Below are 72,089 nucleotides of genomic sequence, written 5' to 3'. Positions count from 1 at the left end.
AAGTAGGAGTAACCCATGAGGCAAACTTAAACTTGACCTGTCTTTTAGTAAGATTATGAGTGATCCTCTACCTCAATCTATTCTCATCAAGTACATCCTTTGACGCCCTTCACATCAAACTATCCATGTTCAATGTATTAAATAAATAAGCATATGCAACCCTGTGGTTAAAGAAACCTACACATACATAACTCTCCGGGTGATATATTCACTACTTATTCAGTTCCATAGACACTGCCTGACCTGCTGAGTTCCTCCAGAATTTTGTGTGCGTTGCTCTGGATTTCCAGCATCTGAAGACTTTTTCATGTTGACAGTTTTTTTCTTCCGTTCAGTCTTAAATAACCAATGCATTAACCTGAAGAAATATCCTCTCCTCTTATACCAACTTTTTCAGCTGGAAAGAAAAACGTTTCTGTCAACTTCTCAAGGGTGTAATTACTGAGCTCATACCTCATTACTCTGAACTGCAGTAAGTATAGGGCCACCCTTTTTTACCTCTCCTTAGAGGACAAATTGGTCATCCTAAAAATCAGCTTGATAATTCCTTTGTGGAAAGGAGGGAGGGAGTCACATTTTAAATGCTCCATTTAAAATTCTGTAGCCTCTAGCATGTGCAGAATATCAAGAGGTTGGAAAAGAGAAGGGTGAAAGAACAAGCAGAGTACCAAGGATAGTGGGAGTACACAGATTTCAGAAGCTATGTTTGAAAGAACACTAATATGGCCAAAGAGACAAAGACTGAGAACCTACATCAAAACCTCATTTTTAAGCTTCAGAAATATCTGTTTCATGCATTGAAATTTATGACATTTTAATACTAGGAATAATTATGCCCTATACTAATATGAGAAGAAAATGAACAGAACATTGGAAAGAAATCAAATTACTGGCTGAAGTACAGAAACTGACTATGGATAATTTCAAGTCTAGTTACAAGAAATCAATTATGTAGAACAGAGAGATACATCAAAAGAATTTGAAGTATGAATTGTAATGATAATACAAGCAAACACATTCAGTCAGCCAACATATACATGCCGCATCGCTTGGCATACTTTTTAAGACCATGAGACAAAGGAGCAGATTTATGCTATTTGGTTCATCAAGTCTGCTCCGGTATTCAATCTGGCTGATTTATTTTCCCTCTCAATCTCATTCTCTTGCCTTCTTCCTATAATCTTTGATACTTCTACTATTCAAGAACTTATCAGCCTCCACCTTAAACATAACTCAATGACAGTCTCCACAGCCGTCTGTGGCAATAAACTCTACAGCCTCACTACCCTCTGTATGGAGAAATTCTTCCCCGTCTCTGTTTTAAAGGGACATTCCATTCTGAATTTGTGCTGAATGGTCCTAGACTCTTCCACAATTGGGAAGATCCTCTCCACGGTCACGCTATCAAGACCTATCAATATTCAGTAGCTTTCAGTGAGATCCACCCCTCTTCACTCCAGTGAGTATGAGTCCAGAGCCATCAAATGCTTCTCACCCATTAACCCTTTCATTCCTTGGATCTTTGTTGTAAACCTCCTTGGGACAATTGCCAATGTCCGCTTATCCTTCATAGAAACATAGAAAATAGGTGCAGGAGTAGGCCATTCGGCCCTTCGAGCCTGCACCACCATTCAGTATGATCATGGCTGATCATCCAACTCAAAACCCTGTACCTGCTTTCTCTCCATACCCCCTGATCCCTTTAACCACAAGGGCCATATCTAACTTCCTCTTAAATATAGCCAATGAACTGGCCTCAACTGTTTCCTGTGGCAGAGAATTCCACAGATTCACCACTCTCTGTGTGAAGAAGTTTTTCCTCATCTCGGTCCTAAAAGGCTTCCCCTTTATCCTTAAACTGTGACCCCTCGTTCTGGACTTCCCCAACATCGGAAACAATCTTCCTGCATCTAGCCTGTCCAATCCCTTTAGAATTTTATACGTTTCAATAAGATCCCCACTCAGTCTTCTAAATTCTAGTAAGTATAAGCCTAGTCGATCCAGTCTTTCTTCATATGAAAGTCCTGCCATCCCAGGAATCAATCTGGTGAACCTTCTTTGTACTCCCTCTATGGCAAGAATGTCTTTCCTCAGATTAGGGGACCAAAACTGCACACAATACTCTAGGTGCGGTCTCACCAAGGCCTTATACAACTGCAGTAGAACCTCCCTGCTCCTGTACTCAAATCCTTTTGCTATGAATGCCAACATACCATTTGCCTTTTTCACCGCCTGCTGTACCTGCATGCCCACCTTCAATGACTGGTGTACAATGACACCCAGGTCTCGTTGCACCTCCCCATTTCCTAATTGGCCACCGTTCAGATAATAATCTGCTTTCCTGTTCTTGCAACCAAAGTGGATAAACTCACATTTATCCACATTAAATTGCATCTGCCATGAATTTGCCCACTCACCTAACCTATCCAAGTCACCCTGCATCCTCTTAGCATCCTCCTCACAGCTAACACGGCTGCCCAGCTTCGTGTCATCTGCAAACTTGGAGATGCTGCATTTAATTCCCTCTAAATCATTAATATATATTGTAAACAACTGCGGTCCCAGCACTGAGCCTTGTAGTACCCCACTAGTCACTGCCTGCCATTCTGAAAAGGTCCCGTTTACTCCCACTCTTTGCTTCCTGTCTGCCAACCAATTCTCTATCCACATCAGTACCATACCCCCAATACCGTGTGCTTTAAGTTTGCACACTAATCTCCTGTGTGGGACCTTGTCAAAAGCCTTTCGAAAATCTAAATATACCACATCCACTGGCTCTCCCCTATCCACTCTACTAGTTACATCTTCAAAAAATTCTATAAGATTCATCAGACATGATTTTCCTTTCACAAATCCATGCTGACTTTGTCTGATGATTTCACCTCTTTCCAAATGTGCTGTTATCACATCTTTGATAACCGACTCTAGCATTTTCCCCACCACCGATGTCAGACTCACCGGTCTATAATTCCCCAGTTTTTCTCTCCCTCCTTTTTTAAAAAGTGGGGTTACATTAGCCACCCTCCAATCCTCAGGAACTAATCCAGAATCTAAGGAGTTTTGAAAAATTATCACTAATGCATCCACTATTTCTTGGGCTACTTCCTCAAGCACTCTGGGATGCAGACCAACTGGCCCTGGGAATTTATCTTCCTTTAATCCCTTCAATTTACCTAACACCACTTCCCTACTAACATGTATTTCCCTCAGTTCCTCCATCTCACTAGACCCTCGGTCCCTTACTATTTCCGGAAGATTATTTATGTCCTCCTTAGTGAAGACAGAACCAAAGTAGTTATTCAATTGGTCTGCCATGTCCTTGTTCCCTATGATCAATTCACCTGTTTCTGATTGTAAGGGACCTACATTTGTCTTGACCAATCTTTTTCTTTTCACATATCTATAAAAGCTTTTACAGTCAGTTTTTATGTTCCCTGCCAGATTTCTCTCATGATCTTTTTTCCCTTTCCTAATTAAGCCCTTTGTCCTCCTTTGCTGCATTCTGAATTTATCTCAGTCCTCAGGTGTGCCACTTTTTTTTTGCTAATTTGTATGTTTCTTCTTTGGACTTGATACTATCCCTAATTTCCCTTGTCAGCCACGGGTGCACTACCTTCACTGGTTTATTCTTTTACCAAACTGGGATGAACAATTGTTGTAGTTCATCCATGTGATCTTTAAATGCTTGCCATTGCATATCCACCATCAACCCTTGAAGTATCATTTGCCAGTCTATCTTAGCTAATTCACGTCTCATACCTTCAAAGTTATCCTTCTTAAGTTCAGAACCTTTGTTTCTGAATTAACTACCGTAGATTCTGTACTACAGAGCGCACCTGATTAAAAGCCGCAGGCTCTAATTTTAGAAAGAAAATCAATTTTGTACTTGTACAAGCCGCACCGGATTTTAAGCCGCAGGTGTCCCACGTTGTAATATGAGATATTTACACAGAAAGATATTACACATGAGGATTTTTTAAACTTTTAATTAAATCCGTATGGTAACATAAACAAATAAATATTGCAAATGCTTTTTTTCGAACCGTGCCTGTAACACGGCTACTTTTAAATATACATACGTATCGGTAACACACAAATTATGTTGCGTATACTTTTTTACTGAACAGTGCACGAACAACATTCCAATATCTCCTAACGACTGGTAAAAAAATATATACTGCAGCCTACCAGGAAAAGTTATTGATCGCCTTTAACTTAAAAGCAGCGTTTTCGCTCGGGTCTAATGAGCTCCCCCCCCCCCACCTTTCCGTTTATCACAAACCGGTATTTTTCAACAAGACGCGGCGAAACCGGATGTGATGTCATAGCATCCCGGGATGTAGTACAGAAAACAAATATACTTAAAACACTTCTAACTTTAACTAGAAAATACTAACAAATGAATTACTAAGCGAAAATATTATAAACTAAATAACTGCCATAAAGGCAGCACAATGCTTTTCTTCGAGTGTTTTCCATGTTGATGAGGGTGAGTACAAATGACTGATTTACAATAATTTAATTGTGAAAGTGCGCTTGATTTATCGTACAATTTCATTGGACCTCTGTGAACTACTCATCAATTTTATTGGTCTACTGTTACGAGGCAAAATGTTTTTGGCGGCATGAAAAAAAACCATGCATTAGCCGCACCGTAGTAAAGGCCGCAGTGTTCAAAGCTGTTCAAAGCGTGGGAAAAAAGTAGCGGCTTATAATCCGGCATCTACGGTATGTCACTCTCCATCTTAATGAAGAATTCCACCATATTATGGTCACTCTTACCCAAGGGGCCTCGCACGACAAGATTGCTAACTAACCCTTTCTCATTGCTCAATACCCAATCTAGAATGGCCTGCTCTCTAGTTGGTTCCTGGAAATGTTGGTTCAGAAAACCATCCTGCATACATTCCAAGAAATCCTCTTCCTCAGCACCCTTACCAATTTGGTTCACCTAATCTATATGTAGATTGAAGTCACCCATTAGAACTACTGTTCCTTTATTGCATGCATTTCTAAATTCCTGTTTAATGCTATCCCCAACCTCACTACTACTGTTAGGTGGCCTGTAAACAACTCCCACCAGCGTCTTCTGCCCCTTAGTGTTATGCAGCTCTACCCATATCGATTCCACATCCTCCAGGCTAATGTCCTTTCTTTCTACTGCGTTAATCTCCTCTCTAACCAGCAATGCTACCCTACCTCCTTTTCTTTCCTGTCTATCCCTCCTGAATATTCTTTAGATATGGGGCACAAAACTGCTCACAATATTTAAACAGATCTTGTCTAGTTCATCAGCTGTTCAAAAGTTGCCAAAGAAACCACTTTGGAAAGATACAGGCATTGATTATGCTATGGTAACAGTATCTACTAAGAGTTAAAAGATATTTTTCATCCCTTTTTATGTTTGTTCCAATTCTTATTCTCGCATTCATTTAATTTCTGTACCTTTTCCACTAGCTTTGTTTGTTGCATGCATTTTTTGGTGTTTAACATATATATAGTTCTGGTTGCCGCTTTGCCATGAATATAGCTAACTTTTGTGTATACCTGGTGATGCACACCAATTTCTCTATTGCACTTCTCATGAACCAGAGCTGATGCCCACTGAACCTGAAACACCCCCAGCTTTAAGCGGCCTGACTGATCTCATTTTGCACTGTTGCAGTGCACACAATAAGATGGAGGCTGCCTTCAATGTAAGTGTAATAGCCTGGTTAAGATTTTTACTGCTAATGCTGTAGGGTATTTCATTTAGTAGCTTTCTGTAGAAGCAGTGTATTCTGCTGATAGCATGTTTGGGTTTCAGCTACCAATAAGGAGCTATGATGTTCAGCTTAGGAATGTTGTGTCTGCCAATCAGGATGGAGGAATTGGGGGAGGGTTCCAGAGAAAACTGGGTGGAGAGAGATTTGTGGTTGGCACTGGTGGGGTTCATGGTCTTTTATGCAGGGGCTGCAGAAGAACAGGAGGGAAGTTGGCTGAGGATGCTGTGGAAAGGAGTGTCCCTTTGCACAAGATGCTTTGTGCAGATGAATGGCTCTAAGGAGGAAGGGCCAATACTCCCAAGAGAGAGCCCATTTGTATGAGATGGATTTCGAGTGAAGTTCGGAATGTGGTGTGAGTTTGCTTGTAGACCATGGGTCCAGTGTGTGAGTAAAAGGACAACTACAAGATTAGCCCATTTAGATTGGTTTGACTGTAATGGACCCTTTTATGTTTTTCCCTTTTCGTTTTTCTACTAACTGTTGTATAAAGCTGAAATTTGTAAATATGTTTTCTTTATAACTTTTTCTGGTATACGAAATACTTCCTGCTGACCGACAGTTGTGTATGGGCAGCATTCACTCAAATCGAGGTTTCTTTAATCAAAACATCATGATGTTCCTGTTTGGTTGTTTATGAAAGATTTCCTTCTCACCACTGAGTCCCATGGCTGTTAGTGAGGCTGGCAACGAGCCAAGTTTCCATATGAGCCCAGCGAGGGGGCATCAAAATGATGATCTCTTTTAGGAATGTGCATTGGCTACTCATACAAATAACCCCAAACACAGATGTGACTGTGGCAGATACCACTGGTGAAAATTAATTCAAGTGTGTTCATCCTTTATGATTAGAGTATAGCAAATAATTGGGGATGAATTGCTGTGCTGTGTACTCAAAGACCAATCAAAAATAAAAACAAGTAACAAAACATTAACTACAGCAACAGAATTAAACAGGGACATTATGAACTGCAGTTGTCCTTGCAGATTTATCCTCTTAAACCTATAGGAACTGATGTCTCCGTTGGAAATGATAGCCTGAAGATAAATGCTGGAAGAGCTCAAATGGTCAAGCAGATTCAGCATTTGCGGAGGCAAAAGGGTTGGTTCTTGTTCTAGGTTGAGGCACTGCATCAGGACATGATGGAATCTGGCATGATGGAATGGCGGAGCAGACTTGATGGGCAGAATGGCCTAATTCTGCTCCTATGACAACGTAAAGGGATGACAGACAGTTTATAGAAGGAAGATGAAGAGATGAGACACAGGCTGGTAGGCGAGAATTAGAACCAGATGAGGGAGAGGTGACTGGCAGATAGAATAAGGTGAACCAAGAGATAGGAAAGGTAACTAAAGAGTGATGACACCCAACTGGATAATTGATAGATAGAATAAGGTAGGAAAGTCATGGCAATAAAGTGGGGGGGATGGAAAAAGTAAATAAAACAACAGAGCAGCTGAGTGGAACACAAGGGAAGGGGATTGCCTGAAAGAGAAGAATTCAAAGTTTATACCTTTTGATTTGGTCTAGCCAAGTGGATCATGAGGCATTGTTCTTCCATTGTGCATTTGGTCTCATTGTAGCAGCAGAAAGGCCAAAAACAGACAGGTTGCTATGGGATTAGCAGGGGGGGTTGAAATGATACATAACCGCAAACTCAAAATGGAAGTTGTGGACAGAGTGCTCTGCAGAATGCTTACATAGTTTACACTTGGTCTCACTGATATAGAAATTCTGCATTGGTATCCTCTTTAATATTATTGGCTAGCTTAAATTCATATTTCATATTTTTTCTTCTTATTGCTTTTTTATTTACCTTCTGTTGGTTTTGAGAAGTTTCTCAGTCTTCAAGTGTCCTACTAATTTTTGTTAAACTCTATGTCTTTCCTTTTGCATTTATGTTGTCTATGGCTTTCTTTGTCAGCCACGGTTGTCTCATCCCAGAAACTCCCGCTGTTGCTGCTCTGCTGTCTTTCCTGCTAATGTTTCCTTACATTTGAATTTTGACCAGTTCCAGTCTCATGCCTCTGTAGTTACCTTCCACAACTATAATACTGATATATCTGACTTTAATTTCTCCATCTCAAACTGCTGGGTGAATTCGATCATATTATGATCAGTGACTCCAAAGGGTTCATTTTCCTTAAGTTCCCTCAACATATCTAATTCATTACACAACACCTAATCCAGAATTGCCTTTACTCTAGTGAGCTCAACCACTATCTGCACTAGAAAAGTCATTTGGTACTCATTCTATCAATGCCATCTCTTGGGATCCAGCACTAACCTTATTTTCTCAATCTGCTTCCTTATTGACATCCCCCATCACCATCAAACACTGTTCTTTTAACATGCCTTTTCTATCTCCTGCTGTAAATTGTATCCCACATCCTGGCTACTGTTTGGTGACCTGTATATAATTCCTATCAGGGTCTCTAGGTAGTTTCTCATAAGGACTTGACCCATAAGGATTATATGCCTGCAGTTCCTATATCACTTCTTTCTAAGGATTTGATTCCATGTTTTATCAATAGAACCTTTCTGCCCGCCTGCTCATCCTTTCAATATGGTGTGTATCCTTGGATGTCAAGCTTCCAGCTGTGATCTTCTTTCAACCATGACTCACTGATGCCCACCACATACCTTATTTTGTATACTGCATGCACACTTTCAAAGGTAACACCTTTAGCCCTGTACTCATCATGCTTTTCAATTTTTTCAGCCAACCATAAGTTAAATTTCTATTCCTTTCTGAACATTTTTGTTTTTTTTCTATTATTCTGGAGACTTCTGTGACCTCTTCTGCATTCTTCTACCTTTTACTTTATCCTTGCATTTCCAAGCTGCTAAACCCACACCCTAATTATTTAGTTTGAAACTATATCCATAGCTCTAATTATGTGATTTGTCAGGATCCCAGTCCAACAGAACAGCTCCCTTCATCTCCAACAGTAGTGCCAATATCCCACAACTTTAAACCCACTTCTATTACATCAATCTTTGAGCCACACATTTAGTCCTCTGATCTTATTAAACCTGTGCCAATTTACACATGGCTCAAGTAACATTCCGGAGGTTTATACTGTGTCATTATGTCTGTGCATAATAAAAAAATTAAGCCCGCAGTGTGCATATGGGAAGGTCCACCCAGAACTGTAAGCGACATAGATGAACACAAGGACTCACACACGCTCTTGGTGGGCTGTAGCTCTTGAGTAAAGTGTGGTCGAACTGAAACCATTCTGTAAATCTGTAAATAAAATATGCTCCAGTGTTTTTACCCATGAAACTTTGTCATTGCTAAAGAATAAAACCTGATATGGTGCCAGAAGTCGGCATGAGGTCTAACTAGGAAGTGCAACTGAATACACCAGTTAAAGCGTGCGTTAAGCATCCCTTATACATGCTTTTATGTATTTGATGCATAGTTGTGCACAAACACACCAAAACAACACATGGTCATTGGTGCCACTCAAACAAAACCTCTTTATTTTGATCAAAAACATTCTTTATACTATTGAAATATCCATCACATCAGTATAGTACCCTTAAACCTCTCTGATTTAACAAAGACATATTATTGTTGTGGCCAGAACTCAGGTACTTGCCTAAGCAGCATGTCTCAGAGATGTCGACTCTGAAGTTAATTTGCTAGGATATCTTAAATAATGACTTTGTAAACGTATTAAGGCATAATCTGTACATATAAACAGGCAGTGTTTTATTTCAAAGGCACCACAGTTAAGCCACTTTTTATGCTGAGACTTTAAGATTCTATTCCAGTCTGAATATTATGTTCTGTCTGTGACAATGCAGATTTTTTGCTGAACAGGTACACTGTGTGACTCTCTTGTTCTGAGGGATCAGATTATGAAAACATTTATGGATTTTGAGATCAAGTACAAGTTTAAAAGGTACTCCACACCTGTTACTTTATTTGAAGGAATAAAAGCAATCATGAGATAAAAGTAATTTTTAAATTTCTATATTTAATAAACAACATCTGTAAAATGACTGTAATACATGAGTTTTGGATCCCGCCTAATCTCACAGATTTAGGTGTCAAATTAATGTTTGAATTTGAACTGAACAAACGTTTAATTCCTTTCTCAGACTTGTTTCCCTTTGTTCCTTCACTTGTATCCCTCTTCATACTCAAGTAAGCTAATTTGCATTGGATGAGATACAATTTCATGATTGATTGGTTCATCATGCTGACTTGGTTCACCTTTAGCAGATATTATTTGATGTACTTAAGTGTTAAGGTTTTGTCCCCAATTTCAATCAAATATCTTTTGGTTCTGCAAATCTTTACCTGTCTCCAAGAGAGATAAGAAGTGAACAACTGATTTTGTTTTGACTGCCACTAGTGTCAGTGGCACTTTTGAGTCAGTTGACTCCTTTCATCCATAGAAGCGATATTTGGTTAAAAAAGGCACAAGTGCATGCCCTACCATCCATCAGCAGTTCTGTAGCTGTATACCGCCTGGCATTGTTTGCCATTGTTCGGTGGCAAGAAATGATCCAAGTGACTTTGGCTATCACTGCAACACTTGCAGCTTAACCACCCTAATTGGTCTTTTTAATTGGATCCATTTGAAGCCAGATGGTATGAAATATCAAGAATATTTTTCAAATCATTTTGTTTTATGAAGTCTGTCAGCCAAATAGATTAAAATTGAGGCCAGCAGTCAGAAATATGATCTTCTCCTTTTCATCCGAATGATATTCAATAATGGTATAGGAACCTGATTTTCATTTGCATTCACTTTGAATGACTGTCAATCCAAGATATCTTCTTTCCTTTTTCCAGCACAGTCCACAAGTACTCTATGAAAATGCTTTGTCAGTCAAAATGTTACTCCTGTACTACACAGGAGTCTTTCTGTGGTTTGTTCTGATATTCAGACAGTAAAAGGAATGTCTTTTTCAATTGAACATGTTGATCAATTTAATTTCCAGCAACAGAGTTCTCAAGTGGTAGTCACAACAGATCATCTGCAATTGCAGTGTGTTAGGAACTGCTACCTTTGGTTGCACAGCCATTCTGCAATAGAATAGTTACCTACCTCTGCATCCTTGATCTCACTTCCGGAGGACTTGCTAGTTGTGGTTTATGATCTGTTACTATGTAAAGCATACACCTAATTAAAAACTGATGGAATTTCTTAGTTTCAAAACCCATTCCAGTGCTTCCATCTCAGTTTATAATTGCTTCTGCTCCTTTTGAAAACTTGACAAATGGAACTGATATTTCTTGCGCCTGTCATCCATCACATGGTTTATTATGGCACCTGCACTATATCTCAATGCATCACATGCCAGCTTCAATTCATGCATAGTATTGTAATGGATAACTTCACTCAGTAAACTTTCATTTATCATCTGCTTCTTCAATGTTCAACAAGCGAGGCAACAGTCTTAGCAGAGTTGCAAAATCTGGAAAAAATTGGGTGTATTAGTATGCTAACCCTTGGAATAACCAGATCTCTGCTGTGTTTGCATATTGGTAATGACTTTCATTGTTCCCTTCCTTGGCTGAACATCTTTGAAACCAGCATCTAGAGCAAAAATGTGCATTTGTTCTCTTTCAACGATGCATTATGTTCATATGGTCTCACACACATTTCCACCAAAATCAAAAGACTTTCTCCTTTGCTCATAGCCTCAAGATACAGGGGAAGTGATTTATGACAGATAAGAGGAGAAACTGCTTTCCACAGAAATGAATAAGTCTGTGGAAGCAGTAGTGGATACCTCATTAAATATATCTAAGGCACAGTTAGGTAGATCTTTGCATAGGATTTTGGGGAAAGGGTAGGTAAGGTGGAGATGAATCCATGTCCATATCAACCATGATCTTCTTGAATGATGTAGCAAGCCCAGCAGGCCAAATGGCTAGTCCTGCTCCTATTTCATACATTTGGAGGTAACACACAATCCTAGTTATACAACCAATGATCCACCCTTCGCAAAGTCTTATCTATCATGGTCTGATATTGATGAATCACTGAAGAAGCTGAAAGGTAGATGCACCTTTAAAGTGGCAAGGTTGTAGTAAGAAGTGGTGATCACACTGATAGCAAGAAACTGAACTCAACCCCAGCATGCATTCGGCCTGGATTTCATAGCCTTTAACTTTGTCACATTAATAGATTATAACTACAGTATATCAATTGCTTGTGGTTTATAACATTCTTTAGCCATTTTCATCGAGACTGCCTTGAATGTAAAATAATCTAGTTTCTGCATGTCTTTAAACAAGGAATCTATTGCCTTGCATACAGCAGGACAACTATACCATCTGCACATTTCAGGGTTTTATTAAAAGTCACATCTCACATTATTCTTAAAATGTCATCTGCTTCTTCAACATGCATTATACTTAAGGAACATGCCTATTGTTTGATACAAGATCTGAATAGATATCCAACTTGCTCATACATCCAAGGCTCACTATACATCAAATGAGCAGAGACACATCATGCTGATATTATTGAGGGTAAATCACCTAAACTTGGTGTGTGCAAGGTGGGTCAACCCTGCTACCTTTTGCCAGAGTGACTTGCTATGCTCTTCACTATTGTCACTTCATGGTGAGGCCAAGGGGTGATCTTAAAGCAAATGAGATTCTGTGTAAGTATCCGCAGGAAAATATCATGGGGAATCAGTTCTAGTGATATGCTCTCACCTATAATGTATGTGCTAGGCAACAGAAATTACCACTTTTCATCAAAGGTAGAGAAAATTTTATCTTTTCTTCCAATGCATAATGTCTTCACGACAGCATTAGCATTTAAAGCACACATATTCAAAAAGGTAGTGTTTTAGCTGATAGGTGCAGGCCAACTTTAGACTGTCTGATGCATTACATTGTTGAAAGGCAGGTACAGCGTATCACTCTCACATCCATTAGGATCACAGTATAGATATAGAGAAAAGGATGCTGATGTTTAGACATAAACTCTGTGCTGCATCTGGCAAATATAATTTTTGTGGTTCCGCCGGTTGTTGACAATGTAAAAAAAAACAGGGGGAGGGAATATAATTGGCTAAAGAGAAATTAGGCTTCAGGAAAGCTGATGAATAGCCAAGTAACAACAAAACCAGAAATTTTTTGACATTAGAAATGTGTCCTATTAGGATATGTGAAGAAGCGAGATGAGAAAATCTGCAGAAACTGAAAACCCAAGCAACACACACAAAACGTTGGAGAAACTCAGCAGGCCGGGCAGCATAGAAATGAGTAAACAGTTGACATTTCTGGCTGAGAGCCTTCATCAGGACTGGGAAAAAAGAGATGAGAAGTTAGAGCAAGAAGGTGGGGAGGAGAGGAGGAAGAAGTGTAAGGTGGTAGGTGATAGGTGAAACTGGGAGAGGGGTAGGATTGAAATTAAGATCTGGGAAGCTGATAGGTGAAGGAGATAAGGGCTGGAGGATGGGTAATCTGATAGGAGAAGGTTGAAGACCATGGAAGAAAAGGAAGGGGGAGGAGCAGCAGGGAGAGGTGATGGGCAGGTAAGGACATGAGGTGAGAGAGGAAAATGGGAATGGGAATGGTGAAGGGGGGGAATTACTGGAAGTATGAGAAATCAATTTTCATGCCATCAGTTTGGAGACAATCCAGAACAAATATAAGTTGTTGCCCCTCCAACCTGAGCGTGGCTCATCATGTTGGTGGAGAAGACCACAGACTGACATGTTGGAATGGGAATGGAAAGTAGAACTGAAGTGGGTGGCCAGCGGGATATCTCGTTTTTTCAGATGGATGGAGCATAGGTTCTCGGTGGATTGGTCTCCCAGTCTACATCGGGTCTCATCGATATACAGGACACCACACCGGGAGCACTGGATACTGTAGATGACCCCAATAGACTCACAGGTGAGGTGTTGCCTCACCTGCAAGGACTATTTGGGGCCCTGAATGGTAGTGAGGGAGGAGGTGTACGGGCAGGTATGCCATTTGTTCCACTTGCCAGGAGGGAAATGTGAAGAAGAGTATATTTATTTTATCATACAATCATTCCTGGAGGTTGCTGAGGCCAAGCACATATATGGGAAATGTTAAACTGAATTCTGATGGGCCTAAGTACTATGAATCAGCCCTGTTACTCTTCTTGTCACAACTAGACCATATCACTCCAAGTAGTTGAGTCAAAGATCACAGTGTCTTGCATTGAAACATAAGTATCTTATATACATCTTGCTGAAAATGTTCTCACAAGCTGGGAAGCAAAGTGAAAATAAAATCCACATACAGTGAAGGCGAAAAAAAATCACTTATGTTTCCCAAATTTCTACTTGCTTAACTGGGAGTGAACAGCGAAGGTCATGGTCTTTCTGGTGACGAGTAGATAGTATCACTGAACTTCTTGATGATATCATCACATGTGGAAATGACAATAGGGAAGTTACTATTGGGCGTGTGGAAATGCCTGGTCCAATTTCCTGATGGGTAGAATTTTAATAAGAAATGGTCATATAAACACTCCAAAATGCACAGAAAGATTTCAATGCGCAAAAAAGGACAGACTTATTTTCCTGCGCCAATTTTGAGGCTTAATTATTTTAGAAAATAAACACTCAAAGTAATGAGTAAAAAAGAAATTACACCAAATTTAACTACAATGAAATTTAGCAGAAGGTACTGAAGATGGTGAGGAAACTATCAGAAAGAGTGTGAATATTTGGTTTGTTCCACCATCAAGAGGTTAGTACTTGGGATTTCTAGAAGACACAATATTTAATAAATGGACAGTTAAAACCTTCTATCATCAATGAGATTATTTAGAGGCTTGTAAACAATTCTCCAACAGTAGTTTCCTTTACCTGCTTAGAATCTCCTCAAATATTTGTGGCATCAGAAATGTGTCCTATTAGGCGATGTGAAGAGCAGTGTATTCATTTATTTGACATTCTTGCATTTTTTTTTAAACTTGGAGTCCTTTTAGCAAAACAGATAGAGTCTTGCTTTGAGGATCAACTTAAATGCATACCGCATACTGCTCATCTGCGATTCGAGTGCTTGCTTTTGCAAAGCTAAGATTTTTCAGTACTTTCTAGACATAAGTTTCTCTTTGATGGCTTTTGAAATTATTATGAGCTATTTAGCTTTTGAGGAAATTTAGATTGTTTTACTTCCAAAGAAAATATCTTTATCATTTAACATAATTAAATATGAGCTATTAAGACCTTAACTAGTCTTTTGTTTGTATCTTGACCATGGTCAGTGCCAGTAATTAAAGATATTATTAGATTAGATTCAGCTGTGCAAGCACAAGCACACAGGAAATCTAGGTGGTATAATTTATAATGGAGATATTTAATTACTGTGATGTGAATTCTCTTTACAGTACCTTAAGTCACTATGCCATCAGTTATTAGGTTCAAACTCCAAATATCTCCCCCCAACTCATTGTCCCTTGCTAAGCACAAGATGTTATGTATCTATGTATATTTTGATCCTTATGGGTTGCAATCAAACTATTAAACTTCCCTGTATGTTACATACTGAATGTAATGTGAGGGTGCATCCCGGGTAGATGACTTATACGTAAAATAAACAGCTGGACATTTGTTCCTCACTTCTCTATCTCTCATATGTGTTATTCATGACCACCCAGCTTCTCAGTACCTCAAACATAACAACAGGCGATGGGGTGAAAAGTCCCCATGTGATATTTATTGTTTTGTTTCCTTTAGTTTAAAAAAAGAGTCTGTGAGCAATGCTGGCAGTATACCACGTTGTAATGTGGGTGACCAAAAAGAGAATGGCCATAGAATGCCAGGTGGATGAAGAATCCAAGGGGAGAATTTGACAACTAATAGAGGGAGAGAGAGACAGATAAGACCAGTTACCTTTTCCTCAACATGATTTTGTTTGAAAATGGCAATAATGTTTGAAAAATGGGGCCATATGATGAAATGACAGAGCAATGGTGTTCATGTACTGAAATATTTGAATATTTTGCACTGGTAAATCAAATTTCTGATGATATTCATGTTCCAACTTTTCTGATTGTGATAGATGCAAAAATGTTTAATTCAGTCTAGTGCAACCGGTTTAAGGTGCCACTACTGAAGATGTGTAACAGTTTATTGGTGGTTCAAATGCAAAGGAGTTTGATTAAAAACATTATTATTAACACTTCTTTTTTGAAGTAAATCATGGCAAACTATCACCACAAGCAATGAGGAGGCAAAGCAAACTCGAGAGATGTGTCCTGTTGTTGCAATGCAAAATCAATGTACTTGAAGTTGGAGCTGTGCTGGTTGGAATGGGCAATTTGGAGAGGGGAAGATGAGACAGAGGAGTTTTAATCCCTGTTCAGTTGACCTGGCTACAAGGGTGAATCGCTTTAAGTGCCGAGCTGATTTGGAAAGGTCAAAAACAACTTCTTTGGCAATGAAATCCAGGTCCAAAGCAAAGTGCTGGGTGTTGTGTTTGTAGTATTGATGTGACTCGGACTGCACTGTAGATTGAAGAACCACGTTTATTCAACAGACTTCCATTTTTCTTAACCTCTGTCCTGATGTCATACGCACTCTGACCTATGAATACTCACACAATACATTACATCCCCCTTCTCAAGATTTTTTTTCACAATACTGTGAATTACCAAAACAATGCCTCTAGGTATGCCTTTCTTGCATTGCAACAGCCATGACATAAACTAAAAAAAAAACTTCTTATGCTGTATTCTACATTGTATCTTACAATACTAACAGCAGTATATTTTCTTTTACTAACAAAGACTAATAAACATTTTGTTTCACACCTTGGAACTTATAACATGTGTGACTTTGCCTCAAACTGTGCAAGACTGTAGATAGATCTGGTCTCTGTATCTAGCTGGAAGTTTGACTTGTCTCCCAGACCGTGTGTAACACAACTGTGACTGTGGTTGTCCTTCATCAGAGTCAGTCTCTCGAGTGACCTCTGTGTCTTTGCGGTCTGCATTCCCACCTTGGCCGGCCAGTGCCAAACCTTCACTTTCATTGTGCCATGGGTTTCATCATGCCCCTCACTCTTGGTGTCGTTTGTTTCCATGTCTGTATCTGTGGAAATGTCCTGTGCATCTGTACGTGGAAACTCCCTCTCACCTGTCTTCAGCAGATGCTTCCTGTTCCTCCTGTAGACTCTTCCATCCGGTGTGTGAACTATGAAGGATCTTGGTTGCTGATGTCTGTTTACAACCACAGCTGGTTGCCAAGTGTTTCCTCTCTGTATTCTGATATTTTCACCTGTATACAGATCTGGTAACTGTCTTGTATGTCTGTCATAGTAGCTCTTTTGCTTTATTTGCTTGTACTTTTGCTTGTCATGTACTTGAGCATTACTTTCAGGAGTCAGTAGAGTTGTGGATGTTGGCAGCTTGGAGTTCAGACGACATCCCATCAACAGCTGCGCAGGAGAGAACCCCACACCCTCAATCGGTGTGTTGCGATATTCAAGCAGAGCAATGTACGAGTCACTGTTGCTGCTTTGTGCCTTCTTGAGCATGTTCTTCACAGTTTGTACAGTTCTCTCTGCTTGTCCATTAGACTGAGCGTGCCCAGGACTGGAAGTAACATGTTGAAATTCCCAGCTTTCTGAGAACCCTCTAAACTCACCACTGGCATACTGTGGACCATTGTCACTAATGACAATATCTGGAATACCATGTCTTGTGAATATCGACTTCATTGTGGTAATGACACCTTGACTGGACGTGTCCTTAACTTGGTGATCTCCGGATATTTTGAATAGTAGTCCACACAAAGCAGATATTCTGCACCATTGTAGTGGAAGAGATCTGTGCCAATCTTCTCCCATGGTCTTCCTGGTAGTGGGTGGGGAATCAGAGGCTCGCTTGGATTGCTGTTTTTGTTTTCATTACAGACAGCACACTGAGACACAATGTCCTCTATCTGAGTTGACATGCCTGGCCAATAGAGAATGTCCCTTGCTCTTTCTTTACATTTCATTATCTCCAGGTGTGACTCATGAATTCTGTTGAGCATTTCCTGTATCATTTGGTTTGGTATGATGAGTTTTGCTGTTTTGAACATTAGTCCTGATACATAGCTGATATCCTCTTTAAATGTCCCGTATTTCTGTATTTCTTTTGGAACATCTTTTCTTTCTGTTGGCCATCCATTCATTGTAATGTCTCTTAGTATTTGCATTTCAGGATCATCTGCAGTCGTCGTTTTCCTGAACATGTTCAACTTCTCCTCGGAGATGGGTAGCTGAGGTGTAACCCAGTTGACCTCCAGCTCTCTTCCTAGCAACTCTTCCTTTTGCTCTTTGAGGTAAGCACGGCTCAAAGCATCAGCGATGTACAGTTCTTTTCCTGGCTTATAGGTGACTGTGAGAGTGTACTTCTGTAGCCTGAGAAGCATCCTTTGCAGCCTCATAGGAGTGGTGGAGTGGCTTTTTGAAGATGTTCTCAAGTAGTTCGTGATCACTCTCAACCTGGATTTCTTTGCCATATACATATTGGTGGAACTTCTCACACCCATAAACTATGGCGAGTAATTCCTTCTGGATTTGAGCATATCGGTGTTGACAGTCCGTAAGTGCTCATGATCCATATGCCACAGGCCTCCCATCCTGCAGTATAACAGCTCCTATCCCCTCTGAACTGGCATCCACAGACATCGTCACCGGTTTATTGACATCATAGAACTTGAGTGCTGGTGCATTGGTAACCAACTGCTTCAATGTGTCAAAACTTTTCTTTTGTTCGTCTTCCCAGTGCCATTCAGTGTTGCTCTCTAGTAGCTTTCGAAGTGGAGCACTGACCTCCGATAAGTTGGGAATGAACTTGGCAAGATACTGTATCATGCCCATGAACCTCAAAAGTCCTTGCTTGTCTTTGGTACCTTTGGTAGCTGTACCACAGCCCTGACCTTTTCATTATCTGGTTTTAGCCCATCAGTGCTGAGTACGTGACCTATGAATTTGATCTCTGTAGTTCTGATCTTACATTTACTTTTGTTCCGTTTTAGGTTGTACTCACGTGCTCTCTCCAGAAGCCTCCTCAGTCTCTGATCATGTTCCTCATTTGTGTCACCCCATGTCAGTAAATCATCAATGATACTGACCACTCCATCCAAGCCTTCAATCATTTGTGCCACTGACCTCTGGAATACCTCTGATGCAGAAGAAATCCCAAAGAGTAGACGCAGGAAACGATATCTCCCTATGGGCGTGTTGGAAATGCATTATTTGGAACTTTCTTCATCCAGCTTGATCTGCCAGAAACCTTGATTTGCGTCTAATACTGAAAAGTGTTTCGCATTAGGCATGCGGGAGACAACCTCTTCAACCGTGAGCAGCGGATAGTGCTCCCTTTTGATGGCTTAGTTGAGATCTTGTGGATCCATGCAAATCCTCATCTTTTTTTCTGTGACCACTGTCACCATACTATTCACCCAGTCGGTCGGTTCTATTTGTCTCATTATGACTCCCATCTGTTCCATTCTGTGTAGCTTCTCCACTACTTAATCCCTGAGAGCTACTGGAGTCTTTCTCGGGGCATGCACGACTGGTGCAACAGTTGGATCAATCTGGATATGGTGTTTCCCTGGTAAACACCCTAGTCCAGAAAACAAGTCAGCAAAGTCTTTAAGAATGTCATTTTCTTTCTCAACACCATAGATTCGCTTCACCAGGCCTAGCTTTGTGCATGTTGCTTTGCCCAGTATTGCTGGAACATGTTGCTGTACTATCTCAAACTCTATCTTGTGTTTTTGTCCTTTGTACTCACTTGTGAGTGCTTTCTTTCCCAATGGTGCTGTCTTGTGGCCGAAATATGCAACAAGCTTGCAGGTGGATTTTCTCAGTCTTCCTCTGATGTCCAGTGAGTTGAATGTTTCTGCTGACATTACATTGCACTTTGCCCCAGTGTCAAGCTTAAATGTCACATTCCTCCTGTTTATTATCAGATCTTGAGTCCAATCATCTTCATCCTCCAACTCTGCATTGTCAATATTCTTGATGCATACCTCCTGTTCCACTTCAACTGTGCCAATGAACATGTCACTGTTACACTCACTCTGTTCCACAGCATGCATTTTCTTTGTGTACTCCTGCAATATGCACATCTTTGCAAAGTGATTTTTTTTCTGCATAATTTGCATGTCTGACCAAAGGCTGGACATTTTCTGTATCCATGTTTATAACCACATCTGTTGCAGTTAACTTCCTTTTGATTATCCTGTGGAGCTGGCTTTGTCCTACTCTTGTCAGTATTCACAGTTTTTATTTTGTGCACTTCAACTTCTTCATTGAGCGCTTTAACCTGACTCGACGTGATCTCGCTGGCACAGCAAACATCAATTGCCTATTCTAATGCAAGCTCCGCCTCTCTCAATAGCCTGCCTCCCACTTGATCATCTCGTATGCTGCATTCAATCCTGTCATGTACCAAAGAATCATGCAGTTGTCCAAGCTCACAGTCTGTTGCCTTGTTCGTCAAATCTGTTACATAGGTGTCTATGGTCTCTGTCGGTCCTTGAGCCCTCGTGAAAAACGTGTCGGATGTACGGTAGGTTTTTTCTCGGTTCGCAGTGATCTTGAAACCTTTTCTTCAACACTTCAATTTTATCTTGCTCATCAGCTTGGAAGACAAATGTGTTGCAAACCTTTATTGCCTCTTCCCCTGCCACATGCAGAAACGTAGCACATTGCACTTCCTCCGTCTTTTCAGCTACGCCACTAGCGGTGCAAAACAGCTTAAACTGCTGGATCCAGACTTTCCAGTTCTCAGCAAGATTACCTCGTAGGCTTAAACTCAACGGTGGCAGTAACTGTGACATCTTTTACGTGTCTTCTCTTCCTTTTTTTTCCGCGATTTCTTCTGACACCATGTAGTATTGATGTGACTCGGACACATTGATTGAACAATCACGTTTATTCAACAGACTTCCATTTTTCTTAACCCCTGTCCTGACGTCATACGCACTCTGACCTACAAATACTCACACAATACATTACAGTGTTCTAGGCCCGGTGTGATTCATCACAGCAAGACCTGAGTCCTAATGCAAGTTCCAGTACGCTGTTTGAACAATCTAAACACTGACCCAGATAGACTGGAAAGGCAGAGTGTTGAGATTCAGGTGAGGTTGGATTGCTCTAAGAGCTGAGCCAATTTGGCGAGGTCGAGAATGGCTTCTCCGGCAGTGAAATCTAGGCCTGGGACAAATTGGTGTGGTGGGGCCTCGGTCCTAGTGCAAGGTGCGGACAATTTAAATATCAGCCCAGATAGTCTGGGGCTTCTCTCTCCGCAACGCTAAGGCTGTGAGAGTGCTCCCAGCTGCTGTGCCTTGTGTCTGCGAACTTTGCGGCGATTTGCCCCGCTAATATGATGAACTGAATATTGAGGCCTTGGGCCTATTCTGAGCTGCTCCAGGGATTTGGATCTAAGGATTCAATTTGGTTCGGAATGTTGTTGTTGTTGTTGTTTCTCGCTTCTATTGTTTGCGTGATTTATTTTGATTTTCTATCTTTCTCTGTGGGTACTGGGAGTTGGTCTTATTCTTGCTTTAATTGGGTTCTTTCGGGTTCCTTGCTCTATGACTGTCCGTTAAGCAAAAAAAATCTAAGGCTGAATAATTTATACATTCTTTGATAATACAGTAAATGCACTTTGAATCTTTGAGCCTGCTAAGCCTGGCAATAAGCCTTATGAGGACATAGTTAAACTCTCAAAGGACATTATTCACCTAAAGCTTTGATTATTGCTGGGACGTTTAGATTTCATAGAAGGAATCAAGCGGAAGGTGAGTCTATTTCACAGTTTGTGGCAGTGCTGCAGCAATTGTCTGAACAATGTGATTCTAGGCAGTAGTTGAGTGACACGTTACATGATAAACCCATATGTGGTCTGTGTAATAAGGTAATTCATAAACCGCTTCAGAAAACAGTCTAGTATTACAGAAGGCAGTTGTGATTAGTACATCTATGGAGATGGCAGCTAAAGATGCATAGCTAGTAAGTGCATTTTCCTAAGTTTATAAAGTTTCTACTGACTTCAGGAATAAGACACCTATTGGCAATCAGTGTTACCACTGTGACAAAACCAGGCATTCAACAAAAGAATGCTGGTATAAGGATTTAGATCACCGAATGTGTCTGTAAAAGTGAAAAAATATTTTCCAACAAAAATACTGTCAGCAGGGAAAAATAACTTTTGAAAAAACAAAAAGAGACATGTGAACAAGATGGAATACTGAGGATGGACTGAGTGACTCTCACTCTGTGGTTGAAGAAGCTTTGCATGTTTTATCCGTTTCAGGACACAAAGATGCCTATTAGCTGATCCCATGGTTGGATGAGGACACAGTGAAGATGACGGTGGATATAAGTGCTGAAGTATCACTGGTGTCAGAGAGAGTTTACAAGAAGAAATTGCAGCATCTCACCCCAGAAGGGTCAAGGTTGACTTTAAAGACTTACTCTGGTGAGGTTGTTCCACTGACAGCATCAGTACATGTTACAGTGGAGACTAATGAACGGAGAAAGAAACTCCCACTGTACATTCTTAAAGGTAGTGTTCTAACCCTACCAACCACAAGCAGCTCGAACCAACTGGGAAGAAATGCACTTGACTTGAGGGAGCACTGGGCCGCAAGAGGTATTGAAGAAGCACACAGAAATATTCAACAGGGAACAGGGTAGTATGAAAGGAATCACTGCTAAGCTGCCTGTTAAGCTTGGGTTCCTAGTGGAGAAGTGGACCCAGATACTGAGCCTCGGTGGTGGCATGAAGGAAAGAGAATGGATTGAAGAAAAAGATCAATTAAATGATACAATAAAAATGTGTGGCATGAAGAAACCATACAGATTTTCTAAGGAAAATATGCTAGAAATAAAAGAATACCCATATGCAAAGCTGAGATCAGCATGATGTTTGGAAAAGTATGACAGAAAAGGTGTCTGAGACCCTGAAAAGTGGCATGCACCCTTGTATCTCAGTTCTGGCAGGAGTTTGCCACTGGATGGAACTAAGAAGGTCTATGCTTTAGATTTGGAGAGAGCAGTCCTCAAGCAAAGAATTGCAGATCCACGAGAGAGAATAAAGGAAGAAGATCTTGACGTTACAGTCAGTCCTCAGCACTGAAGCTTTGGTGGTGGCTATCATGTGACCAATACATCCAATAGTCAACATTTTGGAAGTCCATTGGAAAAGAAAGAGAATGAAATATTTGTGGGTTGGGTTGCCAGTAGAGAGTGGAGGAGGGGAACATGGGGGAAGAGACACATAAAACATCAAGAATCTTTGACCAGGGTGGCAGAGACAAAGATTTATGTGACAGAGCTGCTAAAGAAGGAATGGAATGAGACTACCAGGAATATTACTTTAGAAGAGAGTTTGGTGAAGGCAAACACGGTTTTGATGAATGGTGATGATGTGATTTCTATACTGAAGCCGAATCAGAATGGTTTTCTGATAGCCCCACCAGTCAATCAGAAACAATAGAGATAGATAGATAGATACTTCATTGATCCCAAAAGGAATTGTGTCACTGTAGCATTACAAATGCACAGATATACAAATATTAAAGAGTAAGAAAGGATAAAAAAGTAAGTTACCTTAAACAGTCTTAAGAGGAGGGGTTCATCACCTCCCAGGCTATAGGTTGACTCATTGTAAAACTGAGTGTAAGAATGACCTCATTTAGTGCTCTTTGGAGCAGAGCAGTTGTCTTAGTGTCTCAGTGCAGAGCTGACAAGCTTTGATGATAAAATACTAATGAAGGATTTAAGTTGGACAAAAAGGTGGAGGAAACAATCAGAGACCCTTAAAAAAGATGTCGAATGTAACAGTGCTGCCCAAGCAGAGATACATACTGTTTCTGCATCAGAAGCAGAAGAAAAAGTTCCGTAGGAAGGAGTCCTGCCTGAACCCTCATCGAAGGACTTTGACTTCAATGGGTTCTTCAACATGGCGAAAGATGTACATGGACCAAAATCAATGATTGAAGAGGTGCTTGGTGAAGGATCAGTGTCATCCAGCCAGTTCAGTCAATGGTTTCCAAGTAACTTATGTAGACCGGGTAGTCACTCCAGTAGCCTGCGGTCTACCCCACAGGAAAAATCTTCAGAGATTTGCTGGTTTGGAGCAGAGGGTTGCAACTCCCGTTTTACAGTTTAGCAACTACTTTGCTCCCATTCCATCATGAGAAGATCATAAGCAGATTAACAAAAGGGTTGATAGTTTAGAAAAAGTGTGAAAAGCAAATGTGGCTGTGAAACCACTGCTGTCCAGTCTCACTGGCAACAAGGAGAAACTAAAGGGGAGTTCAGAGACTGGTCCGTGGAAGGGGTGGAAGCAGAACGGAAAGGTCTGGAAACGGGATCTGAGAGGAGGTTCACTTCTGGAACTGACTCTAACTGCATCTCTGATTTTAGATGATGCACGGTGCTATAATATTATTTTCAATGAAACAGTGATGTCTAAAAAGAGAACATAAGAAACAAAACCCAGCGAGGTTTAAAAGGACCTTGGGAAAGAGAAGCTGGTAAGTTTGAAGGAAGTATGACAAATATGGTAGCATAGCAGTTATGGCAATGTTATTACAGAACCTGCAAGCTGGGTTCAATTCCACCTTCATCCACATTTTCCCCATGACTGCATGGGTTTCTTCACTCATTCCAAAATGTGCAGGTTAGTAGGATAATTGATCATATGGCTGTAATTTGGCAGCTTAGGGTCATGCAGTACCTTTAAATAAAAAAATAAAACACCACCAGTGAACTGAATGCTGATTCACCCTGAGCTCTGAACAATCAGAGAACAAATTATTGAATGTTTATTGTAAATAATCATTAATACTGACAATATATCAAAAACCAAAAAAGCTGCAGATGCTCAAATTCTGAAATAAAAAGGAAACATCAGAAATACTCAGGAGGTAAAGCAACATTGTTGGAAAGAAAAACTATTAATATTTTAGGGTCAGGAGCCTTCATCAGAACTGAAAAAAAGACATCTGTATCTCCTTCTGCAGAGTTCCTTGACCTGCTGAATGTTTTCAGCATTTTCTAATTACAAAAATATATATTTTAGGTATGCATTGAAAATTGTATTCCTATATGCACAAATACTTTTTAGTATTTAGAACTGTAAATTTTAAGTCATTCTTTCTATTGTGTATGTTTCTATAAAAATACACATTTTTCACTTTTCTTATTATATTGATACTAGATAATAAATCCAAAGTGAATTCAGCAAAGAAATCTTCTGTGCACTTCTGAAACTGTGTGTCTTGTTGTTAAAAACAACTTTGTTTTGCTAAATTGAACACATAGAAGAAATCTTGATTACAGCATTCCTGACCAATTTATTGTGCTTACTTTTGTCAATGACTGACCATTTCATGTTCAGAAAAATCAATGAAATAGGCTCTCAAAAAATAATTTGTCTATCATTCAAACCTTGGCATAATTATATTAGGAAAAAAGCTTGGTAGTAAGGAAGATAAAAGCATTCACTTCAAGAGGACTAGAACAAGAATATAATGCTAAGGTTTTATAATGCATTAGTCAGACTGCAATTGGATTATTCAGCCCCATATCTAAGAAAGGATGTGCTGGTAATAGAGAGGGTCCAGAGGAAGTTTATGAGAATTATCCCAGGAATGAAACAGTTAAACAGTTAACATATGAGGACTGTTTGATGGCTGTTGGTGTTGTTGCCATTTAGAAAAATGAGAGGAGATCTCATTAAAACCCCATGAAAAACTTAGAGAGAGGGGATGTATTGAGGATGGTTCCAATAGTGGGAGCATCTAGGATAAGACAGCACAGCCTCAGAATAGAAGGACATTTCTTTAGAACAGAGATGAGGAGGAGTTTCTTAAGTCAGAGTGTGGAGAATCTGTGGAATCAATTGCAACAGATGGCTGTGTAAGTCAGGTCATTGCATAAATTTAAAGTGGAGGTTGATAAGGTCTTGATTAGTAAAGGTGTCAAAGGGTACAGGGAGAAGGTAGGAGAATGGGGTTGAGAGGGAAAATAAATCAGCCATACTGGAATGGCGAAGCAGACTCAATAGACTGAATGGCCCAATTCTGCTCCTTTGTCTTCTAGTGCTTGTGCACATCATGAATTATTTATTTAAAGATGTTTTGTTAAGGTGTACTGTTCTACTGCAGAAATTTCTTAGTAATAACTCATAACACTCACTAATTACCTAATAAAATGATTTCAACTTACTTCAGAGTTAAAAAAAATGTTGCACTGTCAAGATTAGATTATGTCATTTTGTGACTTGTGAATATAATAGCCAATATTTATGGAGCTTTCTAGCTCATTATGAAACACTGACTTTCATTTTTGCACCAAGTTCTGACACAATTAGATTGCAAATCATATATGCAATAACAAAACCAGGTATTTCAAAGAAAGGTCAACTCCTGACACTATGAATACCACCATTCTTTAATTGAATCCTTTTTCTGATAGCTTCATAAACAATGCAAACCCTACGCACGATGTTGATGGAATGCTGAGTTTCTTAAATGTTATTTTTACCTCTCAAATGTCAAATACATTATAATACAACCGTGGAAGAGTATATTTTCCAACTAACTCAGGCTCAATGCTACAGAAGTGAGTTAGATAACACATTGGAAGTTATAAAACATTAAAATCACAGATTAAAATATTCAATATGTAAGGTAGTAACAGAAACTTTAAAATATCACTAAAATGTCTTGCACTTTGAATCAATTAAGGTTGCTTTATTAAAACATGGTGGTATCTGTTTATGATACACAATTAAAGATGTTCTATTTTAATAGTCATCTCTGAATCTCAATTTTCAAGATCCAATCAATGTGATTGAACATTAAGAACTGTTGAACATTTCAAAGAATGTTGATACAGAAAACCGCAAAATACTTAAACACATTAAAAACTCCTCAATATATAGCTTTAATGGGAACAAATTGTGTATTATATATTTTTGTAATATTATTCAACAGCAATCTGCTACTATGTACATTTAAAAGGAGTATATGTGAAGCTTCTTTTTTTGTTGTTCTAAATTGCTAATTTAAATTGAGAGAGTGTTTTGTAATAAATAATTGCAAAATGCTTTCTCACACAATGTAGGTGCCACTCCAATGGTTCTTGCTGAAAGAAATCACAACAATGCTCCATATTAACCTTGGAGCAGGTAACATTCTTTAATCTTTCATTTAGAGGGTTGTAAGTTCAATGCCTACTGAAAGGCCTTGAGTATGTTATCAGCAGTGATATTTGTTGTAGTACTATGTGAGTTGTATTACAAGATGGAACCAATCTTTAAAATTTATTCCTGTATTTTTATATTCTAATGCAACTGAATCATTGACACAGAGTCCCATCTACTTGCTCTAGCAATGCAAAATAGCTGTTGACACTATTTGAAGAAGAACAGTGGATGCTCTTGATATCCAGTCAACATTTTCTTCTCAAGCAACACCAAAAGAACTCATCACCATTTTTCTGTTTGGTTTGTATTAATCAGCTACTATGCCTGCCTGTGAAATAATGATAAATTTAATTCAGAATCCATTAAGCAACAAACTAGAAACTTGAAATAAAGAACAGAAGATGCTGGGAATACTTCCAAGATAGTTAGCATCTGTGGAGAAAGCAACAGGTCAATTGCCTTCAGATCTGCTGAAATATATTGTCACTTTCCATAGATTGTCCTCAGTGTTGAATTAGATGATTCATAAAAACAAACCTGTTCCTTATTTAGTCATTTGCTTTTATCCATCGATGTGTTCTGTTGACAATGGCCATCATCATTCTTCCTGATGTGATGATTGTTTCTCAGATTCAAGTGCAGCATCTCGTTTTCTAGACCTTGGTACCAGAGTACTTCTAAGTACTCCAGGGTGGTGTAATTAAGTAGTGCATCTTAGACCCTGACCACTCTCATTGGTCTCAGCGTTTAGCTCCCATTTTCTTTCACCATGACTCCATTCAGCTCATTGTTACTGTATGAATGTGTCGTTCTACATTTTCTCTCTATTCCTGCTGGATTTTCCAGACCCTGGTTCATGACATCTTGTAAATAGTTGATTATATTTCATCTTGAGGATCACTTGTCTCTACTCTTGCTCTGATGTGTCATAGGAGAGGCTTGAACTGGTCGACAGGGCAAGTGAGTGGGTAAGAATAGGAGCTGGTGCACTTATTTGGCTGCTTTCTCTCTGATGGGCATTCTCTCAATAAAGGCTCTCAAGGCTCTCAGTGCCAAATTCCAAAATCTCCTGCTCCATTCTGAGGAGCAGAGTGCCAGGGATTCCCACAAGTCAGCTAGGATGTTATTATTATTTTCTTATAAATTCCCTGCAAGGTTACACACTGAATTAAACCCATAAGCCCAATATTTATGCAAACTCAAAACACCATGTTTATCCAAGTGATATTCACCGAATCTGTAACTGGCTGCCATTATTTGTAACTGACACCATTGACCTAACTCCAAAAGCTTAGCACAGATTGTGAACATTCATAGCTGATACCAAATTGAATTTCAGGAAATTCTGTCTATAATGAAATATCAGACAATAAAGGAATGCATTGCATTAAGTAATTGGATCTAAATATGATCAGGTATTGCACATGGAAAAAAAATTACTGACATTAGAAGAAAGCCAGTTAGGTAGCTCATTATCACATCTCGCAGGAATATCTCAGGCCACTGCACACATTGTGAACAATTTTTGAATTTCATTTATTATGTGGACAAAGTATTTCAAAAATGATACTTAAATAACATTATGAACAACTAATTGAAAAATCAGTATTTTAATAGACTCAGCATAATAAAAGCAGCACACTGTAAAATTTCATTTCCAGAATAATGAAGAGCACATTATTCTTAAATTGTTCACTACCTTGAACATCCAGTTCTGTTTATTAAAACACAAAAGCAGCAGTCAAACTCTTGGTACTGTAGAAGAAGCCAAGATTTGGACCTGCTCCTGAACAACATTATACTGATGGACTGCAGATAGACATCAGATGGATATGGGTCAAAAGTAAACACTTTCCTAGGGTGAAGAACCTAGCTAGATTTCAAGATGCATTGGATTCATGGTGATCTGGCCCTTTGGATTCAGAAATGGCTTGACCAAGGAAGATAGATGGTAGTGGTCAAAGTGATTTATTCTAGCTGGAAGTCTGTGATCAGTAGTGTTCCACAGGCATCTGTACAGGGACCTCTGCTGCTTGTGTTGTATATAAATGACCTAGATGAAAATGTAGAACGCTGGGATAGTAAGTTTGCAGATAATATGAAGATTGGTGGTGTGAATACGTAGAAGGCTGGGAGAGAATACACTGAGATCCCTGTCAGTTGCAGATATGGTGGAGAAATGGCAGACAGAATTTAACCCGGCCAAATATGAGGCATTGCACCTTGGTAGGTCAATTGTAAAGAGACAGAACACAGTTAAAGGCAAGGCTCTTAACTGTGTTGATAAGCAGAGGGATCTTGGAGTCCAAGTTCATAGCTCCCTGAAAATGGCTACATAGGTTTATAAGGTAGTTAAGAAGGCATATGGATGTACACCCCTTTGAATACTGCTGGGTGGGGGGGGGGGAAGGGATGTCCTGGCAGGACACAGCAACAGCAGCACTGTGGCTGGCCGGAAGGCTCAGCAGGGAAGTGCAAAGTAGAGTGATAGTGATAGGAGACTTGATAAGTAAGGGGACCAACAGGAAGTTCTGAGGCTGCTGAAGAGACATCGGGATGATGCGTTGCCTCCTGAGTGCTAGTACAATGATGTCTCAGAGAAGCTGCAGAATATGCTGAAGAAGGAGGGTGAGCATCCAGAGGATGTGGTGCACATTGGCACAAATGACACAGGTAGGAGGGAAGAGGTCCTGTGCAGTGAGCATAAGAATTTAGGGAAAAGGCTGAAGAACAGGATCTCCAAGGTACAAATGTCTGAGTTACTCCCAGTGTCATGTGGTAGTCAGGGCAGGAATAGGATGTTCGTACAAATCAATGAGTGTCTGAGGAATTGACGCAAGGGCAGTTTTTCAGATTTCTGGATCATTGGGATCACTTCCAGAGAAGATACAACTTGTACAAAGGCCAGGTTGTAGGTTACAATTATCAATGGGAATTAGAAAAGACATGTCAAACGAGCAATGTAATGATAGTCACGGGAGATTTCAATTTGCAGTTAGATTGGGAAAATCAGGTTGGTGCTGGATCCCAAGGGAGGGAATTTGTAGAATGCTAATGAGATGGATGTTTAGAACAGCTTGTGGTTGAACCAGATTTGAAGTAAATCAACACTTAGGAGGCAGTGATCATAATATGATAAAATTCATCCTGCATTTTGAGAGGGAGAAGATAAAATCAGATCTATCAGCATTACTATGGAGTGATGGTAATTACAGAAGCATGAGAGAGAAGCTGGCTAACGTTGATTGGAAAAGGACATTAGCAGAGATGATGACAGAACCACAATGGCAAGAGTTTCTGGGGGCAATTTAGAAGGCGCAGGATAGATACATCCCAAAGAAGTATTCTAAAGGGAGGATAAGGCAACTGTGGCTGACAAGGGAAGTTGAAGACTGCATGAAATGAAAACAGTGGGCATAATATAGGAAAATATAGTTGGAAGTTACAGGATCGGCAAACTTTTAAAAATGAATAGAAGGCAACTAAAAAAAAATAAAGAGAGAAAAGATGAAATATGAGAGGAAGCTAGCCAGTAAGATAAAAGAGGATACCAAAAGTTTTTTTCAGATATATAAACAGTAAAAGTGAGGAAAAAGTTATTGGACAGCTAGAAAATGATAGTGGTGAGGTAGTAATGGAGGACAAAAATGACAAAGTTAAATTAAGTATTTTGTGTCAGTTTCACTGAGAAAGAAGACATTAGCAATATTCCAGATACTCACGAGTGTCAGGGGGGGAGAAGTGAATCTAGTTGATATTACTAAGCAGAAGAAAAGAATTTGTAGGAAAGTTGCTTTCCCCTAGTGAGCTCAACCACAAGCTACTCTAAAAATCCATCTCGTAAGCATTTTCAGAAGCCTTTGACAAGATTCCACACATAAAGCTGCTTAACAAGATAAGAGCCCATGGAATTACATAAAAGATACTAGGGTACTTGGAGGCACTTGATAAAAGAGGCCAATTAGAGCATGGTTTCCTTATTGGGAAATCTTGCCTAACCAATCTGTTAAAATTCTTTGAGGAAATGGATGGCTTTGAGGCCAGGTTTGTGGATGATACAAAGATAGGTGGAGGGACAAGTAGTGTTGAGGAAGAAGGGCGGCAGACCGATTAAGAGAATGGTCAAAGCAATGGCAGATAGAATACAGTTTCGGGAAATATATGGTCAGGCACTTTAGTAGAAGTGTAACATTTAGTAGAAGGCATAACATTTAATTTGAAGGGACTAGAATATAAAAAAAACAAGGACATAATACCAGGGCTTAATAAGGCACAGGTGAGACCTCACTTGGCTATTGTGAGCAGTTTTGTTTCACTTATCTAAGAAAGGATTTGTGGACTTTGCAGAGGGTTCAAAGGAGGTTCAGGAAAAGGATTCCAGGAATAAAATGCTTATCACATGAGGAGCATTTGATGCTTCTGGGCCTGTACTCACTGGAATTTAGAAGAATGAGGGGGGGATCTCATTGAAACCTATCAAACGCTGAAAGGCTTATATCTAGTAGATGAGAAGAGGATGTTTCCTATAGTGGGGAAGTTTAGGAATAGAGGACACAGTCTCTGAGAAGAACAGAGATGAGAATGAATTTCCTTAGCCAGAAGGTGGTGAACTTGTGGAATTAATTGCCACAGGTAGCTGTGGAGGCCAGGTCATTGGGTACATTTAAGGCAGTGTTTGATAGATTCTGTGTAAATCAGGGTATGAAAGATTACGGGGAGAAGGCAGGAGAATGGGATTAAGAGGGAAATGGTTTAACAAAAATCAAATGGCAGAACTAGCATGATGGACCGAATGGCCTAATTCTGCTTCTATGTCTTATGGTGTCAGAATCTAATTAACAGGCAGGATAGAGAAAGGAGAGTCAGTGGATATCGTTTACATGAATTTTCAGAAGGCCTTTGACAGGTGCCACACATCAGGCTGCTTAACAAGATAAGAGCCCTGGTATTACATGAAAGATAATAGCTTGGATGGTAGATTGGTTGACTGGCAGGAGGGAATACAATTGGGAATACAATTTCCTTTTCTTGTTAACTACCAGAGACTAGTGGTGTTCCATAGGGGCCAGCAATGGAACCAAATCTTTTCATATTATACGTCAATGATTTTGATGACTGAGTTGATGGCTTTAAGACCAAGTTTGTGGATGATATGGAGATAAATGAAGGGACAGGTAGTGCTGATAAAGCAGGGTGTCTGCAGGAGGACTTAGATGGATTGGCAGATTGGGCAAAGAAGTAGAAAGCAGTGTTTGGAAGTGCATGCTCATGTTCTTTGGTAGAAGGAATAAAGGCGTATCTATTTTTGAAATGGGGAGATAACTCAAGTTTCAGAGGCATGCAGGGACTTGGGAGTGCTTGTGCAGGATTCCCTGAAGGTTAACTTGCAAGTTGACTCAGCGGTAAGGAAACAAATGCAATGTTAGCATTCATTTTGAGAGGACAAGAATATCGGAGCAAGGATGCAATGCTGAGGTCTTATAAGGGATTGGTCAGACTGCAGTTGGAGTATTGTGAGCAGTTTTGGGCTCTGTATCTCAGAAAAGATAAGACCATAAGACATAGGAGCAGAATTAAGCCATTCAGCAAATTGAGTCTGTTCCACCATTCCATCATGACTGATTTATTATCCTTCTCAACCCTACTCTCCCCATAACACTGATTTTTTAAGAGCCTTTCAGCCTCCACCTTAAATATACCCAATGACACAGCTGAACAGCTCTGTGGCACTGAGTTCTGCAGATTCACCAACCTCTGGCTAAATAAATTTTTCCTCATCTCTGTTCTAAATGGATGTCACTCAATTTTGAGGCTGCATCTTCTGGTATTAGACTCCCCCATGATAGGAAACATCCTCTCCACATCCACTTTATCCAGACCAGATGTGCTGCCATTGGAAAGCGTCCAGAGGAAGTTCGCAAGAATGGTTCCAGGAATGATAGGGTTCATATATGAGGAGAATTTGATGGCTCTGGGCCTGTATGCACTTGTTTAGAAGTATGAATGAGGGATCTCAGTGAAACTTATTGAATATTGAAAGGCCTAAGTAGAGTAGATGTGGAGACTATATTTCCTATAGTGGTTGAGACGAGGACCTGGGGGTATAGCCTCAAAAAAGAGACATCCAATTAGAACAGAGGGCCGAGAATCTGTGGAATTCATTACCATGCACATTTGTGGAGGCCAAGTCATTGAGTACACTTAAAGCAGGGGTTGATAGATGGTTGAATAGTCAGGGCATCAAAGGTAATGGAGAGTAGGCAGCAGAATGGGGTCGAGAGGGATAACAAATCAGCCGTGACGAAATAGCAGAGCAGACTCAATGGACTGAATTGCCTAATTCTGCTCCTATGCCAAATGGTCTTATGGACTTTTAAGAGCTGTTTAGATAGGCACATGAGTATGAGGAAAATGGAGCGATATAGGCATTGTGTAGGCAGAGGAGATTGGGTTGGTTGGTCATTTGGTTACTGAGTTAATTGGTTTGGCTCAACATTGTTAGATGAAGAGCCTGTTTCTGTGCTGTACTATTCTATCTTCTTTGTTCTAATATTTAAGCCTTTATCCTTGCATTTGGCATTTGTCATTACACCATATAATGATTAATGTGCAACTGAAATGAATGGATAGACATAGATCAGTTCCCATAGTATTTCTTCAGAAAAATATTGAAGCACGCAAAGGTTTGTACGTGGTTGCACCCATTTTCTCCACCTAAATTGTAAACCTACGACTGATATGCTTAAACTTATACAACCATTCTTTCAAAGAAAATAAAAACTCTAGATGCTGAGATTTTGCAAGTAATTATGTCTGCTTGTCCAGTATCAAATTCCAGAGGATGCCAGGGTTAGCTGAGTTTTAGTGCAATTGCAATCTGGAGAAATAAAATGTATTCTTTTTCACAACTGTTTTACAACTCTTTCCAACCTCACAGTGCGACTTGGATTGATCCTGACTGTGCAATAATAATTATCTAGACTGACTTACATTGTTCCTGATTTTCAGTTCCTTTGACATCAAAATCACATCGCACTGAGGAGGATGAAATGTAGAAAAGAAAAGGAAGCTAGATTGAAAACTATGAACTTGGATTCTGAGATGTACAAAGAGCATGCATGGAATTTGAATTAAACCTTAGCTACATTTTACCAGCTATTACATGAAACCCCATTAGTTTTAGGTAAGTTCCAACGATTAAGGGACAGATCAGTTTAAGCAATAAAATATCAGAACTACACAATAGACCAATCATCAGTAGTGAATGAATCACATCCATTGTATTTGAAGTCACCTCTATGAATACCTAATGGACATTTGGCAATGTTTGTTATTTTATAAATTTTTCTCAACTGAATCTTGTTTAAATCTCTGTGAAACCAATCTTACAAATATGTTCTTAGATCTAGCAAAAAAACTGCTAAATCCGCTGAGAATTTGCCACAGGCTTGTATACATGTACTCTTAAGGCAGTTTTAAATGAAAGCCCCATCAGCAATAATTGCTCATAAGACCTATGAGACTTCTTCTCCCAGACTCATTTGCTATAAAAGTCAGGACTGTGTGTTTCATTGGAGATTCAAATTAAATGATATTGAATCATGTTATTGGATATTGTTGGCAGTAAGTAATTGCAAGCTACCACACAGGGTGAATTCAAACTGTGGCTTCGTAGCTCCTGCTGTCATCAGTGTCTACAAAATATTACATTACGTGATAGGTCTATTCCTTTTATTGTCTAGATTTTCCTCTCAGTCTATGAAATATCTTGTTCAGTTTCCTTTATAAATACACAGTGCCACAGGCAAACATGGCAGCATACTATATGTGTGATGTCATGCCATTGGATTGATATTTTTGATTGTTGTGTCCAAGAAAATAATCTAAAGAAAATTCCAATTACATAACTTGTTCTTTCAAATGCAAGGGGAAGGCTTGCTACTGACAAGTTAATATTTTGCAGAGCTTTTTCCTCAAGAGACATAAAAAATGCATGATTTTGAAGATATGTTCTAGAAAAATATTGCATGCCCACTATTTTGTTATCTTTGATATCAGAAAACCCTTTTGCTTTCTAGGTTACTTTAACAAGTAGCCTAGAAAGATTTCATTACATTCAAATTAACTGATTATATAATACCTTTGTGTAAACCACAGTATGCTCATTAAATCTTGACTGAAATGGCTCTTGCTCTAAAAGTTATTGCAGAGGCAGAAATTATAAATGGCATCATAGTTGAATTAATAGTTAGTATTTTTTATTCTCTGAGCTGATGCAAGAAACACTGGCAAGGTCAGTAGTTATTGTCCACTTCTAAATGCTCTTGTACATTGTTAGTAGATAGGGATTTCTAGGTTTAAACCAAATTAATATGAAAAAATGGAAGTAAATTTCCAAATGGGAAGAAAACTTGCAGGCAACATGTTTGTGCTCGCAGTCCTTAATTTCTTGGTCAAAGTTGAGTTTGTTGGCCTTTGGGCAAATACACGCTCAAGTTTATTTGTTGTTCAACCATATATATAAATACAGCCTAAAGAAAAAGCATTCCTCCAGGGCCAAGGTGCAAAACACAGTATTAAAAGTCACACATAGCACACATAATTGTGAAAGCAGAAGACATACAGTTACTGTATATAAATAATTATGTAAATAATATAAGTGATCAAAATACAAAAAAAGACCAACAAACTCAAGATGATAAATGCAGAAAATACCAAGAGAAACCAGGAACAATCTGACACATTACAGGATCCTGCAGCAGTTTAACTCAATCTGATTACTTACACAGGCACAATCAGGAAGCAAACACCATTCACCAAAATCTTGCTTTAAAATACAAATAAAAGATACCATTCCTTACTCTAAATACAAGCTTGATCCAGTTTTAGAGTCAAAGTCCTACAAATTATATTAAGATTGATCCATTATTACAGATAGGACAATCTGTAATAACAATCTGAATATAATATTACTGGATAAACAAGCAAGAACAACTTATTTAATGTGCATAACTGTTCCTAAGACACATAACATACATTATGATTTTTTGATTTAAGTGAAAAACACTAGAAATATGCTGACTTAGAAGAGGAAATTGAAAGACTATGGAACATGAACAGGGTATATATTGTCCCAGTAGTAATATACACAACTGGTATCATCCCAAGTCACTACACAATAGCATTACTCAATTAGGCCTACACAGCAATATTTAGGCAAATCTACAGAAAGCCACAATACTAAAATCTACTAGAATAGTTTGAAATTTCCCAGCAACTGAGATAAAGTATGCTTGGCTATGCCCATACCTCAGGTTTAACCAGCTTGAGCTAAAAAAAAATTGAAAAATAATTATAACAACTGGAAAAGTACAGACTGTGGAGGAGGCCAAGTCCATGAGTATAGTTAAAGTGGAAGTTGATAGATTCCTGATTGATCAGGGTTTCAAGGGATATGGTGAGAGGGCAGATGTATAGGGTTGAATGGGTTCCAAGATCAGCCATGTTAAAATGGCGGAGCGGACTTGGTGGGCTGAATAGCCTAATTCTGCTCCTATATCTTATGATCTTATGGTCTAAAATATAATCCTTTTACTTGTTTCCAAACCATATATTGTAACATCATGCACATCACAACTAATCACCACTCACTTAGATAAGCACTATGTATTTACAGACAAGCAGAAAGGATGTCACAAGTGTATGAAAGGATGTGAAAAACAAGGATGTGATAATCAAGGCTGACAGAAAAACAGAAATCCTTCATATTGTGATATTGGCTACAAAAAAGTATTTCATTCTGTCTCACACTCATGGTTAATAGAAGTTTTTAATATATAAACTACACCCAATACTTGTAAAATTCCTACAACATCTGATGAAGCATTGGCGTACTATGAATCACCCTATTAGCACCCAATAAAGGACAACCACCATTATCAACATAAAATGCATTTCCAGGGTGACTCTCTAAGCCCACTATGGTTTTGTCCAGCTTTAGCTGTCCAATTTACTGAATCAGATGAAGAGTATCTAATCAGAAACAATCAAATGAATTATACCTTGATACATCTTCTATACATGGACAATTGGAATGATACACTCCTTCATCAGTTAATTGAAGCAATTAATTCAAATAGTAGAACTATTTTCTAAACAAACTTTCAACTGGAGAAGTGTAGAACATTAAACATAAAGAAAAGTGCAACAGAGCTAGTAGAATATAAAACAGAACAGCAGGATACAGTACAACTGATTGACAAATATGAAATATTCTTGTTTAAGATGGTGTTGGTGAAGCACAGTGACTACTTGCTTGTAGTAAACAAATCAAGGAAAACTACTAACAACTTTATTAATCGTACACGTTATGTTAAATGATCACTGAAATCAGTTGTCTATAACTTCCCTTTTGGAAAAACAGAGGCAAGGCAAGCAGAGTCAAGGTGGTGGGACCTGAAAGCGAGAAAAAAAATGATTTAAATGTCAGGCCAAATTGGAAAGATCAGATTTGGGCTGAATTGAGGTATAGGACCTAGGCCCGAGAGTGTGTCAAAGCGGGAGGGTCCAGGCCCGAGAGCAAGGAACAGCCTAAGGTTTGGACAATTTAAAAGGTCAGATTGAAAAGGTCAGGGTGTTGACACTGGAGGCAAGGGACGAGTAGGGACGGGTTGATACAGCTCCCTGGTCCGTGAGGTTTACTGGCAGCTGCACTGAACTAAGACTGCAGTGATGACTGACTTTGTGGCCGTGGACTCACTTTTGTGAAGTACAGTTGTTTGCTTGCTTTTGTAGTTTGCATGAAATGTTTCTTTTCTGCACATTGGGTGTTTAACGGTCTTTTTTAATGTGTTCTATTAGGTTTCTTTGTTTTGTGGTTACCTGTCTGGAGACAAATCTTGAGGTTGTACGTAGCACACATACTTTGATAATAAATGTACTTTGACTTTGATATAAGTATCTGGGATATCAACAAGCAAAGAGAATAGATCATAGTGTGATGAAGGGAAAAACGTTCAAGAGAATTCACTTTAAGGCTTAAGAAAATCTGCCAAACAGAGCTCAATAGCAAAATATACCTATTTTAACATATTCTTTTGGCATAATATCTTGGTGTGAAACTGATCTGGAAAACTTACAAAGAAAATTAATTACTTTAATTTTAGAAAATGCTACATGCACTTGGACACACTTAGATTAACACTATATAGGACAGAAGGAGGAAGAAGAGCAACTAACATAAAAAATTTACACAACAGTGAGATAAAGCTTCTAAGGATATATTTTCATCAAGAAAAACAGAATTCAGCACTCCATGTGAGCATATGCAATTCAGATATGAAGAGCTCATCGCTAAACTTAAGTGAAAGCAGAACCCTGAAAAATAAAGAAATTATCACTATTAAAGAAAAAGAGCATGACCCTCCATGGAAGACATCTCCAAGATCAAAGCAGACTAGATATCAACAAAGAAGCGTTGAATGCCTGGCTCAGTGTAGGAAACCTCTACCTAGAAACAAAGGGATTCCTTTTTGCAATATAAGACCAGGTGTTTAATACAAAAATAGTATTAAAATACATAATAAAAGACCAACAAATTCAAGATGATAAATGCAGAAAATGCCATGAGAAGCCGGAAACAATCCGACACATTACAGGATCCTGCTGCAGTTTAACTCAATCTGATTACTTACACAGGTGCAATCAAGAGGCAAATATCATTCACCAAAATATTACTTTAAAATACAAACACATAAAAGACACCATATATTATTATAAATACAAGCCTGATTCAGTTTTAGAGTCAGAGTCCTACAAATAATATTATGTCCGATCCATTATTACACATTGGAAAATCTATAATAACCATGCGGATATTATAATACAGGTAAACAAGCAAAAACAACTCACTTAATAGTCAGAACAAACACACATAACATACAGAAATCAATAAATTTAAGAGTCAAGAGGTAATGTTACAGCTATATAGGACCCTGATCAGATCCCACTTGGAGTACTGTGCTCAGTTCTGGTCACCTCACTATAGGAAGTATGTGGAAACTATAGAAAGGGTGCAGAGGAGATTTACAAGGATGTTGCCTGAATTGTGGAGCATGTCTTATGAGAATAGGTTGAGTGAACTCGGCCTTTTCTCCTTGGAGCAGAGGAGGATGAAAGGTGACCTGATAGAAGTGTACAAGGTGATGAGAGGCATTGATTGTGTAGCCAGTCACAGGCTTTTTCCCAGGTCTAAAACAGCTAACACAAGAAAGCATAGATTTAAGGTGCTTGAAAATAGGTACAGAAGAGAAGTCAGGGGTAAGTTTTTTACGCAGAGAGTGATGAATGCATAGAATGGGTTGCTGGCGATAGTGGTGGAGGTGGGTACAATAGGAGTCTCTCTTTTAAGAGACTCTTGGATAGGTACATGGAGCTTAGAAAAATAGATGGCTATGGGTAACCCTAGGTAATTTCTAAAGTAAGTACATGTTCTGCATAACATTGTGGCCGAAGAGCCTGTGTTGTGCTGTAGGTTTTCTGTGTTTCTATAAACAAGGTATACATTGTTCTAATTGTAATATCTACAATTGGTACCATCCCAAAGTGCTACACAACAGTACTAAACAATAAGGCCTACACAGCAATATTTATGCAAATCTCCAAAAAGCCACAAAACTAACAAGAAAGAAAGAATAGTCTGAAAGTTTCTAGCAATTGAGAAATGAGTTTTCTTGGCTATGCCTGCACCTCAAGTTTTAGCATTTCTGAGCTGAGAAAAATTATAATAGTAATAGAGTCATACAGAAGTTCAACTCAGAAACAGGCCCTTTGGCCCATCTACATCATGCTGTATATATTTAAACTGCCTACTTCCATTGACCTGCTCTGGGATCATAGCCAACCATACCCCTACCATCCATTTACCTATACAAACTTCTCTGGAAATTGAAACTGAGCTGGCATGCACCACTTGTGCAGGCAGCTCAGTTCACACTCTCATGCCCCTCTGAGCGAAGAAGTTTCCTCTCAAGTGCCCCTTAAAATGATCACCTTTCAACCTTAACCCATGACCTCTGGTTGTGGTTCCACCCAACCTCAGTGGAAAAGGCTTGCTTGTGTTGACTCTATACCCCTCATAATTGTGGATATCTCTACCAAATCTCCTCTCAGTCTCCTATGTTCTAAAGAATGCAATCCTAACCTATTCAATCTGTTCTTATAACTCAGGTTCTCCAGTCCTGGCAACAACATGTCAATTTCCTTTGTACTCTTTCAACCTTGTTTATATCTTTTCTTTAGGTAGAGAAGGTAGGCCCCATCCCCCCTTTTTCTTTGCTAATTGCAAAGTTTTGAGATGAACTCTAGGCCTTTTACCCTGCCAAGTATACCTTGATAACATCTTGTTCCATTCATTGAATTGATTTTGATTAATCTCTATTGGTAGGGTCTGAAAGAGATATAACAGTCTGGGCAGTATATTCATTTTAATAGACTCAATCCTTGAACTGAGACTGAAAAAAGGAATCAGGTTCCATCTTGCCATATCTTCCTTAATTTTTTATATAAAGGCTGATAATTACATTCTGATAATTTTGCCAAATCTTTTGGCATAATGATGCCCCAATATTTGAAAGACTCTGCCCAGGGATATCTACTTTCAATTTCTCTTGGTGGGCTATAGTAATATGAAAGTAATTGTGTCTTATCTATGTTGATCTTGTATCCTGATAATTGACCATATTGTTCAAAGGGTTGCATCAATTTAGGTAAAGAGTACGTTGGTTACCCTAGATAGATCAAAACGTCATCCGCGTAACAAGCCAATTTATGCTCTGTCCCTTTAATAGTAATTCCCCTAATATCTTCATTTTGTCTGATGTATTGAGCTAATGGTTCCAGATATAACACGAAGAGTAGTGGTGACCATGCATAACCCTGTCTCGTGCCCCTTTCTAGGGTAAAACTATTTGATAAATATCCATTGATTTTAATCCCAGCCGTAGGGTTGTCATATAGTGTCTGTATAGTTTTAACAATTGGTAACACCACTTTCAATGGATTATGTACCTGTATTCCTAGATCCCTTTGTTCTACCACACTCCTCAGTGTCCTATTTTACACTGTGTAAGAGCTATCCTGATTGGTCCTACTGAAGTGCAAAACCTCATACTTTTCTGAATTAAATCCCGTCTGTCATTTTTCAGCCCATTTTCCAGCTAATGCAGATCCTTCTGCAAGCCATGATAGCCTTCCTCACTGTCCACTATGCCCCCAATCTTGGTTACATCCACAAATTTGCTGATCGAGTTAACTAGATCATCATCCAGATCATTGATAAAAATGACAAGTAATAAAAGATCCCTGTGGCACACCACTAGTCACAGGCCTCCAGTCAGAGAGCCAACTCTCTACTATCACTCTCTAGCTTTTCCCACAAAGCCAATGTCTAATCCAATTTACTATCTCATACTGAATGCTGAGTGCCAGAACTTCTTGACCAGCCTTCCATGAAGGACCTTGTCAAATGTCTTACTAAAGTCCATGTAGACAATATCCACTGCCTTGCTTTCATACACTTTACTGGTAAATTCCTCGAAAAACTCTATAAGTTTGGTTAGACATAACCTACCACACACAAAACCATGCCGACTATCCTTAATCAGTCCATGCCTGTCCAAATACTTATATATCCTGTCCCTTAGAAAGCCTTCCAATAATTTTCCCACAACTGTGCCATGCGACAGTGAGTATAGGAACAGAGTGAGGTGGAGGATAAATGTGTGGCTAACGGATTAGAGCAGGAGGCAGGGATTCAGAATTCCGGATCATTGGGACCTCTTCTGGAGCAGGTATGACCTGTACAAAAAGGACAGCTTGCACTTTAATCCGAAGGGTACCAATATCCTGATGGAGAGGTTTGCAAAGGCTGTTGGGGAGAGTTTAAACTGGGATTGCTGGGGAGTGGGAACCAAACTGAAGAGACGGAGGAAGAGGCAGTTGACTCACAAATAGAGAAAGCTTGGAGACAGTGCGAGAGGGAGGATAGGCAGGTGACAGAGAAGGGACGTGCTCAGTCCGATGATTTGAGATGTGCCTATTTTAATGCAAGGAATATTATGAGTAAAGCAGATGAGCTTAGAGTGTGGATCAGTACTTGGAACTATGATGTTGGGGACATTACAGAGACTTGGATGGCTCAGGGGCAGGAATGGTTACTTCAAGTGCCAGGCAGATGTTTCAGAAAGGACAGGGAGGGAGGCAAAAGAGGTGGGAGTGTGGTGCTGTTGATCAGAGGTAGTGCCACAGCCACAGTAAAGGAGGAAGACATGAAGGGATTGTTTATGGAGTCTCTGTTGGTGGAAGTTAGGAACAGAAAGGGGTAAGTAACTCTACTGGGTGTTTTTTATAGAACACCCAATAGTAACAGGGACATTGAGCAGCAGATAGAGAGACAGGGAGACAATATGTAGATAAGCCTACAAGAGAGGAGGCTGTACTTGATATGGTATTGGGAAATGAACCTGGTCAGGTGTCAGATCTCTCAGTGGGAGAGCATTTTGGAGACAGTGATCACAATTCTATCTCCTTTACCATAGCATTGGAGAGAGATAGGAGGAGACAAGTTAAGAAAGCGTTTAATTTGTGTAAGGGGAAATATGAGGCTATAAGGCAGGAACTGGGAAGCATAAACTGGAAACAAATGTTCTCAGAGGAACGTATGGAAGAAATGTTCGCAAATGTTCAGGGGATATTTGCGTGGAGTTCTGCACAGGTACAGAATGAGACAGGGAAAGGATGGTAGGGTACAGGAACCGTGGTGTACAAAGGCTGTTGTAAATCTAGTCAACAAGAAAAGAAAAGCTTATGAAAGGTTCAAAATCTAGGTAATGATAGAGATCTAGTAAATTATAAGGCTAGCAGGAAGAAGCTTAAGAAAGAAATTAGGAGAGCCAGAAGGGGCAATGAGAAGGCCTTGGTGGACAGGATTAAGGAAAACCTCAAGGTATTCTACAAGTATGTGAAGAGTAAGAGTAAGACGTGAGAGAATACGACCAATGAAGTTTGACAGTGGAAAATTATTCAACCAGAGGAGATAGCAGAGGTACTTAATGAATACTTGGCTTCAGTATTCACATAAATTGCAGGGATGATTTACAGTGGACTGAAATGCTTGAGCATGTGGATATTAAGAAAAAGGATGTGCAGGAGCTCTTGGAAAGCAACAAGTTGCATAAGTTACCAGGACCAGATGAGATGCATCCCAGGCTACTGTGGGAGGCGAGGGAGGAGATTGCTGAGCCTCTGGTGATGATCTTTGCATGATCAGTAGGGACAGGAGAGGTTCCGGAGGATTAGAGGATTGCGGATGTTGTTCCTTTATTCAAGAAAGGGAGTAGGGATAGCCCAGGAAATTATAGGCCAGAGAATCTTACTTCAGTGGTTGGTAAGTTGATGGAGAAGATCCTGAGAGGCAAGATTTATGAACATTTGGAGAGGCATAATATGTTTAGGAATAGTCAGCAGGGCTTTGTCAAAGGCAGGTCGTGCCTTATGAGCCTGATTGATTATTTTGAGGATGTGACTAAACACATTGATGAAGGTAGAGCTGTAGATGTAGTGTATATGGATTTCAGCAAGGCATTTGACAAGGTACCCCATGCAAGGCCTATTGAGAAAGTGATGATGCATGGGATCCAAGGGGACATTGCTTTGTGGATCCAGAACTGGCTTGCCCACAGAAGGCAAAGTGTGGTGTAGACTTGTAATATTCTGCACAGAGGTTGGTCACCAGTGATGTGCCTCAGGGATCTGTTCCGAGACCCCTACTCTTAGTGATTGTTATAAATGACCTGGATGAAGAAGTGGAGGGATGGGTTAGGAAGTGTTCTGATGACACAAAGGTTGGAGGTGTTGTGGATAGTGTGGCAGGTTGTCAGAAGTTATAGCAGGACATTGATTGGAAACAAACCTGGGCTGAGAAGTGGCAGATGGAGTTCAACCCAGGTAAGTGTGAAGTGGTTCATTTTGGTAGGTCAAATATGATGACAGAATATAGTATTAATGGTAAGACTCTTGGCAGTGTAGAGGATCAGAGCGATCTTGGGGTCCGAGTCCATAGGACACTCAAAGCTGCTACGCAGGTTGACTCTTTCGGTAAGAAAGCATACAATGTATTGGCCTTCATCAATCGTGGAATTGAATTTAGGAGCTGAGAGGTAATGTTGCAGCTATATAGGACCCTGGTCAGACCCCACTTGGAGTACTGTGCTCAATTCTGGTCACCTCACTACAGGAAGGATGCGGAGACCATAGAAAGGGTGCAGAGGAGATTTACAAAGATGGTGCCTGGATTGGGGAGCATGCCTTATGAGAATAGGTTGAGTGAACTTGGTCATTTTTCCTTGGAGTGACGGAGAATGAGAGGTGACCTGATAGAGGTGTATAAGATGATGAGAGGCATTGATTGCGTAGATAGTCAGAGGCTTTTTCCCAGGGCTGAAATGGTTAGCACGAGAGTGCACAGTTTTACGGTGCTTGGAAGTTGGTACGGAGGAGATATCAGAGGTAAGTTTTTTACGCAGAGAGTAGTGAGTGTGTGGAATGGGCTGCAGCGACGCTGGTGGAGGCGGATACATTAGGGTCTTTTAAGAGACTCCTGGACAGATATATGGAATTCAGGAAAATAGAGGGCTATGGGTAACCCCAGGTAATTTCTCAGGTAAGGACATGTTCGGCACAGCTTTGTGGGCGGAAGGGCCTGCATTGTGCTGTAGGTTTTCTGTGTTTCTATTTATCTAACTGATGTGAGACTCACTCTATAATTTCCTGGTTTACATTTCAAGTTTTTTTAAACAGAGGAACAACCTTGGCTATCCTCCAATCCTCTGGTGTCTCTCCCATTGCTAAGGATGCTTTAAGTATCTGTGCTAGGACCCTATCAATTTCTGCACTTGCCTCCCACAAGGTCTGAGGGAGCACCTTGTCAGACCCTGGGGATTTATCCACTCTGGTTTGCCTCAGTGTAGCAAACAGCCCTTCCTTTGTAATCTGTACAGGGTCCATGAAGTTGATGCCACTTTGCCTCACTTCTATAGACTCTGTGTCCATTTCCTGAATGAATACAGATGCAAAGAATTAATTTAAGATCTCCCTCATCTGTTTTGGTTCCACATATGCATTACCAATTCTGATCTTCCAGAAGTCCAATTTTGTCCCCTGCAATCCTTTTGTTCTTAACGTATCTGTAGAGTCCCTTAGAATTCTACTTCACCGTATCTGCTAGAGCAGCTTCATGCCTTCTTTTAGCTTTCCTGATTTCTTTTGCAAATGTTCCCTTGCATTTCTTATATTTTATAAGCACCTGCCTAAACCTGCTATGCACCTCCTTTTTTCTCTTAACCAGGATCTTGCTATCTCTTGAAAACCAAGGTTCCCTACAGCTCTTAGCTTCATCCCACCCCCTCCGGTCTTCTCCTATCATTTCGCATTTCCCCCTCCCCCCCACTACTTTCAAATCTCTTACTATCTTTCCTTTCGGTTAGTCCTGACGAAGGGTCTCGCCCCGAAACGTCGACAGTGCTTCTCCCTATAGATGCTGCCTGGCCTGCTGTGTTCCACCAGCATTTTGTGTGTGTTGTTGTTTGAATTTCCAGCATTTGCAGATTTCCTCATGTTTGTTCCCTACACCTATTATCTTTATCTTTTATTCTGATAGGGACATACAAGCTTTGTACTTGCAAAATTTTGCTTTCGAAGGTCTCCCACTTGCTAAGTACACCTTAGCCAGAAAACAGCCTGTTCCAATCCACACTTGCCAGATCATTTCTGAAATAGGCCTTTCTCCAATTTAGAACCTCAACCCACAGACCAGGCCTATCATTTTGCATATTTACTTTGAAACTAATGGCGCTGTGGTCACTGGATGTAAAGTGTTCCCCTGCCCTGTCTCATTCCCTAGTAGCAGATCCAGTCTTGCACGTTCTCTCGTACTGATGAAGGAATAATAAACATAAACAAACAGGTGCAATAAAGATCTTAGTTGCAGCAGCATCACAGGCTCATGGCATCATATAAGCAGAATCACAAGAAAAAGATAAACTACTCATAAATTAATGCACTTTTAAAAGAAAGAAAATGTTAATTTTAGTGCAAAGTGATCAAAGTGGTCAAAATGTTGCTAAACTCTATTGATTAGTTAGTTGTGTAACGACAGTTTGAGATGTGCAGTCGGAGAAGTAGCAACAATATATTTTGCAGATTATGTGATCTGAGAATAGATGGAGGAACTGAGAGGGTTTTTCTGATGGTGACTAGGGTCTCAAATGTTCATGTTTACAATTGTTGAGCTACACTTACCCAAGCAATCTGAAAGTATTCCATTATAGGCCTGGTTTGTAAATGTTGGAAAGACTTGCACAATCAAGAGGTAAATAACTGAACCCTCTCCATTCTTGCTGCATGCAAGTAGGTGCCCACTTGGTTGTCCCATTTCCTGTTTTCAGCCCACGTCCCTCCATGTACCTATCCATATGCTTCTTAAATGATACTATTTTTGCTGCCTCAGTTACTTCCTCTGGCAGCTCATATTTCATATACTCACCAGGCTCTGTATGGAAAATGTTGTCCCTCAGATTCCATTTGGAATTTTACTCTTTCGTTCAAAATCTATGCCTCCTAGTTTAGGACTCCCCTATACAGGGGAACATACTGTTACCAACCTCCTTATCTCTGCTCTTCATAATTTAACACATGAGATTACCTCTCATTTCCTGCATTCCAATGAATAAAGACCTCACCTGGCCAAGGTCTCCCTATAATTCACCCCTTCTATTCCTGGCAATAATCTTATAAATGTTTTCTGTACTCTTCCTTGGACCACATACTTTCTCTAACAGGGTGACCAAAGCTGTACCAAGTGCTTCAAGTGCAGCCTCACCAATCACTGATGTCCCATCTTCTGTAACTCAGGAGGGTCAGCATGCTAAACACCTTCCTTCCAACCCTGATTCCACTTCCGACAAAACTCTGCACTTGCACTCCCAGGTTCCTCTGTTCCATTACAATCCCTTGTGCCTTAACATTCATAGTATAAGCTTCATGCTGATTTGACTTTCCAAAATGCATCATCTTAAACTTACCTGAATTGAATTCTATTTGCCTCTCCTTAGCCCACTTCCCTAACTGATCTGCACACCATTCCAATTTATGATAGCATTGTTCACCATCAATAACACCTCCTAAATTTGTATCATCTGCAAAATTCCTGATCAAGTCTTGAGCATTCACATTCAAATCATTAATATAAATAAAGAGTAACTACAGTCCCAATGTTGATCTTTGCCACACACAACTAGTCACAGGTCTCCGTTCTGAGAGACAACATTCAATCATCATCCTCTGCTTCCTACCTTTGAGCTAATTTTGAATACATTTAACTACCTCTTGCTGGATTCTATGGGACAAAACCTTCCAGTCCAGTCTACCATGCATAAGATCATTGAAGGACTTGATAAAGTCCAAACAAACAACATCCATAGTCATATCCTGTATACTCTTTTCAGTAGTTCTTAAAAAGAACTCCAAAAGATTCATCAAGCGTTATTTCCACACTCATAGCCATGCTGACTCCTCTTAATCGGACTCTGTCTATCCAAATGCTGGTAGATCAAAATTCCCTCCAGTAATCTCTCTACAAATGATATCAAGCCAGCCAGATGCTGGTTCCCTGGATTGTCCCTGCTACCCTTCTTCAACAATGAAACAACATTCCAATCTACTGGAAGTTCACCAGTGACTAAGGATAAAGCAAATACCCTCCAAGAGCTTCTACAATTTCCTCTCTAACCTCCCACACAATCCAAGAATTTACTCAGACAGGCCCTGCAGATTGTGCACACAGGCTGCAAGTACCTCCTCCTCTGATCTCCTCTGAAACATCGCCACCTGTTTCTCCTATCGCTTGAGCAATTAGGTCTTTTTTCTCAGGAAAATCAGGAGATATTTTATAAGTCCAATGCACCTCCTGTAGCTCAAGATGTCTTCCTAAGGGGAACTACTCTCTCCCTAGCTCCCCTTTTAATATAGATATGCAATTTCTTAGGATTTTTTTTTTAACCTTACCTGCCAGATCCATCTCATACCTTCCCTTTGCCCTCCTGATTTCCCTACAATGTTGTGGCCATTACAGAGACTTGACTGATACAAGGGCAGGAATGGCTGCTGGGTGTTCTCATGTTTAGATGTTTCAAAAGGGACAGGGAGGGGGCACAAGAGGTGGGGAAGTTCTTTGCTAATCAGGGATGGTATAGTATCACAGCTACAGAAAAGGAGGATGCCGTGGATGAATTGTCCACTGAGTTAGAAACCTCAGCATTCAGAAACAGAAAGGGAGCAATCGCTATTAGCATTTTATTTAGACCCCCTCCAATAACAACAGAGGCACAAGGAGCAGATAAAGAGGCAGATGGCATCATAGAATGCTACAGCACAGAAAAAGGCTCCTTGGCTCATCTAGACCATGTCAAACTGTTATTCTGCTTTGTGCCCTTCCTCCATAGCTCTCCATACCACTCCCATTCATGTACTGCACTTATCCAAATTTCTCTTACATGTTGAAATCGAAGCTGCACCTACCACTTCTGCTGGCAGATCGTTCCACACTCTCACCTCAATTTGAGTGAAGGAGTTCCCCTTCAGGTTCCCTTAAATACATCGCCTTTCATCCTTAACCTGTAAGCTCTAGTTCTAGACTCACGCAATCTCAGTGGAAAAAGCCTGCTTGCATTTACGATATCTATACCCCTTCTAATTTTATATACCCCTATCAAATGTTCCCTCATTCTCCTATGCTCCAGGGAATAAAGTCCCAGCCTATTCAATCTTGCCTTATTACTCAGGTCCCCAAATCCTGGCACCATTCTTGTAAATTTTCTCTGTATTCTTTCAACCTTATTTATAACTTTCCTGAAGGTAGCTGACCAGAACTGCATACAATATCCCATATTAGCCTTCACCAATGTTTTATGCAAATTCAGCATAACATCCCTACTATTGAACTCAATACTTTGATTTACAAAGGCCAACATGCTAAAAGCGCTCTTTACAACCCTGTCTACCTGCGACACCACTTTCAAGGAATTATGGATCTGTATTACCAGATCTCTGTGTGCTAACAGTCTCCTCAATGCCCTGCTGTTCACTGTGTAAGTTCTACCCTGGTGTGTTCTTCCCAAGGTTCAACACCTCATGCTTGTCTGCATTAAGTTCCATCTGCCATTTTTCAGACTATTTTCCAGCTGGACCAGATCTCACTGCAAGCTTTGATAGCCTTCCTGACTGTCCACTGCATTCTAATCCTGGTGTCATCTGTAAATTAACTGATCCAGTTTACTAAAGTATCTTCCATACCATTGATATAGATGTTAAACAACAACAGACCCAACACTGATCCTTGCTACACACCACTAGTCGCTGGCCTGCAGTCAGAGAAGCCGCTGTCCACTAGCACACTGTGGCTTCTCCTGCTGAGCTGATGTTGAATCCAAGTTACTACCTAATCCTGCATGCCAAGCAACTGAAATTTCTTCATCAGTCTCCCATGTCAAAGGCCTTGCTGAAATCCACATTGATAACATCCACTGCCTTTCCTTCATCAACTGTCCTGGTTGTGTGTGACCTAAGACACCTGTGTCTCAGTTGCATATCCTACCTCATTCCATAAAGTGTTGCTTCAGTATTCTATATTTTGACTCAGAAAAAAATTCTGGACTCACTTCTTAGTTTCCTCCCTTAACATTTATTTTGGCAAAGAGGTAATTAATACAAAACAGGTGAAGATGGGCACAGTTTTGTAGAATGCTGCAATTAAGCCCCTAGCTCTGTACTTAGTCCCAACTGAAATAGTATCTCTTTTTCTGCCTGATATGAAACCTTATTCACAAAACTGAAGAACAGCTCGGTATCATTTTCGCCAATCACCTTTCCAGCTCTTAGCTTCATCCCACCCCCTCCTGTCTTCTCCAATCATTTCGCATTTCCCCCTCCCCCCACTACTTTCAAATCTTTTACTATATTTCCTTTCAGTTAGTTTTGTCAAAGGGTCTCGGCCTGAAACGTCGACAGTGCTTCTCCTTATAGATGCTGCCTGGCCTGCTGTGTTCCACCAGCATTTGGTGTGTGTTGTTTGAATTTCATTCAGTCAATAGCATCTCCCTCCCCGTCCCAACCCAGCTGCAATTTTCCGTTAACCAGAAAAGAGCCAGGATGTTCCTATTTATTTGAAATGTAATTTGAAACAAAAATAATTTGAAATGTTTGTAACTTCACACACATTTTTAAAAAGAACCTATCAGTTCAGCCAAAAATAATTAATATGTAAACATTGGATGTTATTTTAAGAGTTTTCTTTACTTTCTAAGTTGTTATAAGTAATTGTACAAGGCCTACATCACTGGTTAAAAATAACAGGAAATGCTCAATGCACTTTGCAAAATCAATGAGGTGAAGAAGTGTCAATGTTTTGGATCAAGGACCCTTTGTTAGGGTGAACATAGTAAAAGAGTTAGACAAATCCTCACAGAGAGAGCAGCAAAGCTTTTTCATGGTAGGCATTCCTGGGAGAAGCATTAATTGTAGGTAAAAATGCAAATGCGGGAAATGCGAAACAAAACAATAAAGAAAAAGATGTTGAACACAACCTTTATAGTTTCAGCTTGAAGAATATCAGTCACCTTATTTTTTCCAGTTATGATGAAGAGTCTTTGTTTTTTCGACCTGCAATATTGACACTGTTTCTGGTCTCACATGTGATCACTTCTGGCATCTTTTGCTTTTTTTTTGGATTTCTATATCTGTAGTTTTTAACTCCTAAAGCTCTGATTTATACTTACTGGCTGCATCTATAATAACAATGCCAAACAAAATCATTCTATATTGGTGCTAAGATAATCAATATAACCCAGCAATACTTGCATGCCTTAAATGAATAAAATAAATCCCACAAAATCAGTTAGTATCCCTGTATATATCCAAGTTAATAGAAACATCTGAAAATTGAAAAGTATTGTAACTATACAAATTCCATGACATCTACCTATGAGGCCATTAAACATAAAAACTTTGTGTTCTAATTTAATTTATAATATAATATTCTCTCTGTATAATATAATAACACCTTATGTTATTATGGATTAATACCAAAATTATTGGACTTCAGCTAATGTATTCTTTGACAGTGCAAAATCCAATTTAGGTGCAACTATGAAGGAGACAATATTTACAGAACAGTGGGAGTTTAAAGTCAGTCATTTATTGCACATCTAGCTGACCTTGGATGCCTACCATAGCATTTCACCAGCATATTCTGCACCACTTTACATAGCTCATCATTTTACCATTTACGTAGTGACATTTTGAAGTTTGATGGGCAACACACAGTCTTCCTAATCAAGCGCAACAGAGTCTAATCTGTCTTGCCTGCAACACTCTGAAATCCTGCTGTCAATTGCTGTCAGTTTTCTGCTTCCAGTGCTGCATTCAGAGTTCTTCCTTGGAACTAAAGTATTAACTTTGCAGTTAGTGCATAAATAATTTATTGCTGTAGCTTTACAGAGTGATAGAATACAACATCTAATCTGAAATAAATCCAAAATTGAAGCTCTGTAAACATTTTAATATTTGAATTTGTTTATGTGCCTTTATAAATTTATATACTTTATAAGCCTAAAAACTTAGAGAGATATAAATTGATGGTGTGCTAAATTTAAAACTACTCAACCCTTATTGGATTTGCAGTTCTAAAATCCTATTTCCACGGCAATGAGACCAAAACTAATATTGGTTGCCAAGTTGATTCTAATCAGCTAGAGCTGTGGAGTACTTTGTCAATGTCTATAAAATAGTATAGAATATTTAGAAATGTTGCTACACAAGAGCTGGCAATGCTGGTGACAATGCATAAAGTTATTGTGTTATTATGCGTGTACATAAAAAAGGGCTTCATTTCCCGGAGGGCAATGCACGTGGTTCACCCAGAACTGGAAATGATGCGGGTGAGCTCGTTGCACATGCCCAGGCTGCAGCCAAAGTCATAGCTATAAATCTGTAAATAAAATAGTTCTGGCATTTTTACCCACACAGTTTGTTTTTACAAAGAACAAACATAACATGGTGTCAGAAGTCAGCATGAGGTTCAAACACGGACAGTATATGTATACCATGAGCGACTGAAGAAAGAGACACTAGACAGAGAGCAAAGCAAGCTAGTGATGTGACCGAGCTCGCTGTGTCATGAAGTACACTGGATTCACCAAGAGATCCAGATGAGAGCTGAAAAATGTCCATCATGTATAAGTTAAGTCCTCCTGCACCTATGCATTTTATTGGCAACCTAACTAATAACAGTTGGACATCTATAACAGCTTTCAAATTGATGAAACAGCCTTTACATTGGATACGCTGATCATAAAATTTGAGGAGTATTTTGTTCCAAGTAAAAACATCATGCTTGAGAGAATTAAATTCTTTTACTGTGACCAGAAACAAGCTGTTGGCTTTGACCAATGCTTAGCTGAGCTTCACAAAGTGAGTAAGTTTGTAGATTTGAGAGATTCACCAGTCAGAGACAAAATAGTTTGTGGAATCCCAGATAATGGGCGTAGACAGAACTTGCTTTGTGAAAAAGATTTGATGCTAATAAAAGCTGTGAGCATGTGTAGGGGAGCCAAGACCACACAAGCACAAGCTAAAGAACTGCACAGAACAAAAACAACGGTGTCTGCAATGAAAACAGAGGAGCAGAGCATAGGGCATTTCCCAAAGCACCAGCAAAGGAAAGAGTTTAGATCAAACAGCACATGTGGACATCAGCACACCCCAAAGATCTGACCTGCTTATGGAAAGTCTTGCAATTGTGGGAAGAGGAATCATTTTGCAAAGTTTTGCAAAGCTGGGGCTACCAAGAGAAAGGAGCACATGGTTGCTTGGGAAATGGAGGAAGTCTTTGTTGATTCTCTGCTGACTGCTGGTGCTGTTAGAACAGAATGGATTGTTCCAGTGACTGTGCTTGAGACAGTAATTCCATTCAAGCTTGATACTGGAGCCCAAGGTGAATCTGTTATCCATGGATAATTACAGGACTCTCAATGTAAAGTTCAACATTTACCCAGTGAATTTAAAAGTGGCAGGCTATACTAGAGAGAACATTCCAGTAAAAGGAGGTTGTATAGTGACCTTCAAGCACAAGGGGTAGCACCTAATGGCACAGATACTGGATACTAATATCAGCCAATATTAGATGTTAGTGCATGTGAAAGGTCCTGGTGTAAAGAGTTTTCATCATGGCTTCAGAGACCAAAGATGACCATGCTATACTCAAGGAAGAGTATGCAGATGTCAAAGATGACCACACAAACCCCAAAGTCAGAACAACAGCATCAGTTCGACACAAACCAACAGGAGGGGTTGCTATCTATGATACACAGCCAACAGAAGGAGCCCTGTGAACTAAGACAGAATCAGTTGAAACTTGTACAAAGACCCCCTGATAACATGGATGTAGTCCAGGTCTTCATTATGAGGCACATGGAGCAAATTATGGTCACACAGCAAGAACAAGAACAGAAATGAACAGATAGGATATTGACAGTAGGATGTGAATGAAACAAACATATAGGTCAGGGTTCTCAGAAAGACACCAATATTAATGCACCAAATACAATCAATACACCTGTGGAAGCATATAGCAGACCAAAGAGGATCACTAAACCACCTCAGAGAGTGATTGAATCTGATAAGTGAAAAAAGGGACTGGCTACAGAATGTGAACATATTTGTTACAAAGAATTATTGTTTCTTGCAGGTTTGTGAGGACATAGCATTGTGATTTTTTTTCTTTAAAGGAGGAAGATGCGGTATTATGTGTGTACTAATAAAGAACTACAGTTCCCAGTGGGAAATGTGGGTGGTTCACCTGGAACCGGAAATGACACGGTGAGCTCCTTACAAGTGCTCGAACTGAGCAAAATCTGTAAATAAAATAGTTCTAGCATTTTTATCCACGCTCTTTGTCTTTACAAAGAACAAACATAACAGTAATGGCACCAAAAGAGACCAACTGTATGATATCAGCTGAAGAAAGAATTTTTCAGACTCACCTCCCTTTCTATTTCTCACTCCATAGCTCTATAGGATGCATACTAACTGTCTACATCCACCATGGTTGCACTTACAACTAGCCAAAACAAATATTTCCTCAAAATCATCCTTCACAAGGCCCGTCATGGTAGGCTTATTCTGAAGATTAGATCCACGTGCATGGAAACTAGGATGGTGAAGCCATTTGGATTTAGAATTGACAAAGGGCAGTGGTTGAATGGTCTTATTTTGGTTAGGGTGTTGTTACACAGGGATCTGTACTGGGATCTCCAGTATTTGACTTGGATGAAAACATGATCGAGTGGGTTAATAGCACAAAGATTAGTGGGGTTATGAATAATGAAGAAGGCTGCTAAAGGACACAAAGTGATAGGGACCAGTTACATGTGCAGAATGAGCAGAAAAATAGCAGATGAATTTGAATCTGGTCAAATGCGAGGTGCTATACTTTGGCAGATCAAATGTAAAGGGAAGTGACACAGTTAACGGCAGAACCCTTAACATTGTTGATGTATAGAACTGTAATGTAACTATATGACTCTTGAACTCAGTGCCTTTATTAACAAAGGCAAGGTTGCTTGTTACGGTGTGTGCTAGCAATGACTGAACCCGGGGGCAGAGGAATGGCAGAGTCCCATGTAGAGATGAAAGTAAGAGTTTATACCTAGGAACACCAACAGAACTTGGAGGCTTGGCTGAGTGACACAGGGAGACAAATAATTCTCAGAAGAAAGATTTCACGATAAGTACCAGTCGTGAGTCCGCTTTAAGTAATCACAGTACATTGAAAACCCGTGCCAGTCAAAGTAAACTTGATAAGATTAAGCAGAAAGCATAAGGGCTTAAGAACTCAAGTTAGGACAACAATTAACAAATACAGGAGCTCTAGAGGCCTTGAAGCCCAGCACCCTGCAGCTTGCTGCACTGGCCCACATGATTCATGACTCACGACAATGCCATATGCCTTCTTTACCATCCTGTCTAATTGCACAGACTTACACATGCTTGACTTTGTTAGACAAAACATTGAATTCAAGATTCACAAAGTTACATGGCAGCTTTATAAAACTCTGGTTCAGCTGTTTGAGATGTTTAAGAGGCTCTTAGGCACATGAACGTGCAGAGAATGGAAGGACATGGACACTGTGTAGGCAGAAGGGTGTTAGGCATCATTAGTTTAATTATTTCAGCACAATGCAGTGGACTGAAGAAACTGGTTCTGTGCTGTAGTGCTGTTCTCCATTCCATATGAATCTGTTACATTGAAATGTGAAATGTATTCCAAACAGATTGCTTAGAAAGCAGTATTTTCAGTCACAATATTTGGCTAAAGCGAAGCCCATTAATTACCTTAACAGGGAATTAACAGATATTTTATTTGCTAAATTTTAAAGAATGCAGGAAGCAAGCAGGAGAGTAAAATTAGTCTAGATGGCTCATGTGGAGCGAGACACCTGGATAGACTTGATGGGGCATATGGTCTGGCTCTGCACAGTCATTTTTTAAAATTCACGTTGCTTTTTATCCATCTAAAATTTTTATACTAACATTTGCAATTTGAATTGACTGCTATGCATTAAATACAAACAAACAACTGCAGATCAATTATTAAATATAAATCTGCAGAACTGTAAATATGCTCTCTTACTAAATTGCTTCAAAGCACCTTTTCCTTTTTAGAATGTAATACAATACAGGGGAATAAAAGCATGCTGGATTTACATGTTGTTTTGCTCAGTTTGTTTTCAGTGATGCAAGATTGCTTTAAGATGAGATTTTTTTTGACAGCAACCAAGTTAAACTGACAAAATGTTCTACATCTAAACAGATTCTCTGAGGAAACTGCACTTACAGCTTGCAGAAACTATCCAAAGACGAAGGTTCTATCGTGCATTGATAGAATAAAGCAATATTGTCACAGATAATGAGGAACCCTGAGGCCTGATTCTATCACAAACTAAGGGCTAATAATGCACTCAGGTAACTGATGGAACATAAGGTTTTAGATGAGTAAAATTCTGCCTTTCAGGAAGCATAGGATTTTCTGTACAGATTTTAACATGGCTCTGTGCCTAGTAATAAATAATTACAAATTCTGAAATTATTTTCAGTTATTTTGATATGTTTTGATGCTTGCTTTTAATTTTTGTTCAACTTAAGGAGTATCCTGCAGAGATTGATTTTTAACTCAAAACAGTGAATATAAATAACCCACTATTCCAATAAATCATGACAATTTGACTAAGGTAAATCTGCTGGAGGCAGATTAGGACAAAATATTGTTATTATTTTTACCCCATTCTGCTATATATAAGGAGGTAATAGGTCTGACATAAGCCTGTTTCAAATTTCACAAGTACCTAATATACCCACAGGCTTAGCTTTGTGTCAAGAATGACCATTTAGGGTAATGGGAGTAGAGAATAGAGCAGAAGTCACATTCACGCAAAAAAAAAAGTGATGCATGAGGTTCAGATCATACTGCTCACCTCAACAAATGTTCTGTGAAGACCGTTCATCGATCCCTGAAGCAAGAAAAAAACATTTCTGATAAAATGAATTACACCTCATAACCTACTGCCAATATGAAATATATGAAACTCCTTGAGAATGGTTTTAGATTAGAGATGTGCTTACTCAAAAGGGACAACGGCATCTCAAGACTTAACTTTTTGGGTTTACTTTTCATAAACACTTGCTAGCCACTTAATGATTTGTAAGCTGACAGATATAAATTCCTTTAAATAATTGATAATTTATGAGACCAGGAATTTAAACTGGAGGTCTGCTCAGGTGTCTGTTGGTGAGGGTATGGTCAAAGATGGAGTGGGAAATGAAATACATTCTGTACACAGGGTCTGTTAGTTCCTGCACACAGCCAAACTGATAGACAGACATGAGAAAGTCTGCAGATGCTGGAAATTCAAGGCAACACACACAGAATACTGGAGGAATTCAGTAGGCCAGGCAGCATCTATGAAAAGGTACAAACAGTTGATGTTTCAGGCCGAGACTGTTGATCAGTTTTGGAAAAGAAGGTGAGAAGCCAGAGTAAGAAGGTGGGGGAGAGGAAGGAGAAGTACGCAAGGTGGTAGGTGCTAGGTGAAACTGGGAAAAGGTGATGGGAAACTGGGAAGTTGATTGTTGCTGTTGTTCCTTCTCACACCTTGTGGCATTTGGACTTTTTTTTATGAGGCTGAGTCGCCTCAATGGAAAACATGAAATGAGCCAGCTGGATATGAACTCAGGATTATTTGCCTCAAAGTCCAGTGCTGATGCCACATAACCACTAGCCAGCTTGAGAAGTTGATTGGTTAAAGAGATAAAGGGCAGGAGAAGGGGGAATCTGATAGGAGAGGACAGAAGACCATGGAAGAAAGGGAAGGGGGAGGACCACTAGATGGAGGTGATGGGCCAGTAAGGAGATAAGGTGAGAGAGGGAAAATGGAATGGGGAATGGTGAAGGGTGGGAATTACTAGAAGTTCAAGAAATCTATGCCATCAGGTTGGAGGCTACCCAGACCAAATATAAGATGTTACTTCTCCAACCTCAGTGTGGCCTCTTTGTGGTAGTAGAGGAAGCCTTGTACTGACATGTTGGAATGGGAACAGGAAGTACAGTTGAAATAGATGGCTACCGGAAGATCCTGCTTTTTCTGGTGGACAGAGCGTAGAGTACTCGACCAAGTCTTACTGACATACAAGAGGTGACACTGGGTGTACAGGATACAGTGAATGATCCCAGCAGACTCACAGGTGAAGTATCACCTCACTGGAAGGACTGTTTGGGGCCCTGAATGGTAGTGAGGGAGGAGATGGAGGGGCAGGTATGGTACTTGTTGGAATTCTTAGTTGTAATGTTGATTTGAATTGGTTTGTTCAAACTTCAGGAAACAGGACACATAAAAGGAGCCAAGAAAGATACATCCATGAGGAAACTGCCTCTCTAACACTGAGGGCCAGGAGGAGCAGGTCTAGTTCATTGTGAACAACAAACTATCTACTAAATTGTGAATAAACTCTTTTCGGGCTTCTAGCTAGGTGCAGGTATTGATTTTAACTGACGTTTTGTTAACACGCTCATAATCAGGGATTATGCTTAGGCACATCTAGTTCGGTGGTAACCCTGTCATCTGTCCTTCCTGATTGATTAGTCCCCAACCAATCAGATTTCTCCTGTCCCACCTCGTTTACAATTGGATTCCAATTGTTCCTTTGCCTTTGTTAAAACTCTTATTCTCTAGTCTTATTTCAATGGCTTCCTTCATTGGCACTGCACAACAGTTTTGTGCTGTCAAAGTCTATCCTATGGCTATTGCGACTGCAGTGTTCTGCTACCACTGATTTCGCCAGGAAACCCAAACGGATGCATTCCTATACTTCTTGATATGGGTTTCCCGTCTGGCTGATATACACTGCTCCCCATTCGCAGAAATCCTGTAAATACCAGCCGATCTGAGTCCCAGGTCATCTTTGACTCACATAAGCTGAGATATGAGCTCTCTTATGGGTTTGTGGATAGGACGGACGATGGAAACCATCGAACTAGACGTGCCTAGGCATCATCCCTGATGAAGGTGGCAGTGTTTGTCATCAAAACATCAGTTAAAATCGATACCTGTACCTGGCTGGAAGCCCGATAAGAGTTTATGCATAATTGAGTAAATAATTGGTTTTTCACAATGAACTAGACCTGCTCTTCCTGACCCCCAGTGTTCCAAAGCCAGTTTCCTCATGAATGTATCTTTTCTTGGCTCCTTTTACATGTTCTGTTTCCTGAAGTTTGAACAAACCAATTCAAATCAATTTTACTACTAAGAATTTTTACAACTAAAAAATGAAGTATTATACTGGTGATTTATTATTAATGAAGAGGCCGGTGAGAAAGATCTACACACAGGGAGAGATAAGTGTAAGATTTCCATGCTGGTTAACAGATTACAGAACCTGTCACCAAAGGTGGGCTAACACTGAGCTAGCTTGCAGGGTATTGTTTATGTGCTCTTGAACCAGTATGCAGATGACTAGACAGTATTTCAGATCTAATGCACTGCGAAGTTGCTTTATTGTTACCGACTGATTGGATACTTATTACCCTTCATATTCAACAGACTGCTTGAGATCTAAACAGAATTGCTGAACCAAGAAATTTTTAGAAGGATGCCATTTGTTCCATTGTATCTGTGCCAACTCTTTTCCAGAAATATCCAAATTAATATCACAGCTTGCACTCTCCCTACAATAATGATACAACACCTGCTACAATGTTCTTTTTTCTGCTTTCCTTAATCAAGAGAATGGTTTGTCCTGATGGGTTCCCCGTGGTAAAGCTTTCCATCAACCTCTTGTGCGAAGATATTTATTCTAATCTCAGCCTTAGTTGTAATTTTAACTTCAAAGTGATCCAAAGTGTTCAATAACTTCTCAGTCAGTAATCTCTTCAGATTCAGCCCATCAAAATTCTTTAAAATGTTATCTTTTTCATTAAACCACCTTGGCCTTTTCTCTTTCAACAGAAAAATAATTTTCTTCTTTCTCATGGTACCAGTCCTGTCACCACACACCTATCTCAAGATGCTGTTCATTGACTATAGCTGAGCATTTAATACCATCATTCCTACAGTCCTGATTGAAATGCTACAGAATCTAGGCCTCTGTACCTCCCTCTGCAACTGGGTCCTCAACTTCCTAACCGGAAGACCACAACTTCTGCAGACTGGTGATAACATATCCTCCTCACTGACACTGGGGCACCTCAGGGATATGTGCTTAGCCCACTGCCCTACTCTCTCTATACCCATGACCGTGTGACCAGGCATAACTTAAATGCCATCTATAAATTTGCTGATAATGTTACAATTGTTGGCAGAATCTCAGGTGGTGACAAGAGGGCGTACAGGAATGAGATATACCAGTTAGTGGAATGGTGTCGCAGCAACAACACTCAATATCAGTAAGACAAAAAACTGATTGTGGACTTCTGATATGGTAAGACAAGGGAACACGACCAATTCTCATAGCAGGACCAGAAGTGAGCAATTTCAAATTCCTGGGTGTCAATATCTCTGAGGATCTGACCTGGTCCCAACATACCAATCCAGCTATAAAGAAGGCAAGAGCATGTCTATACTTCATTAGGAGATTTTGTTCATTACCCAAAACACTCAATAACTTCTGCAGATGTACAGTGCAGAGCATTCTGACAGGTTGCATCACTGTCTGGTAAAGGGGGCTACTGCACAGGATCAAAAGAAGGTATAGAAAGTTGCAAAATAAGCCAGCTCCATTATAGGTACTAGCCTGCATAGTATCCAAGACATATTCAAGGAGCAGTGCCTCAGAAGGCAGCGTCCATTATTAAGGACCCCCATCACCCAGGACATGCATCCTTTTCATTTTTATCTTCAGGTAGGAGGTACAGAAGTCTGAAGGCACACACTCAGTGATTCAGGTACAGCTTCTATCCCTTTGCCATCCAATTCCTAAATGGACTTTGAACCCGTGAACACTGTCTCACTTTTTTATTATTTCTGTTTTAGCACTAATATTCTTAATTGAGCTATTTGATATACATATATATACTTACTGTAATTCATTCAATTATTCTTTTTTCTGTATTTATCATGTATTGCATTGTACTGCTCTGCCTAAGAATGAATTTCATGACACATGCCGGTGATATTAAACCTGATTCCGATTCTGATTCTCATTCTCATTTTATTTTAAATGTTTTTGATGATATTAATGTACTTTTCATATTTGAATGCCTAAAGCAGCTTATCCTGCCATAGCTATGCTTGAAATTGCTTGCATCATTTCAAGCTTGTTTCCTTATTGTAAGGTGTGGCCACATGCATTCACATTTTAAATGCCAAATGATATATATTAGCTTTATGTGTTAAAGGATTAATCAACCAACTCCAACTTTAAAACAATGTTGTATGTCAATCCCTAAACATCTCTTTGATAATCTGCACTCTTTGTTGTCCATCCATCACCTAAAAATAATGATGCCACACTTACCTACAACGAATATCATTTGTCATACATTTTACCATTCTGTTATACAGCACGGGTCTATTGAAGGCTTTCTTAATCAATGTTCAAAGATCAACTCAGCCCAAAATATAATTATAAGACCGAAAAAAAGTAAATGTCCAAATCCATAACCAAATGACTGAAAACCTGAGTAACGTTCTCCAGGCACAGCAACAGGCCTTTCCCTCTGCGGCAGCAGAGTGATCCCCCTGTGATCAATAGGCAGTCTCCCCTCTCTGTATCAGAGCCATCCCCCAGTGATCAATAGGCAGTCTCCCCTCTCTGTATCAGAGTGATCCCCCAGTGATCAATAGGCAGTCTCCCCTCTCTGTATCAGAGTGATCCCCCAGTGATCAATAGGCAGTCGCCCCTCTCTGTATCAGAGCCATCCCCCAGTGATCAATAGGCAGTCTCCCCTCTCTGTATCAGAGTGATCCCCCAGTGATCAATAGGCAGTCTCCCCTCTCTGTATCAGAGTGATCCCCCAGTGATCAATAGGCAGTCTCCCCTCTCTGTATCAGAGTGATCCCCCAGTGATCAATAGGCAGTCTCCCCTCTCTGTATCAGAGTGATCCCCCAGTGATCAATAGGCAGTCTACCCTCTCTGTATCAGAGCAATCCCCCTGTGATCAATAGGCAGTTTCCCCTCTCTGTATCAGAGCAATCCCCCAGTGATCAATAGGCAGTCTCCCCTCTCTGTATCAGAGCAATCCCCCAGTGATCAATAGGCACTCCCCTCTCTGTATCAGAGCCATCCCCCAATGATCAATAGGTAGTCTCCCCTCTCTGTATCAGAGTGATCCCCCAGTGATCAATAGGCAGTCTCCCCTCTCTGTATCAGAGTGATCCCCCAGTGATAGAGCAATAGAAGTTTGTCAAAGTTTTAGATGAGTTGCCTAATTTATGTAAACTTCTAAGAAAGTAGAGGTGCCTCCTACCTTACATCCGTAAGCAAATTTATTATCAGTTCTAGAAATTGCATTATTTCTCATTAATACTTAGAGTGAATGGATAGGTTTGAGAGGAAAATTTAAGCAAATTTACATTCCTTAATTTTACTGAATGAGGTCTGAGCTCATTGAAAAAAGTAACATTTTGAAGGGAGCTTAACAGGAGAGGCATTGCAAAGATGTTTCCCCAGTGGAAGAACCTGAAATGGCATTGAGTCCTTCAGGTGTGTGGGGAGCCAGACAAGGATTTTAGAGCACCTAAACTGGTTAATTATTGTTTAACAAGAGTCGTTAATCGCTTAGAGTTCCTCGTTCTTTTTCTCAAGCGACTCGCTCTTTGTAATGCGGTCTCCCGGTGCTTTTTGTTTAAGCTTGTTAAGTTTACTTTGATAGGCTTGGGGATTCTGTGTTACTTGTATGATTTAAGCAGATGCCCAATTAATGCTAGTTGTGGTTTCCTAATTTTGAGAATGTTACATCTTGCGTGTCGCTCCGCCGAGCCACTGATATTCTGTTGGAATTCTTAAGATTAAACTTTAGTTGCCATCTCCACATTGGAGTCTGTCTTTCCTTGGCACTTGAGATCTGACATTGCCATTGCACATCATGACAGGGACTAGCAGATACCACATCAGAATAAGGATTTGGTCATCAAAGACAGTGAAGTGAGGAAGAATGTTTCTTTAAGGATTGTGAGTCTATGCAATTCTTTACTCCATTCAGCTGAATTTAATGAATTAATGTGAACTAGGTGATGCCTTACATTACATGATCATGGAAAGAAAGTGAAGCTGAAGCCAAGATCAAAATAGTCATGATTTTTGTCAGTAGCAGAGCAGGCTCAAAGGGCCACACACCCCCTTCTTGCTCATATTTCTTCACCACTTGTGTGATTTGCAGTAAAGAAAACCTGCATTCTGATGTGCATGTTGATTCTTAAAATACCTCCAAAGAGTAGTAGCAATCAAAGAAAACTACTAACAATAGGTTTTTTTCAGATGTTTGTTAAATGACCAGATATTTTCGGTGTGTTATTCATTACTTAAGTTGTGTCTGAAATCAATATCCATTCTGCTTCTCAGCATTTGTTGTTTGCTCCAGTGTATATAAAGGAGCTGAAGCAACAAACAATCCGATGGAGGAACTCGGTGGGTTGAGCACATTTTTAGGAGAAAAGGGATTGCTGATGATTCTGGTCAAGATCCCTGCATCAGGACTCATCCTTTCCTCCTTGAAGGAAGAAGTGCTGGTTCTTCTCACTTTCTGTCATTCAGTTCCTTTAAAGTCTATGTACAAAAGTGAGAACAACTGTTGACCAACACTCTTGGGAACATTTTGTACTAGTGGTCAAAGATAAGTTCTCATGGTGAAAATGCAGGTCAAAACATTACAGCTTAATCGTTAGGATGGCACGGCGTAACAGTCATTGCCCTCTTTTACTTAATTGCATGTGCTTGGCCGTAAAAAAAAAGGGAAAGCAGAAAGCTTTCCAGCAGCTAATGGAAGTGCTCTACCTAGAAGATACATATTAACTAAAATTCTTTGTTTCCTCCAATACCATGTGAAGGGCTATTAATCAATAGTTTAGAAAGTTTCAGGAAGAGTTATTACCCTGCAAGCATTAGGCTCCTGACTAGTGTGCACAGTTTCCCTCACCATAACTTCAAACAGATCCTGCAACATACAAACTCATTTTCAATGACTTAGCAACACGTAAGTCTGCAATTCATATTCACAGTCTCATTTCTGTTTTATTAGCACAATTTGTCCTTTATTTGCACCCTGGTTGTTTGTCAGTTTTTAAATATCATTGTTCATTAATTCCATTGCATTTCTTTATTTTCCTGGAAATGCCTGCAAGAAATTGAATCTCAATGTATTATTTGGTAACATATATGCACTTTGATAATAAATATATTTTGATTTACTTTGATTTTGAAGTTCCCATTGCTTCTACTTAGTTTTCTGCTGCTATTCTAATGCCCCAGTAATGCATCCGGGTTGTTCAGGAACCCAGTACTCTTTGAGAGTGCAAAGACTTGAGTGCATTAATGACAAGTATCTTTTTTTAAAAAGATTTTGGTAAATAATTATGATGGCTTTTCTACAATCCCATCAATGCAAAAAATGTGTATTTCACAGAGACATAATAGAATAAAAAATAGACACTAAAAAAAAACAGAAGGACTGAAGAACAAAAAGAATTGACCCTACTTCATAGAGATATGCTTTTCAAGCCAACCAGTTCACGGGAAGTTTGCATTTCACTCAAGCCTCCTTTCATCTTTCCTGCTCTGAATCTATCAGTTTTCCCTTCTCTTTTTTATGGTTCTCCAGGTTCTCCTTAAGCATTTTGATATTATTCATTTCAATCACTTCCTGTGATGATGAGTTCTACATTACAAAAACTCCTTGGTTCAAGAAGTTTTGTTTCCTGAATTCCCCACTAGATTTCTTGATAAGTATTTTAAAATGATAACCTTTTATGCTCTTACTCTCATTGGAAGCATTACCATTGCATCTACTGAATTAAAACCCAATATAATTTTAAAGGTCTTTATTTTATATCACCCCTAAACCATATTTTCCCAAAGGAAAGATACCAGTATGTTCACCCTTTCCTACTAATTAGAACCTTCACATTTCTCATATTATCCTTGTAAATCTCTTTAAACTATCTCCAAACACCAAGGTTTAATTTCAATTTTGTTTCTCTAAAAGTGAACATATGCATTTATTTACGGTATTGCTAACCTCTGGCATAACCTTCAGTAATTTATGTATTTTTTACTCCACAATCCTAATGTTCTTCTTCCCCATCTAGATTTGCACCTTCCAAATAATAATTTATGCTTTTAGATATATACAACCTCCCATTTATTCCTATCAAATTACATTGTCATATAATTAACTATGTGGAACGTCACTTACCATATATTTTTCCCATTGTGCATGTCTATTAATGTCTGAGTGGTATTTGTTATATATTCTTTTTTATTAGTAATTATTACTCCAGATAGATATTATCCACAAATTCAGAAACTATCGCTTTGATTCCAGGGCGTAAGTAATCAGTGTAAATTGTAAAAAGCAGTGGGGATCCCACTGTCCACTTTCTTGCACTGTGAAAATTTCCCCTTTATTCCCACCTCCTGTTTTCAGACTTGCAGATCCTAACAATTTGTTCTGCTACTCGTATTCCAACTCCACATGCTCTGATTTTACTTATTAGTCTATTATCAGGTATCTGATCAAAGGCTTTTTTGAAAATCTAGATAATTTACATACTCCCTTTGTCTACCAGCTCCATTACTAACTCAGAAATGATAATAAAATTGGTCAGATGTGATTTTTTCATTTTGAAATCATGCTGTGTGTTCATGTATGTTCATCCATTGGTAGGGATTCTATTATTTTTTCCGACCACCAAACTGAGCTGACTGAATTATAATTTCTAGCACGTTCTGCAGTCTTTCTCAAAGATACATACCACATTAGATATCTTTCAGCCATCCGGCACTTTACTCATTTATTAATTAAATGCCTCTGCCATCTCTTCCTTTGTTCTATGTTCCTTGATAGTTTTATTCTCTAGATCTTCTTGATGTCCTGACTGACTTTTTGCCTTCATTCTTAACCCTATCATATACTTATGCATGTAAGAGGGCATTAGCAAAGCTTGGGAAAGAGATTGGTTTCAAAGATGCAAAAGTGAGGGAGGAAATCTGAATCTGTGGAGGGAGGTGGCTCCAAGGACAAGAGGCCAGTGTCAAGAATGGAGAACTGAGAGAGGTTCAGGGCTGCAGGATGTTATAGAAGGAAGCAAACCTTGCATAGATAGAATGGTGAAGTTAAGAATGTTTAACTGGTTTGAGCACTGTAATTTAACAAGCAAAAGAACAATTAGAGTTTGATGAGAGATCACATACAGGTTTAGTGTTTAGGATGATATGAAGTTTACTGCAACACATTTCTAATCCTGTAATGATACTGAACCCAACACAAGTTCAAATATGTCCTTTAATAAAATGTATTTTTCCTTCGTCCTTCCATTTACCCAAATAGGTAGACTGAGTCTGTGTAAACTACTGTCTCTGGATTTTTTGAGTGAGTTGACACTGTGATTGACGCCAAGCTACCAGGTGGAAATCCTACCTTTTGTCACTTAAATTGATGCAACAATGCCTCGCATTTATAAGGTAATCATTCTTTTAAAACACTTTCTTAAAATATTGCCATGACCCCTTTCCCAGTCTGGTCTGTATATAACCTGTTTTCTACTTAATCAGATACAGCAGCACATCTGATTCAGTGTCAGACACACAAAAGCTTCACAAATGTTCTTCTTAGGAGTCAACCTCAAAGAAATTAACATTACATTCAACAAACAGATAATCACCAACTGATCCTTAAGCAGTTTGTTAACGAAGACTCTTTAACAATAATTAATAACAAATATATACAACGTCACCAAGCAAAGAGTCCTTCCAGTGGTCAATAAAAGGATCAAATCTGTCTCAGATAAAGTACTTACAGATGACTTTGTAGCTGGTTAAAGGAAGACCTCAACAGATAGAGAAACAATATTGCTGCAAATTAGACCTAAGGAAGTAGAATTAGTCGATTCAAATTGGAAATAATAGAAGTAAATTCAGAGGAGACTTCATCAAAATTTTAGATCAAAGACTAGTTGGTACTTATGATAATGAAGCAATGAAATGTTGGGCCTACTTCAAATAAAGATACGATCATAAAAGTTTAATTTTATAGACTTTATGAGTCACTCAATCCAACTTCTCTAAATTTTTATGTTCCATAATTTTCAAAGTAATAGCTGTTACCTTCAAAATACCAATTAGCTTTCTGATATGACAGTAGAAACAATTGCTATCTTTTCCAGTACTTAGGTTATATTGGCGAATCAGAGTACAAAAAGGAGATAGAGAGCTTAGTAGCATGATGTCGAGACAAGAAACTTTCCCAATGACAACAAAACAAAAGAGATGGTCAGTGACTTCAGAAAGGGGGGCAATGCACCTACTCCAGTCTAGATCAACGGTATTGAGGTTGAGAGGATTGTAAAGCTTCAAGTTCCAAGGTGTGAGCATCAACTTTTGCCTGTCCTGATCCATCCACGTGTATGTCATGGCCAAGAAAACTCACCAAACATCTCTACTTCCTCAGGAAGCTAAATAAACTTGTCAGGTCCCTGTCAATGCACCATAGAAAGCATTCTGTCTGCATGCATAATGGCTCGGTAATGCATCACTCTACACGTGATCATAAGAAACAGCAGAGAGTTGTGGACACAGCTCAGCACATCGCAGGAATGAACCTCCCCTCCACGGACTGTCTATACTTCTCACTGCCTCTGTAAAGCAGCAAACACCCCACCCGCCCAGGACATTCTCTTTTCTACCCTCATCCATTGGGCAAATGATTATAAAGCCTGAATCTCCTGCCACCAGGCTGAAGAAAAGCTTATTCCTCTGTTATCAAACTGCTGAAGAGACCTCACAATCTACATTCAATAGTTCAGTAGTTCAATAGTTCCTCTTAAAATCAGAGAATGTATACAATATACAACCTGATATTCTTGTTCATCACAGGCATCCACAAAAGCAGAGGAGTGCTGCAAAGAATGAGTGACAGTTGCAATGTTAAAACCCCAAAGCCACCGCCCAGTCCCTCTCTCACGCAATAGCAGCACCAAAGCAAAAACTTTCCCACTCCACTATTTACTTCAGCAAAAAAAAACATCAGCACACTCCAGCCACCTTTGGACTTAAGAAGAATTAATGGAGAATTTATTGACACATACAAACTCTTGAGGGGGCATGACAGAGTAGAGATGTTTCCATTGGGGGAGAAAAACAAATGAGAGAACATAGTTACAAGATTAGGAGCTAATAATTGATAATTGAGCTGTTTAGGAACTTGTGCTTGCAGAATGTGATGAATCACTGGAATTTTCAGGCTCACAGAATTGTGGGTTAGATCACTTGGACGTGTGAAGGGGAAACAGCCAAAGTTCCAAGGTCATGGGATTGGAGGATATGGGGAACCAGCACAGGAAATGAAATGAGGCCTGGCACAGATTAGCTATGGCCCTACTGAATGGTGTGGTAGGACTGAGGGGCTGAGTAACCTCTCCTGTTCTTAATTCTTTTGTGTTCTGAAATTTCTTTATTAGTGGATGGTAGACCTTTTACATCCTGTATCCCAGTTGGCAATGGAGACCGTCATTGTGTTTATCCAAAACAGAGTTGATGGATATTTGGATGTTCATAGTGATTAAATGATATGTCAAATGTGATGGAACTTCTACAAAAGTTGGCAATCCGCCATATATATGTAAATGGCTGAGCAGGTTTACAAAGGTACAGAATATGGCCTACTCCATCTTCTGTTTCTTAAGATATTATATGATCTCTTTCATGCCATCAGACAAGTTACAGCAACTGAACTTTAAAAGTGTAGTTCATGTCACAGGAAATACAGTGCTCAATTATCACACTGAATTTTTCCACAGTCATTAATTCGATTGAACATGTTCTGTGTCAGTGATCTTGAAAAATAAATAAAGATTGTCTGTGAAAGTAATCCGGGAAATTATAGACCGGTGAGTTTGACGTTGGTAGTAGGTAAATTATTGGAAGGAGTACTAAGAGATAGGATCAGCAAGTATTTAGATAGACAGGGACTTATTCGGGAGAGTCAACATGGCTTTGAGCATAGTAGGTCATGTTTAACAAATCTATTAGAGTTTTTCAAGGAGGTTACAAGGAAAGTGGATGAAAGAAAGGCAGTGGATGTTGTCTACATGGACTTCAGTAAGGCCTTTGACAAGGTCCCGCATGGGAGGTTAGTTAGAAGATTCAGTTACTAGGTATACATGGTGAGGTAGTAAATTGGATTAGACATTGGTTTAATGGGAGAAGCCAGAGAGTGGTAGTGGAGGATTGCTTCTCTGAATGGAGGCCTGTGACTAGTGGTGTGCCACAGGGATCAGTGCTGGGTCCATTGTTATTTGTCATCTATATCAATGATCTGGATGATAATGTGGTAAATTGGATCAGCAAATTTGCTGATGATACAAATATTGGAGGTGTAGTGGACAGTGAGGAAGGTTTTCAAAACTTGCAGAGGGATTTGGACAAGTTGGAGGAATGGGCTGACAAATGGCAGATGGAGTTTAATACAGACAAGTGTGAGCTATTGCACTTTGGAAGGAAAAACCAAGGTGGAACATACAAGGTAAATGGTAGGGCACTGAGGAGTACAGTAGAACAGAGGGATCTGAGAATACAGATACAAAATTCCCAAAAAGTGGCATCACAGGTAGATAGAGTAGTAAAGAGAGCTTTTGGTACATTGGCCTTTATAAATCAAAGTATTGAATATAAGAGTTAGAATGTTATGGTGAGGTTTTATAAGGCATTGGTGAGGCTGAATTTAGAGTATTGTGTGCAGTTTTGATCACCAAATTACAGGAAGGATATTAATAAGGTTGAAAGAGTGCAGAGAAGGTTTACAAGGATGTTGCCGGGACTTGAGAAACTGAGTTACAGAGAAAGGTTGAATAGATTAGGACTTCATTCCCTGGAGTGTAGAAGAATGAGGAGAGATTTGATAGAGGTATATAAAATTATGATGGGTATAGACAGAATGAATGCAAGCAGGCTTTTTCCACTGAGGCTAGGGGAGAAAACAAACAGAGGACACGGGTTAAGGCTGAAGGGGAAAGTTTAAAGGAAACATGGGGGGGGGGGGTGCTTCTTCACACAGAGAGTGGTGGGAGTGTGGAATGAGCTGCCAGATGAAGTGGTAAATGCAGGCTCACTTTTAACATTTAAGAAAAACTTGGACAGGTGCATGGATGAGAGGTGTATGGAGGGATATGGTCCAGGTGCAGGTCAGTGGGACTAGGCAGAAAAATGGTTCAGCACAGCCTAGATGGGCCAAAAGGCCTGATTCTGTGCTGTAATGTTTTTATGGTTCTATGGTTCTAACTGTTTCTCTCCTCAACTCTCAAAACAATGTAGAGGTATCTTTTCTATCTATTTGAAAGAACAGTAAATTAAACATATTTATCTAAAGGTCAACATGCATGATGATGTGAGATATCTTCGATACTGCATTTTGTCTTTTTGCTTCTTTGTCACCTCAGAAAGCTCTGAGTTTGATGCATAGGGACATAAGTTGATTGTTCCACAAATGTGTGTACCATCAATCCTTTCTGGTGCAGCCTGGCACTCAGCAGCTTGAAATCAATGGATTAACATTCATCTTTCCTTGTTTTTTTGAATTGCCAAGCAAGATTAGAGAGCTTATAATAGTTTCAGCAAAAATATTTCCCAATTTGCTTTTGTCTGCTGCTATTGTAGGGTGAATAATTGTTACACAGCTATTATATTTGTGGAGTTGAAATTTCAGTGGGGTTCCCTGAGTGGTATTTGTAGGGTCAGTAAAAGGCCATGGAATAGCCCGAGTAATGTTAATTCCCTTTATTGAACAGTAGGGTAGGGGCTAGGTCACCACTGTGGAGGTTCTGCTCTTTCCTTAGGAACCCACAGATAGCGAGGAGAAATTTCCTGATTAAATGCTTATTTCATGTCAGAAGCAGAAATTTTTCACTTCCAGCTATGATGTCCATTTGTGCTAATGAATGCAAGCTGTGGTACTGTGTGGGAAGTTTGTTGCTATGCATTCCATTATTGTGTCAGGAGACCTGGAGCAGGAACCATCTACTGAAAATTCATTTGTGGCTTGTTTGTTTTAATATTTAAAATAGCTCAGAGTAAATTATCTCAACTTCAAAGACTGAGTCACACATATTCCAACATGCTTCTCAAAGGAAGTGTCAAAATTCTCCTTTGCAAGATAGGATGGGGGGAAGGTGTTTTAAACATGCATCTTGCATCTTTCATGCTCACCTCTCCATCAAAACTCTCTGAATCACTGCATTACTTGAATAAATTATTTTGACTACCAGCAGGATAAATTACTATCAACCTGTGACCCTATGCACTTATAGCATAACAATGTGTTATATAATAAACAGAGGACACTATAACTGGCCATCCGTAGGTAATGAGGTTAAAAATGCAGATGGTAGCAAGACCTCACTGGATTAGTTAGGTGTAGACAGCAAAAACCAATCTGGAGGAGTGGCAGATAATCTATTCAGGGTCTCAAACACGACAATAAAAAACACAATTATTTGCAAAACGCTTAGACATACAGGATCAAAGTGCAATTCAACAGATGCCTGAAGGCAGTAGGACAAGTAAAGGTAGTGGTGATTCAGAACTCACCACCTAAAAGAGATAGAGAGGCTCATCACCTGAAAATGCACAGTCCTACAAGCCCATGGGCCTGCACCTGGGAAATGGAAACAACCTGGAATTTATCCAGAATGAACATGATAGCTCAAATATTCCCCTTCAGTGTCAGAAATGTTCATGATTTAATGATTTCAGGTTATCCACATAAAGTAAATGTTCAAACATCACTGTGAATTAATGGGCTTGCCATAGCCGTACCTTGAGACACCAGTTACTGTGATCATTTAATTGGTATGTTTTGTTACTTTTGCAAGTTTGAAAACCTCACACAAACCTTGGGACTATGAAATAAATAAAATATCATATGTTTAACTTTTTTTTAACTATGTTAGCTAAATATGTTTGTTTTATTTCTATTTCCAAAGGACTTAGATTCAGAACAAATAAGTATGTAATTGCCTTCTGGGCAGCTACAAATAATTTCAGCTTCCTTTACACACAATATAAATTAACAAAGAAAAGTATGTTGTGGAAGATACTTTATAATTCTGCTCTCTCTCCTCCACCGTCTTCTACCACCCCAAGGCCTGTTAACATACTGGTGGCTTTTTTTATGAAAGAATTTTCCTCCTTGGTTAGAATGTTTATTTAGGAAATTTAAAGTACGGTTTCATGAAATAAATCTTGAGGGATATTTTTCTATTGCC

At 39.5% G+C, this 72,089-nt stretch overlaps 1 pseudogene; it reads left to right on the top strand.

The window, feature by feature from the left end:
- Positions 1-22,517: 22,517 nt before the first annotated feature.
- Positions 22,518-24,170, top strand: LOC140724590 (eukaryotic translation initiation factor 4E transporter pseudogene; annotated as a pseudogene).
- Positions 24,171-72,089: the final 47,919 nt, after the last annotated feature.

This window comes from Hemitrygon akajei, chromosome 3, assembly GCF_048418815.1.
Source record: "Hemitrygon akajei chromosome 3, sHemAka1.3, whole genome shotgun sequence".
Taxonomy (NCBI): domain Eukaryota; kingdom Metazoa; phylum Chordata; class Chondrichthyes; order Myliobatiformes; family Dasyatidae; genus Hemitrygon; species Hemitrygon akajei.
This window is presented reverse-complemented; position numbering and strand designations above follow the sequence as displayed.